The 72,089-nt window shown below is 34.8% G+C and overlaps 3 protein-coding genes across 5 annotated transcripts; 1 reads left to right on the forward strand and 2 right to left on the reverse strand.

The window, feature by feature from the left end:
• Positions 1-25,196: 25,196 nt before the first annotated feature.
• LOC123554033 (zinc finger protein with KRAB and SCAN domains 8-like) lies at positions 25,197-40,594 on the reverse strand. Its single transcript, XM_045343881.2, has 5 exons — positions 40,581-40,594; positions 35,121-35,257; positions 33,662-34,384; positions 30,554-30,793; positions 25,197-26,564 (listed from the first exon to the last, which is right to left on the reverse strand). Exons 2-5 carry the CDS (start codon positions 35,224-35,226, stop codon positions 25,456-25,458), a joined length of 2,178 nt encoding a protein of 725 aa, XP_045199816.2. The 5' UTR covers positions 35,227-35,257; positions 40,581-40,594; the 3' UTR covers positions 25,197-25,455.
• A 4,966-nt stretch (positions 40,595-45,560) lies between these two features.
• LOC128558324 (uncharacterized) lies at positions 45,561-47,878 on the reverse strand. The gene is made up of 2 exons (XM_053547252.1): positions 47,872-47,878; positions 45,561-46,348 (listed from the first exon to the last, which is right to left on the reverse strand). Exons 1-2 carry the CDS (start codon positions 47,876-47,878, stop codon positions 45,738-45,740), a joined length of 618 nt encoding a protein of 205 aa, XP_053403227.1. The 3' UTR covers positions 45,561-45,737.
• Positions 47,879-48,592: 714 nt separating this feature from the next.
• Positions 48,593-66,084, forward strand: LOC123554032 (zinc finger protein 626-like). 3 transcript variants are annotated; one of them, XM_045343876.2, is made up of 5 exons: positions 48,593-48,711; positions 53,139-53,277; positions 60,247-60,771; positions 62,550-62,789; positions 64,659-66,084. In XM_045343876.2, exons 2-5 carry the CDS (start codon positions 53,172-53,174, stop codon positions 65,480-65,482), a joined length of 1,695 nt encoding a protein of 564 aa, XP_045199811.2. In that variant the 5' UTR covers positions 48,593-48,711; positions 53,139-53,171; the 3' UTR covers positions 65,483-66,084. The 3 variants fall into 3 exon arrangements, with proteins under 3 accessions (XP_045199811.2, XP_045199812.2, XP_045199814.2); XM_045343877.2 differs by lacking the exon at positions 48,593-48,711 and adding an exon at positions 51,713-51,883; XM_045343879.2 differs by lacking the exon at positions 48,593-48,711 and adding an exon at positions 59,046-59,174.
• Positions 66,085-72,089: the final 6,005 nt, after the last annotated feature.

A 72,089-nucleotide genomic window follows, 5' to 3' on the forward strand; every position in this document is an offset into this window, starting at 1 on the left:
TGCTCTGGACACTAAATATGACGGACAGATTTGACCTTTGAGTTCAAATGGTGAATTTGATCTTAAACCTACACACCAGATTCATGTTCTCTTCACATTGTCTCATAAAAATTGGTAGAGGACCTTACAATGATACAACAGACCAAGTTTGATGAAGATCCATCAATTGGTTCATGAGAAGAAGTCGTTTAAACATGTTTCAATTTTTAGCTCAAGAGGCCCCTAGAACGGGGTCAAGCGCCAATATTTGAATAAAACTATAAGAAGACCTTATAATGATGCTTCAGACCAAGTTTGATGAAGATCCATCAAGCGGTCCATGAGAAGAAGCTGTTTAGAAGTGTTGTTTTTTTTTCTATTGTTAGCTTTAGTGGCCCCTTAAAGGGGCAGAGTTCACGCATATTTCGAAGAGGACGTTGTAATGATGCTACAGAACAAGTTTGGTGAAAATCCATCAAGTCGTTCATGAGAAGTAATCATTTAAATGCATTTCTATTTTTTAAATCTAGCAGTCCCTAAAAGGGGCCAAGCCAAAATATTTGAACAAACTTGATAGAGGACCATGCAAGGATTCTACTGAGTCCTAGATTGGTGCAATTATGTGCAGTAGTTTCAGAGTAGACTGAAAGAAAAGTGTGGACGGACGGACGATGAGCGATCACAATAGCTGTCATTCCGTTTGTACTATGTGGGAGGCATGTGTGAAGGGATATGCGAAGTTTCCGTTTAAAAGTGTTGTTACTGAAGTACTAACTTAAGTTTGTTGAAAAAAGTATGTACACAAAGGGACAAAAATAAATAAAGTTTGATAAAAATATATTTTGGGATGGAGTTGCTACACGGCTAATAACGCACAAAAAGCTTCCACCACTGCAATGCTATCACATTGGTTGTTTACCTTTCCAAAAATAGCAACGGGTTTTATTCCCTTTGGATGGTACCGCTGGCCAAAATTATCGTACTATATAGACTTGACGAGTATTGAGAAAAGAAAAACACTTCTAAAATTAAAATCATTGTTAAATACTGAAAATAATATTTAATGCAATTTCATGTTTTTTTATATGGTAATAAATTCTTACGTTGTATCATGTATTGTATACACACAGCGTCCGGAGGCTACACGACCATTGTGAGATGATCACAATTAGTTTCATTATGTTGTGTTTCATAGTTTATTTAATGTACACTCCGTTCGTATATTTACAAATACATGAGATATATACAATATATTCATAACTAATATATTATATATAAGCAGATACTCAAATGAGGGCAACATGCTGTGTTATATTGTGTTGTGTTGTGTTGTGTTGTTGTGTGATGTTGTTATGTTATGTTATGTTATGTTATGTTAGGATTATCGCTGTTTATGCATATCTAAACCCTTCCGAATAACATACATTTACTAAAGCATTATTTTTTGTTATATTTTGCGGCATAGGACAGGGGTAACACGCGCATGAACACCAGAAAATAATAATTTAGTCCTAAACTATATTCCTAAACCTACTTCTGCCTTTAATGATTATACTTTTAGCATTGAAACAATAAATCATCAAATGTTTAATAAAAACCAGCAAAATGTAAGTGTTCACTATTAAATCTTAAATCAGAAATAAGGAAGATATAGCTACTTTTTATGACTGCCAGACACGGTCTAGGTAGAGGAAATAAAGATCAATATAATTGCACCTTTACTAATCCTACCTGTTCTGTATTACAAAAGTGTTCTATTGTGGCATTTTGGTACAAGCAAGACTGTATTATCTGCCCTATAAAATACTTACTGGTATTTCATTTTATTATCGGCTTGTTAAAAGTTCATTTTTTACAATAAGTAAGCTGACAAACTTATATGAAGCCGATTTTAAAGGGTAAATAAAACACATATGAATCAATCCTAAATCCTTTTGTTGTGAAAAAAAATGTATGATATTGTGTTTTAAACCGTTTTCATTTTCCACACAACTGTGTAATTGCAAGGGAGGTAAACTAACTTATTTCAAGGACTTAAAACTTCATTTAATGTATTTCTATCGTTAAAAGTTTTAGGGTCTATCGCTACACGGTCATGATGTCAGGTTTAAAATACGCGTATGAAACCAATAAGCGCTAATAAGCGGTTCAGCACTGTTAGACAAGGCAAATTGGTTCAATCAATGAATTAATTGACTTAATATATTTTTTACTGTTTGTCTTTTTCTGTTGTTTCGCATTCAGATCACTGAGGAACTTTCAGTTTTGTCGCGTCAAAAAGAGATTTTTAACCGTATTCCGTATATGTTGCCTTAAATCGTTTAGGCTATTCTAATACGTTTGATTAACAGTCATCAGGAGAGAGAAAAGGCTAGAATGCATTTTTATGTGAGATGAAAGACGCCGCATTCTTCCATTCCACCTCACTGGACACTTTTTCCTCATTTGTTTCTTTCCGCGCAGTTGAACATTTTGTCCATTAATGATGGAGGCGATATTTATGGGAAGAAATATCTGCTTTGAAAGACTCATTTCTATTTGTCACTGCTAACTGATCAAGGAGTTCAAAGTAAAATGATACATAAAGGTAATTGTTGACGCAGTTCTAAGATTTAAACATGTAATTGTTTGTTCAGTAGAAAAAGAATATCTAGAATGATGCTGTACAATGATACTGTATGTAAAATGAGTATTTTCACGAGTACAATATGAATATTTTATATTTTTGAGAGCATATGATCTCTAGAATTCACCTGAGAAAGCTATATTCCATCAATGCAATTAATTGCTAAAATATTTTCACAACTTCAAAAAATACAACGACTTTATGACAGACGTTAGCTGTTTCTAAGAGACATTTATGTTGTATTATCATTTCAGGAAGTTTCTTCCGAAATATTGCAAGAGCTTGTCATTAAATGTATTTTGGTCACAATTCCTGGAAACAATCAAGACTTTCTCAACGAACTTTCTTTTAAAATTTCCGAGTCACGAAACATCAAAGATACACGCTTTTGTGTGCTTATTAAAACTTCAGTCGCTTATTATATGGTTATGTTCGCGAAAACGTACATATTCAAATTAACTTCGCTGCTGGTTAATGAGAACAGATGGCTGCCAATCAAGAGCTAGTGTTCGTCGTAACGTCATTTGAAGTTATTCGGTTATTGTCAGTTATTAGAGAGACAAAATACAACTGCGTTAACTTATTACTTTATCCCTGTGATATTTTTAAATAAACTCAATCCTGTGGCTATTTTCTATGAGGAATAGGTTCTCAGTGAGAAAAGTAAACGCTAAAATTTCGGGTTTTTTTCTACAATTTTAAAATGATGTAATATTAAAAGTGTGTGGCAATATATTGTACATTGATATGGTATGGAAGCCAGTCAAAAAGGTTTGGCTTTCAAATTTTCATATTTGCGCCTTTCGTAGGAATAGCCAAGTTGTAAATATATGACCAAGGATAGATGTCAATATTCTATAACCGGTGTCGTATGTATTGTCAATGGTGGTTCATGAATCGTACAGTTTAGAATGTGTCTACCTAAATGATTTCATTTTAAATTTAACTGTTTCATACGTTCGGATATATATCATTTGACTTCAAGTACTAGCTCCAAGGTTAACCCCTTCACATTATGAATGTTGGGACGTCCTAGAACTTATTAGTAAATAATAAAGTGATTGGAATTCGAAATCCATCTACTGGCTCCGTGAAGCAATTTTAGCACATTATTTAAAAATAATGCACAGTCCTTAGTTTGATTTTTCCATGCCGTTTAATTCATTGATTTGAACGTCACAACTTTCGCGCGAAATGGCGGCATATGATGACCTTCTAAGATTGCCCTTCCATATAACGTTTTTGCCTGTTGAGTGACTGGGGACCCTGTCAGTCAATGAAATGACCTGATACAATTAATTGGTACGTGTACTCCAATTCACCCAACTCAAGACCGAGCACAAGCTAACTCTGGCCCGGCAGCATTTATAAGCCAGTAAGACATATTATTTTACCAATGATGGTCACATTATCACAATCTATGTAAACACATAATCTTGCGTGCTGGTATACTGTGATTCAATCCCACCAATCAAATCGCATGCATATACTACTACAATTCAAATACAAGACATTTTCTAATAAAAAAGCTATATACGTCGGTATTATTCAAGATGCTACAAATCATATTTACCTCTTGAGAGCATTTTGATGGCCGCAACGCTTGGCTAGTCATTCTTGCTTACATTCCAACGAAATAGGAATATGTAGATGGAAATGAAATGGCCAATTTAAAACAAGTCGTTAATTTGATCGCAGTTCATTATTTCGGAAAATATGTTTTGTAAGAAATGAAATCTGAACGATATGGTAATAAATTTTAATGTTGTATCATGGTATTGTATACACACAGCGTCCGGAGGTTACACGACCATTGTGAGATTATCAAAATTAGTTTCATTATGTTGTGTTTTAAAGTTTATTTAACGTACTCTCCGTTCGTATATTTACAAAAATATGAGACAAATACATTCATAACTGATACATTTTTAGCTCACCTGTCACAAAGTGACAAGGTGAGCTTTTGTGATCGCGCGGTGTCCGTCGTCCGTCCGTCCGTCCATGCGTGCGTCCGTGCGTCCGTAAACTTTTGCTTGTGACCACTCTAGAGGTCACATTTTTCATGGGATCTTTATGAAAGTTAGTCAGAATGTTCATTTTGACGATATGTAGGTCAAGTTTGAAACTGGGTCACGTGCCTTCAAAAACTAGGTCAGTAGGTTTAAAAATAGAAAAACCTTGTGACCTCTCTAGAGGCCATACATTTCACAAGATCTTCATGAAAATTGGTCAGAATATTCATCTTGATGATATCTAGGTCAGGTTCGAAACTGGATCACGTGCCTTCAAAAACTAGGTCAGTAGGTTTAAAAATAGAAAAACCTTGTGACCTCTCTAGAGACCATATATTTCATAAGATCTTCATGAAAATTGGTCAGAACGTTCATCTTGATGATATCTAGGTCAAGTTTGAAACTGGGTCACGTGCCATCAAAAACTAGGTCAGTAGGTCAAATAATAGAAAAACTTTGTGACCTCTCTAAAGGCCACATTTTTCATGGGATCTGTATGAAAGTTGGTCTGAATGTTCATCTTGATGATATCTAGGTCAACTTTAAAACTGGGTTACGTGCGATCAAAAACTAGGTCAGTAGGTCTAAAAATAGAAAAACCTTGTGACATCTCTAGAGGCCATATATTTCATGAGATCTTCATGAAAATTGGTCAGAATGTTCACCTTGATAGTATCTAGGTCAAGTTCGAAAGTGGGTCACGTGCCATCAAAAACTAGGTCAGTAGGTCAAATAATAGAAAAACCTTGCGACCTCTCTAGAGGCCATATTTTTCATGGGATCTGTATGAAAGTTGCCTGAATGTTCATCTTGATGATATCTAGGTCAGTTTCGAAAGTGGGTCACGTGCCGTCAAAAACTAGGTCAGTAGGTCAAATAATAGAAAACCTTGTGACCTCTCTTAAGGCCATATTTTTCATGGGATCTGTATGAAAGTTGGTCTGAATGTTCATCTTTATGATATCTAGGTCAAGTTCGAAACAGGGTCATGTGCGGTCAAAAACTAGGTCAGTAGGTCTAAAAATAGAAAAACCTTGTGACCTCTCTAGAGGCCATATATTTCATGAGATCTTCATGAAAATTGGTCAAAATGTTCACCTTGATAGTATCTAGGTCAATTTCGAAAGTGGGTCACGTGCCTTCAAAAACTAGGTCAGTAGGTCAAATAATAGAAAGACCTTGTGACCTCTCTAGTGGCCATATTTTTCATGGGATCTATATGAAGGTTGGTCTGAATGTTCATCTTGATGATATCTAGGTCAATTTCGAAAGTGGGTCACGTGCCGTCAAAAACTAGGTCAGTAGGTCAAATATTAGAAAAACCTTGTGACCTCTCTTAAGGCCATATTTTTCATGGGATCTGTATGAAAGTTGGTCTGAATGTTCATGTTGATGATATCTAGGTCAAGTTCGAAACAGGGTCATGTGCGGTCAAAAACTAGGTCAATAGACCTAAAAATAGAAAAACCTTGTGACCTCTCTAGAGGCCATACTTGTGAATTGATCTCCATGAAAAATGGTCAGAATGTTCACCTTGATGATATCTAGGTCAAATTTGAAACTGGGTCACGTGCCTTAAAAAACTAGGTCAGTAGGTTAAATAATAAAAAGACCTTGTGACCTCTCTAGAGGCCATACTTTTCATGGGATCTGTATGAAAGTTGGTCTGAATGTTCATCTTCATGATATCTTGGTCAAGCCTGAAACTGGGTCAACTGCGGTCAAAAACTAGGTCAGTAGGTCTTAAATTATTAAAATATTTTGACCTCTCTAGAGGCCATATTTTTCAATGGATCTTCATGAAAATTGATCTGAATGTTCACCTTGATGATATCTAAGTCAGTTTCGAAACTGGGTCACGTGCGGTCAAAAACTAGGCCAGTAGGTATAAAAATAGAAAAACCTTTTGACCTCTCTAGAGGCCATATTTTCATGAGATCTTCATGAAAATTAGTGAGAATGTTCACCTTGATGATATCTAGATAAAATTCAAAACAGGGTCACGTACCTTCGAAAAATAGGTCAATAGGTCAAATAATAGAAAAACCTTGTGACCTCTCTAGAGACCATATTTTTCAATGGATCTTCTTGAACATTGGTCAGAATTTTTATCTTGGTAATATCTAGGTCAAGTTTAGAACTGGGTCACATGAGCTCAAAAACTAGGTCACTATGTCAAATAATAGAAAAAAACGACGTCATACTCAAAACTGGGTCATGTGGGAAGAGGTGAGCGATTCAGGACCACCATGGTCCTCTTGTATATATTATGTACATACTCAAATGAGGGCAACATGTTAGTTTTGTTATGGTATGTTATGATACGTTATGTTATGCTAGGATAACTTTTACTTCTGCCACATTATTTAAACCTTTAATAATTAAAAACAATATATCATCAAATTTTGAATCAAAACCAGGTAGTGATCTAAATCAAAATGTAATGTTCACTCTTAAATCTTAAATCAGATATAAGGAAGATATAGTTTGTTTTTGTTTATTTTAATAATGCCAGACACTGTGATGATGTGGGGTTGAAATACGCGTCTGAAACTGGTAACAAAGCGGTTTAGCACTGCTAGACAAGGCAAGTTGGTTCAATTAATAAATTAATTATATTTTTTACTGTTTGTCTTTCTCTGCTGTTTCGAATCAGATCACTCGGAAACTTTCAGTATTGTCGCATCATAAAGAGATTTTTAACCGTATTCCGTATATGTTGCCTTAAATCATTTAGGCTAATTACGTTTTATTAACAGTCCTCAGGAGAGAGAAAAGGCTAGAATGCATTTTATGTGAGATGAAAGACGCCGCATTCTTCCGTTCCATCAATAGACACTTTTTCTTTATTTGTTTCTTTTCTCACCATTGAGTATTTTGTCCATTAATGATGGAGGCGATTTATGGCAGAAAATAGCTGCTTTGAAAGACTCGTTTCTATTTGTCACTGTTTGATAAATGATCGATGAGTTTAAAGTAAAACGATATATAAAGATAATTGTTGACAGTTCTAAGATTTATATATGTCATTGTTCGTTCAGTTCAGTAGAAAAGGAAGATCTACAACGGTGTTTTACAATGATACTGTCTGGAAAAACATGAGTATTTTCACGAGTACAATATGAATATTTTATATTTTTGAGAGTATACGATCTCTAGAATTCACCTGAGAAAGTGATATTCCATCAATGCAATGAGCTGCTAAAATATTTTCACAACTTCAAAAATTACAACACCGTTGTGACAGACGTTAGCTGTTTCGAAGAGACATTTATGTTTTATCATCATTTCAGAAAGTTTCTTCCGAAACCATTGCAAGAGCTTGTCATTAAATGTATTTCGGTCACAATTCCTGGAAACAATCCAGACTTTGTCAACATACTTTCTTTTACCATTTCCGAGTCACGAAACATCAAATAAGAAAAGATACATGCATTTGTGTGCTTATAAAACCTGCAGTCGCTTATTATATGGTTATGTTCGCGAATACGTGCATATTCAAATTAACTTCCTGCTGGTTAATGAGAACAGATGGCTGCCAATCAAGAGCTAGTTTCGTCGTGACGTTATTTGAAGTTCTATTCGGTTATTGTCAGTTACTAGAGAGACAAAATATAGCTGCGTTAACTTATTTCTTTATCCCTGTGATGTTTCGAAATAAATTGAATCCTACGACTATTTTCTATGAGCAATGATTTCACAGTGAGAAAAGTAAACGCTAAAATTTCTTTCTTTTTCTATAAAAGTGATGTAATTCAAAAGCCTGAGTATTTGTCACGTTTTTGTGATAATATACTGATCATTGATATGGTATGGAAGCAATTCAAAAATGCATGGCTTTCAAGTATTCAAATTTGCTCCTTTGGTAAGATGAGCCAAGTTGTAAATATATGGCCAAGGATAGAAGTCAATATTCTCTAATGTCTATATTCTAGAAATACCAACGGTGTCGTATGTATTGTCAATGGTGTTTCATGAATCGTACTTTGTAGAATGTGTCTACCAAAATGATTTCATTTTAAAGTTTACTGTTTTATACGTTCAGATATATATCATTGGACTTTAAATACTAGGTCCAACGTTACCCACTTCACATTATGAATGCTGGGAGGTCCTAGAACTTATTATAGTAATAAAGTGATTGGGATTCGAAGTCCATCTACTGGCTCCGTGAAGCAATTTTAGCAAAACATTATTGAAAAATAATGCACAGCCCTTAGTTGGATTCTCCATACCGTTTAATTCATTGATTTGAACGTCACAACTTTCGCGCGAAATGGCGGCATATGATGACCTCCTAAGACTGACCTTCCATATAACGTTTTGAGCGCTGAGTGACAATTATTTGGTACCTGTTATCCAGTTCACACAACTCAAGACCGGGAACAAGCTAACTCTGGCCCGACTGCGCAGAACGTCTAAATTTATAAGCCAGTAAGACATATATTCGCTGAAACAATCCTTATCACAATCAATGTAAACACATAATTTTGCGTGCTGGTACACTGTGATCCAATCTCATCAATCAAATCGCATACATATACTATACAATTCAAATACAAGACACTTTCTAGTAAAAAAGCTATATGCGTCGGTATTATTCAAGATGCTACAAATCATATTAACTTCTTGAGAGGATTTTGATGGCCACAACGCTTGGCTAGCCATTCTTGCTTACATTCCAACGAAATAGGGATATTTAGATGGAAATGATTTCGGCAATTTAAAACAAGCCGTTAATTTGATTGCAGTTCATTATTTCGGAAAATATGTTTTGTCAGAAAAAAATCTGTACGATATGGGAAACTATCTATGAAATGTCGTCAATAAAAATTGACGAATTGCCGTCATAACATTTTTGTTCAACGTTCAGTACAATAAATAGAAGAAAAAATAATGCAAGTTGTGTAGGCGTGTTTCATACATGAAAACATATCACTGCCAACTATAACTTAAGTAATTACAAATAAGCTAAAATAATTATTATCAGTATAAATCATTTTGTTATTACTGATGAATATGGCATGTCAAACGTTGCTAAATTATATATGTATGTTATTATTATTGTATATTTGTTATTGTTATTCAATGTCTTGTCATTCATATTCTAAAAGTCATTATTGTTATTCTATATTTCGTTATTCTTATTGTATCTTTGATATTGTTATTCATTGTCGTGTCATTCATATTCTAAGTCTTACAACTGTTATTCTATAAGTCGTTAATTATTCTTATTGTATGTTCGATATTCTTATGGTAAACGCCATTATTGTTATTCTATATTTTGTTATTCTTATTGTATCTTTGATATTGTTATTTAATGTCGTGTTATTCATATTCTAAGTATTACCATTGTTATTGTATATTTCGTTATTCTTATTGTATGTTCGATATTCTTATGGTAAAAGTCATCATTGTTGTTCAATATCTGACGATTCTATTTATAAAACGTGTCATTCTTATTCTATGTTATGTGATTGTGTTTGTATAGCGTCGCTGTGCTATTTATATCGCGGAAAATCGCACATACAATAAGAATATCAAGCTTACAAAAACAATAATGAATATACAACAACAATAACGTCTTTTACAATAAGAATAACGACATATACGATAACAATAGCAAATTTTAGAATATGAATGACACGACATTGAATAACAATAACAAACATACAATAATAATAACATACATATATAATTTAGCAACGTTTGACATGCCATAGATGAACTCGTAACAAAACGATTCTTGCAATTCTGTTTATTTTTCTTATGTTTTTTGGCCGAAATTGATTCCACTTGACGTGGCGCCAAAACAGACGTGCATGGTAATGTTTGCAACTTCATAGGTAAAAGGTTTCACTAATAACCCAAGAAAACAGTTACACATTCATTCCGGGGATATCTTCTACTTTAATATGATATATGATATCAAAATCATATGCGGGTTGTAAAAAAATTACAAAGTGCTATTCTACCTTAACTACAGTATTATTACAGTATTGTTAGGTATGATATTTTTGTATGTATTATACAGTGTAGAGATAATGGCTTATGAAAAAAAAAACAATGCACGGGTCAATTACTCTACACTAAACTATCGAAGCCAGTTTAGCTGAACCTAAAGCTGAAAAGACAGAACTCGACCAAACAACAGGATTTATTACTACTTACGAATATGACTACTCAATTCGATACTTGTTTTGTTAGCACCTAAAGTTTGTTAACCTTTAGCCAGCTGGCGGCAAGTGATTCTGCGTTTGCGAGATGATCCTGCACATCCGTGCAGGCTCATCTTGGTCTGCACTGTTCGCTATTCAGTCAGTAAATTTGCAGTGAACGCCCCTTCAAATGATTAATGGTACTGCCCAAATTGAATGAAGGACCACTCCATTTTAGAAATTTAGCAGGCTAAATGTTAAGATGAAGCAGAATATCATTAAATACGTAACAGCAAATAGAAGTTTGCTTATCGTAAAGTTGTTATTATTATAAAGACTGGAAGACAGTGTATTGCATACAGTTCGAGAACGTTTACTGTTGCTCTACAGAGACTCATAAATGTATAAAACGTCAAAGCTTAGTTCATTAAGAACTGGATATAGAAGCAATAACGTTTATTTCTATAACATCCTTGTCAGGTTTATATAACAGATATATTACCGTGGAGATATATTTCTTAGATGAATGCAGACCATCAAAAGTCTTAAATGAATGCAGACAGATTTTATGTGTTTTATGAGGGAGACGCGGTTTTGCTATAAATTATTTTGATTCTAATATGTCTTTTATTCTAAAATTTAGATCAAATATGACAGAACTGTTTCTTAACGAATGTATGGCGCCGAATGGAAGGTCGTCACGCTCATTTGTTTATAAACTCCTGAACCGGAAATAGTAATACGTCTTGCGGTTCAATTAGAGCGCAAAGGATGTCGAATTATTCCACGTGATTATTCTGCACAGCGAATAACCAATTCAGTGCGTGTTTAAAGTAATCAAGAAAGTTGTGTTATGTGACATTTTGTTTTAAACATGTTTTTAAGTAAAATATTTGATTAAATTTGAGAGCGCATTTTCTCGATGCATACATAGCGCTAAACATCACATCGATGTGATGTGAACATAATATCGTGGTGATGAGTCACCACTTCTTTGCGAAGGGCCAATTTTGGGCCGATTGCTTTTACTACGTTGAGGGCCAATGGCCGATTCGGGCCGATCTGTACAGAACATTTACACTGTTCATTTGATTGAGCTGAATTCTTTTTTTCAACGCAGAAACACAATATTGTTACTATGGATATCAAAACATAACAACGTTACAAGCATGTGATGACGTCAGTTTTGAGATGACGCTACACAAGAGACGTCAACCTAATTATACTTCCCGCGAAGTAATGAATAGATTTCATTCGTTTGAATGTAATACGTCTGACCGAAGATATCTTCATACAATATAACTTTTACAGAAACGTCGAATTTTTCAAGAAGAAATATCAAATTAAGATGTTCTAAATATCTAGATATATAAATTTATTGAACAAATAACAAAAGTGTATAGTGATGGTTACCTAGGCTGTATTCAAAGTAGCAACTAAGATATTACTTAAAGTTCACATATATTTTTTTTTATTTCAATCAAAATATACGACATACTGTCGGAAAAGTTTGTTCAAAGTATGAGACATTACATGTTCTTTATAAAAAGAACGGACAAACTAGTATCTTGTCGAAATGTTTTCCCTTTTAGGACTGTTGTAAACTGTCGTAGATTTCCTTTGAAACATTTTCAATATTGTTATAGTTATACAAACACAACACCTGCATTTGTTTTTTTTTTAATATAACAGTTAGTGATATATATATTACATATGTAAAGAAATATGATTTTAAACTAAGTAATACTCGCAAGAATTTGTTATTATGGTTATCAATGTCTTCAGTCACGGAAAACCTTACTAATATATTTACTTCAGGCATTTTAACGACACTTTTGCGTGTAGACGTCATTTCATGAAATTCAGATTTACTACTCAATAAGACGCAATTGTTTTATTTGAAGTGTGACTATAAATACCTTGAACTATTTTGTTAAAACGCGGTTTGTATTTCACAAAAAAAAACACGAATTGACAGAAATCAAAATCGGTATGCGTTGGATGGAAATCCGATTCCGTATCACATATATGCCTGGAGTATCATCAGTAATTATCACTTGATAGATTAAACAATTGTTTCAGCGTTGTTTCAGTCACTTTTGGTACCTGTTCTGTTGTGTTCTATAATCGGTTAATCATTATTTTCACACTTTTCTCATATATTAACTTTTTGAAACCTTGTTTTGTACCGTCATATTACAATGTTATATTCCATGTTCGGCAATGAACATATTGTATGTTTTTGCCTAAATAAACTATCTTGAAATCTTGAATCTTGGTTCAACAACAAAAACAACGGTAGCATGTTCTGAGCTGTATTCGGCTCTCGTGGATTTTACAAGGCAGGATTAAACTTGGCGCGTGCACGACTCGTGTGATCGGGGCATGGCAAAATTTACTAGAGTTGAATACAACATCCTAGATAAAGTTGCCGTTATAATAAACCTTATTAATACACTCAAATTTAATGTTATTTGAGTGATTAAGTTAATTAGATGGATTTGCTGAATTTGAATTATAACTTTTTTCTCCATGAATATTTCCTTGGATATATTTATTTGAAAATGGAATTTCTTTTGCCAAGAAATGGAATTTTTCAGTGATCTGACATTTGACCAAAGCAAAGTTCTGCCTTTATTATGGTTACATGTTAAAAGTATGATTATTTCCAATATATTTTGCTCACGGCGTACGGACTCTCAAAAACTAGGCGTTCAAAAATCAAAACAAATTTTTCTGTCGCGGATGGCTTGGATTTTCTTTGTTTATTTCCTTAATATCGCATAAAGTAAATGTATTTTTAATTTACGTATTGTCTAAGAGCCACTGTTTACGTAGATACCAAACATGCCTGATAAAACTCATTGAGAAAGAACAGCGCACGTATTAATTTTAACAGACGACAAAAATTAAAACAGCACATTAAATTAAGCATGAAAAGATTCATACAATGTATTGTCCTATTAAAATTTTCGAAAATGGCGTTCATGTTAATAAGCAAAATAAATTTCAGATGATGAAATTAAAGACCTAGACAGATTTACCATACCCCCTTTTGAATCCCCCGCCACGAGTGTTGGGGAGTTGTAGGAATGGTATCCGTCCGTCCGTAACAATTGTGTCCGCTCCATATAACTTAAACCCCTTAAAGGATTTTCATGAAACTTTGGTCAAATGATCATCTCATCAAGATGATGTGCAGAACTTATAAGTCAGACATGCCGACTAAAGGTCAAGGTCATAACTCAGGGTCAAAGGTTTGAGCCTTCCATTTTGTGTCCGCTCTGTATCTCATAAACCCACTGAAGGATTTTCATGAAACTTTGGTCAAATGATTACCTCATCCATCAGGACGATGCGCAGAACTTATGAGCCAGTCATGTCGATCATGCAGTTTTAGTCAAGTGGACAAAAATAGTGTTCTTGTGTACTTTTCAACAAAATACTGTATAAATTCAATATCAATGAATTATATGACAACAAAAAAAAAGAGGGTATTTAGATATTTTAGATATCAGGAAATCATTGCTATATATTTCTTAAGAAAGCTTTGAAACTAATAGTTATTGACAGATCATAAATTAAGGAAACACATAAGCGTTAGTTGTTTTTACTGATTTTTCCATTCAAAATCGAAAAGCTTTTGAAATGGGGTATCTTAGGTAAACTGCCTTAATTATAAAACTTTATATTTAACGACTGTTAAGTATTTATTCCAGTCCATGGTGTACCGGTCAAGACTGTAAGAAAATATTTATGGCCCGGGTTCGATTCCCGACTCGGGTTTGTCTTTTTTCTTTTCTTGGTTTGGAATTTTTGAAGTTAGTTTAGAAACAAAAACTCACGTTCTAATGTTCATAATATCACCAAACTTCAGTTTTAAAGATTGGTCATTTTTAACCAAATTCTGAAGGTCAGTGCCTTTAATACTTTTTTAATAAATGAACCTGAAACACTGTTAAAATTAGATTGGCTTTCTCAAAGAGACTGGGCTCCAGATTTTGGCTAAAAATGATATTCCTTTAAATTTGATTATTATTAACATTATAACATAAATGTTTATTTCTATTTTTAAAAAAGCCACATGATGCTCCATGCATGATCTTGATCATGCAGTTTAATTAGGAAATATAATATGGAAATTCATGTAAATAGTATTCTTTATATTTTCAGATGCTATAGAATATCAAACTCAGTGCTTAATTAGAAAATACAAAATGCATAAGATATATAATAATTTTACTTGAAGTTTTCATTTGCCACAATTTTGAAACTATAAACAACCACTTCTTTTTAAAATAAATTTGCACTATGTTGAATTATAAACAACAACTTCTTTTTGTAATAGATTCAATCTGTAAAAATACATGTACAGATCAAAATGATCCAGATACAAATACATCACAGTATATCACTATTGTGATGACCTGTGGTCCCATAACTCTGTGAAGCAATTCACCTTATCACCATAGCAGTAAAATTCCTGCTATGGTGATAACATTAATTGCTTCACAAGTAAGCAGGAGCCCTAGTAGTTACTACTAGGACAAGCAGTGGTTACTACTAGGACAAGGCAGTCTGAACACAGCTATATCCCCCGCCGCTGTTATGGATAGTGAAAGGGTTGATAGTATTAGGTGGAACCATTAAACATTTGAGTTATGACCTTGACCTTAAGCTGGCAGGGGTGAATTTTGAATTGTGCACATTGTCTTGAAAAGGGAATATTATAGCCAGGTCATATTAAAATCCTTCAAGGGGTTTAGGAGATACAGTGCAGATATAAAATGGAAAGCTTTGACCTTGAGTTGTGACCTTGACCTTGAGCCAACATGGCTGACTCATGAGTTCTGCACTTCGTCTTGATGAGGTGATCAATTGACCCAAGTTTCAAGAAAATCCTTCAAGGGGTTTAGGAGATACAGAGCGGACACAAAATGGAAGACTCAAACATTTGACCCTGAGTTGTGACCTTGACCTCATGCCGACATGACTGACTCATGTATTCTGCAGATGGTCATTTGACCAAAGTTTCTTAAAATTCCTTCAAGGGGTTTAGGAGATACAGAGCGGACACAAAATGGAAGGCTCAAACATTTGACCCGAGTTGTGACATTGGCCTTGAGCCGACATGGCTGACTCATGTGTTCTGCACATTGTCTTGATAAGGTGATCATTTGACCCAAGTTTCATGAAAATCCTTCAAGGGGTTTAGGAGATACAGGGCAGACACAAAATGGAAGGCTCAAACCTTTGACCTTGGCTTGTGACCTTGACCTTGAGCCAACATGGCTGGCTCATAAATTCTGCACATCGTCTTGATGAGGTGATGATTTGACCAAAGTTTCATGAAAATCCTTCAAGGGGTTTAGGAGATATAGAGCGAACACAAAATTGAATGCTCAAACCTTTGACCTTGAGTTGTGACCTTGACCTTGAGCCGACATGGCTGACTCATGGGTTCTGCACATCGTCTTGATGAGGTGATCATTTGACCAAAGTTTCATGAAAATCCTTCAGGGTGTAGGAAATACAGAGCGGACACGAAATGTTACGGATGGACAGACGGAAGGACAGAAGGATGAACGGAAGGACAGATGAATGGACAGATGGAGACCATTCCTATAACCCCCACCATTCAAGGCGGGGGATTAAAAACTGGGCAAAAAGAACATACTGTTAAGGAACAAAAAGACCTGTTACACAGGGTTAGACCCCTACTGGAATGTATATTATATTACTTTTCATGAAATTTTGTAATTACCTCACTTTGAAATAAAAGTATTTAAAGACTGGACTATTTCTTTTCATTTCAATATAATTTCTAGTTTGACATTTGCATGTGATAAATATTGTAATGTTCCAACTACCTGAAACAAAATGCAAGTTCTAAAAAGGTGTACAGCTTCAGAATTCATCTATTTTCAATCTACCTTGGATACTTAACCGAGATAGGCAAGGGGAGGTAATAATAATTTTATATACTTGCATTTCTAATGAATTATGGCAAAATGTATACTTGTCAATACAAATCTTTGACCAAACTTAATGCAATAGTGCTTACATTCATGTTATTCCTTAGGAAAAATATGTTTATTAAATTTATACATATGCTAAAATAACGCTATCTTGGTTGAGCAACCAGGATAGGAAAATCAAATTTTAAAGATACTTCCAGTGAAAATCTAACATGTATTAAAAACTCAGTGAACACAAATATATGTAAATGATTAGTGGTTAAAGTTTCAAACAATTCGATTGGTTGACCAAAATCTGATTAACCGCCTTCAAATGATGCTTATCTTTAAGCTTTAACTCATTTTATCAAAGTCTAAACTGTTAATTATTTTGAACTTCCTATGTATTTTGTAAAGGAATTGGTCATTGTAAGAAGCATTTGCCCCTGTAATCAAATATTGTACATTTAAAACAGTGATACTCTGTATTAATCGTGAGGAGTGTAACAATAAATATAGAGATTCTTGATTCCTAATTGATTAATATTCATATTATGATGTTTGGTCTTAGACTGTTGCATAATGTTTGTTTAAACAATACTAATAAATGAATACTTTTTCTGTAGTTTTTAAGTATTTGGTTATAACAATTAGTATCCCATTTTTTCATGTTGATAAAGTTTTAAACAAGCTTTCAATTTTTTTTTCTTCAGAATTCAATCAACATTTGAATACATGTTCACTTTACAAATATCATTGTCATTCATGTAGTTTTGGTACATTATCTTAAATGTCTGATTGTAAATATGTGAAAACACATATTTTGTCAGGAGTGTAACAAAATTAGGACATTGATTAAACTGCTTCTTTCAATATTTAAATAAATACATTCACTTAAAATCTTTTAAGGCTGTTTTATTGACCTTTTTACACATGACTGGCAATATGATTGTACATAAGGTTCCCTGTGCATCACATTAAATTAATTTCTAGATTTAAAATCTGAAAACAAACAGACAAAGCCAGTGAAAAGGGTAAATATCATTATTAATTCTTAAAATATTTAGCATTAGTAAGACTAAAACTGATTTTTGATATATTATCAACAAATGGATAACCGGAATGAACAAAATCAAGAGTTTGATATCAAGATTACTGATCACTGAAATATCAATGTTTCTTTTAACTTTTTTACCTGTTATAGTTTAACAAAAATTCAATAAAAAAATCATTATTTTTTCTAACTTGACCATTTCCAGTTTTGCTAAATTTAGTATCTGAGGATTGGAATAATAACAAGAGATCTAAGAGTGATCTTGGCCTCCACCATTGAGCCATTTTTGAATGTTCCAAATTTCAAGACTAACTCAAGGTCAAAATCAAGGTCAAAGTTCATTTCTGTACACAAAACTGTGCATGTGGTCCATGCATTTGGTCCAAATTTAAAAGTTGTAGCTTGAGAAATGTGAAAGTAGGTCACTAGATCAATTTCAAGGTCAAAGTTAATTTTGGTACACAAAACTATGCATGTGCTTCAAATTTGAAGACTGTAGCTTGAGAAATGTGAAAGTAGGTACTAGGTAAAAATCAAGGTCAAATTTCAATTCAGAACACAAAACTATGTATGTGGTCCAAATTTAAAGCCTGTAGCTCGAGAAATGTGAAAGTAGGTCACTAAGTCAATCTCAAGGTCAAAGTTCATTTCGGTACACGAAACTATGCATATGGTCCAAATTTGAAGGCTGTAGCTTGAGAAATGTGGAAGTAGGTCACTAGGTCAAAATCAAGGTCAAATGTCAATTTAGAACACAAAATTATGCATGTGGTCCAAATTTGAAGCCTGTAGCTTGAGAAATGTGAAAGTAGGTCACAAAGTCAATCTCAATGTCAAAGTTCATTTCGGTACACAAAACTATGCATATGGTCCAAATTTGAAGGCTGTAGCTTGAGAAATGTGGAAGTAGGTCACTAGGTCAAAATCAAGGTCAAATGTCAATTCAGAACACAAAATTATGCATGTGGTCCAAATTTGAAGCCTGTAGCTTGAGAAATGTGAAATTAGGTCAGTAGGTCAATCTCAAGGTCAAAGTTCATTTCGGTACACAAAACTATGTAGTGGTCCAAGTCTGAAGGCTGTAGCTACAGAAATGTGAAAGTAGGTCACTAGGACAAAATCAAGGTCAAATTTCATTTCGGAACACAAAACTATGCATGTGGTCCAAATTTGAAGCCTCTAACTTCAAAAATGTAAAGTAGGTCACAAGGTCAATGTCAAGGTCAAAGTTTATTTCAGTACACAAAACTATGCATGCGATCCAAATTTGAAGGCTGTAGCTACAGAAATGTGGAAGTAGGTCACTAGATAAATTTCAAGGTCAAAGTTCATTTCAGTACACAAAACTATGCATGTGCTTCAAATTTGAAGGCTGTAGCTTGAGAAATGTGAAAGAAGGTCACTAGGTCAAGATCAAGGTCAAAGTTCATTTCCGTACACAAAACTATGCATGTGGTCCAAATTTGAAGCCTGTACCTTCAAAAATGTGAAAGTATGTCACTAGGTCAATGTCAAGATCAAAGTTTATTTCATTACACAAACCTATGCATGTGGTCCAAATTTGAAGGCTGTAGCTACAGAAATGTGAAAGTAGGTCACTAGGTCAAGATCAAGGTCAACTCATGTCAAGGTTCATCTAGCCACTCAAAACTATAGATGTGGTCCAAATTTGAATGATGTAGGTTATGGACAAGAAGTTTTCCCTAGATATAAGTCTATATAAACCATGTGACCCACGGGGCGGGGTCATACTTGACCCTAGGGGGATAACTTGAACAAACTTGGTAGAGAACCACTAGATGATGCTACATTACAAATATCAAAGCCCTAGGCTTTGTGGTTTTGGATAAGAAGATTTCCAAAGTTTTTCCTTATATAAGTCTATGTAAACCATGTGAACCCCAGGGCGGAGTCATATTTGACCCTAGGGGAATAATTTGAATAATCTTAGTAGAGGACCACTAAATGATGTCACAAATAAAATATCAAAGCCCTATGCCCTGTGGTTTTGGACAAGAAGATTTTCAAAGTTTTTCCCTATATAAATCTATATAAACCATGTGACCCCCGGAGCGGGGCCATATTTGACCCTAGGAAAATAATTTCGACAATCTTGGTAGAGGACTGCTAGATGATGCTACATACCAAATATCAAAGCACTAGGCCCTGTGCTTTTGGACAAGAAGATTTTCAAAGTTTTTCCCTATATAAATCTGTGTAAATTATAGAAATAAACAAAGGGCCATAACTCACTCAAAAATTGTTGAACCAGACACAACTAGGGTACCAGTACATCATTCTGACAAAGTTTGGTCAAAACCCCGCCATTAGTTTCTGAGGAAATGCCATAACGAGAAATTGTTAACTGACAGAAGGACGGACGGAAGGACAACAGACCACGGATGCAGAGTGATTTGAATAGCCCATCATCTGATGATGGAGGGCTAAAAATAAGTGCATCTGACATTTTAGGTTTCAAAGTAAGTATTTTTGTCAACTTCAGTGCCATTTTTTTAAACAGCCCATATACAGAGAAAACTAGCCCCACCTCTTTGTGGCCATGAATTTGGTAGAGGGTCACCTAAGTGATCTTCAGTGAAACTATTTATAATTTGTCTAGAATTTTGAGAGAAGAATTTCCATATAGACATATATATAGACATATACAGAAAAATTGACCTGTTGTCAGTGTTTTAAGACAAATCAAATTGATAGAATATGTAAAAGGGTCACCCAAAGAACAGTGAATCAGATATGGAATTATTTTGAAATGAGCCACCAGTTTCTAAACAGATTTTCAACATTTTCCATGTAGCAATATATAGGAAAAGTAACCTTGCTCCCAAGTGGCCATGTTTGACAAAATGATATGAAGAATTTGGCAGAGGGAAAATTGTTGAGTAATTATCACTCAATAGGGCAAACAGATTCAGAGGATAAGACCCTTTTGGTTGCCACAGCAATCAGAATTCTGCTTGGATGACCTATATTTGAAGGAATCTGAAAGTGAACTATCAACGGAACATTCCTATGAAGTTTGATTGAAAGTGGTTTAGATGTTTCTTAAAGAGATTGTTGATGACAGACAGATGGATGAACAGTTGACCAATGATCCTTTAAGCTCACAATGATACTAAATCTGCAGTCAATAAAAATATCAATATTCAATATCAACCAAACTATATTTCAAGATAGAAATACCAGCAAACAAAATTGAAATCAACTCTCTTGCTGTCTAATGTCAATACATGTACCAAATATTGACTCAATTTGACAAGTGTTACCAAGATATGGATTTGGATTGACAGACAGACATGGTTAAATCCTTTTTAATTGCTCTGCTTTTCACAGTGGATAATAGTAGACATCTACAAAGATAGAATGAATTGTACATGTAAATGGTAAAAGATGTAACTCTATGATACTAATTTTAATCTGCATCTTGAACAAACCAGAAAGGTACTATAATAGCATTGGTTTCTATTGAAAATGTTTATCTTACTTTTTTGCCAATCTTTGGTTTTCTGCATAATAAATAATGCATATTTCTGGAAAATAACTGATCTCTCCTGCAGTAAGAAAAGCCTACTTATATCATGTTATAAAATGTCAAAGCAAGGTTGGAAAGAGAAAGACTAGACAAAATGCTCAACTATTTTGGTGCTGGATAGTGAAATAAGGTGCTATTGAGGAAGTTGCAGCTATCAGTGGTGTGTTTATGACTCCAATGCTTATGACTGTATTGGAGAATAGTTTAAGTCTGAGTCAAATGTATTTATAAAGTATATAAAACATTAACTGGATATGAAAAGGACCTAGTTCATTGAATATTTCTGCAGTATTTATGCTCTAGATATGCTCAACTAGGCTTGGCAATGATCACTTTTTGTGAAGTTTGGTATAATTCCTCCTGGTAGTATCACAGCAGTTGCCCAGACAGGGTAAAATACAACAAATCAAGAGCCATAACTACACTAAAAATCACTTAACTGGAACAGTTCGACAATATACACAATGAGGCTTAGCATTGATCACTTCTGTAAGGCTTGGTGGAAATCTGCCCGATAATATGAGAACATCATAAAATTTGATGATTTATTTATTTGGGTTTTATGGCGCACCAACACAGTATAGGTTATATGGCGCTAAACAGGACTACAAATTTTGGTTCCACATCTCATTTACATCGAAATAAAAACATGAGTTATAGAATCAAAATTTGCATACCTACTGGAATCACAGAGTTATTGCAAAACCAAGTGTTAAGACCCTATTAGTCGCCTCTTATGATCATGCAAAGGTAAGGCAGTGGTTCCAATTCTTTTCATACACAGATCGTCCCAGAACCACATGGGGCAAAATTTGATGAATCAATGAACATACAACTCCACTGAAAATCAGAAAATGCCCAAGATATGCACAACTTCACTTGGCAATGATCACTCTTGTGAAGTTTAGTGCTGTTTGACCTTTGACCTATTGACCCCAAAAACAACAGGACTCATTAATTTTATAAGCCCAATTATGCTGTCAAAATTGATGATTCTGGGTCTAGTGGTTCTAAACTAATCAAGCGGAAACCGTTTTCATGGTTCAGGCCCCTGTGACCTTGACCTTGACTTACTGACCTAAAAATAATAATGGTCATCTACTTCATAAACCCAACCATACTAAAGGTTCTGGGTCAAGTGGTTCTCAAGTTATTGAGCGGAAACCGTTTTAAAAGTTCAGTCCCCTTTGATCTGACCTATGACCTAGTGATCCAAGTTGCAATAGAGGTCTGGTCAATCTACATGTACTTCACAAGTAGATCATGCTTAAACGTTTGAATGTTCTGGATTGAAGTAGTTCTCAAGTTATTCGGAGGAACTGTTCACTCTACCTACTGACAGACCAACTGACTGACCAGGTGCAAAACAATATACCCCCATTTCTTTGATGGGGGGAGGGGGGCATAACAACAGAGATATAGTAAAAGCGCATCAAAATTCACCTGAAATTCTAAGTAAAGTGTGGGCATTTTTCCTGAAATATTGATGCAAGAGGGATAGCTCTTCATCATATAATGTAGGTGATGATGTGGAACAACTATGTAAAGTCTGAATCAAATCTATTTAGTAGTAACAAAAAAAGTGAATAAGAGGGCCATGATGGCCCTATATCACTCACCTGAGTACCATTGCTCTTAATGATAAGATTTGACATAGATCACATAGGCATACACATTAAATATCATCAGGTTAAATATTTTCTTGTAACAGTCCCTTTTGACCTATGGGTCACGTACTAGTCAGGGCCAGTCTCCATACCAAGTTTGAGGGTCCTAGGCTCAAATGCTGCATTTTTGTACTAGCATGACTATTCCTTACCCTGAAAGACTTAAATAACATTTAAAACCAATCTCATTAGATGCTGCTGAGGTATATTCTTTTACATGAAATAAAGGGAGGTAATTTATCATAAATTCAGTAAAAAAGTTATCTACCCTGATTGCCCGAATCCATCTGATGTCATAAATGACATTTCAAATCAGAGTCTTCATTGGTTACTGAGACACCCATTTTAACTGGAAACAAAGGGAGGTAATTTGATATAAAATCAGTCCATAGTTATCTACCCTGATTGTCTCAGTCCAACTAATGACAATAATGAAATTTCAAATGAGTCCTATAAATACTTACTGAGATAAATCCATTTTTATTAAAATCAGAGGAGGTAATCATGCATTGGTATATGCATGTAGAAGATACAGAGTACAAGCCTTTACAACAATATATTAGAAAAGTAAATAAAAGTAGAAATTTCTTACCATGGAAGACATAAATAACGTTTCAAACCAATCTCATTAGAAGCTGCTAGGTATATTCATTTACATAAAAAATAAAGGGAGGTAATTTGTCATAAATTCAGTATCTTCACTGATTGTCCAAGACCATCTGATGGCATAAACGAAATTTCATATCAGTATCTTCATTAATTACGGAGATATACCCATTTTAATTTGAAATAAAGGGAGGTAATTTGACATAAAATCAGTCCATAGTTATCTACCCTGATTGTCTGAGTCCAACTAATGACAATAATGAAATTTCAAATGAGTCCTATAAGTACTTACTGATATAAATCAATTTAGATTAAAATCAGGGGAGGTAATCAGATATAAAATAACTCCAGAACCTATGATTGGATCTGATGGATTCATCATGGAATCCAAGATTTATTGTTGTTGAAGATATTTTGCAAGTTTGTATCAAATCAAACTATAAATGAAGTCTCTATATGGCTGTTAAAGCCAAAATAGCAAATTTTGGACCTTTAAGGGGCCATAACTCTGAAACCCATAATGGGATCTTGCCAGTTTTCAAAAGGAACCGAGATATTATGCCAATACAAGTTGTGTGCAAGTTTGATTAAAGTTGATTGCAAAATGTTGTATCTATCGTGTTCACAAGCTAAAAATAGCAAATTTTGGCCCTTTAAGGGGCCATTGTTCTTGAACCCATGATGGGATCTGGCCAGTTTTCGAAAGGAACCAAGATATTATGCCAATACAAGTTGTGTGCAAGTTTTATTAAAGTTGCTTGCAAAATGTAGTCTCTATCATGTTCACTAGCCAAAAATGGCAAATTTTGGCCCTTTAAGGGGCCATACCTCTGGAACCCACAATGGGATTTGGCCAGTTTTCAAAAGGAACTGAGATATTATGCCAATACAAGTTGTATGCAAGTTTGATTAAAGTTGATTGCAAAATGTTGTATCTATCGTGTTCACAAGCCAAAAATAGCAAATATTGGCCCTTTAAGGGGCCATAACTCTGGAACCCATGATGGGATCTGGCCAGTTTTCGAAAAGAACCGAGATATTATGCCCATACAAGTTGAGTGCAAGTTTGATTAAAATCAAATACAAGATGTGGTCTCTATCGTGTTCACAAGGAAATTGTGGACGGACGACAGACGGACGGACAACGGACGACGGACGAAGGGCGATCATAAAAGTTCAGCTAAAAAGTAAAATGGAGGGATAAATTATGTAATGTAGGTGTAAGCAGGGATGCTGATGCAGGCACTGCGTCAGATAGCTCTCTATATACTTCGTATAGGTGTGCTAAAAATGTAAAGGTGAAAACAGAATTGCAGTTTCAGCATTTTTCATATAAGCAGGAATACTGAAAACGTAAGAAGAAATTGTATCTGAAATATAATTTGTTTTTCTTGAAAATTTCAGTTTTGTAGATTCCTAACCTTTAAAATAGACACCATCAATATGATACCAAAGTGCCACTATCGTGCTTTTGATTTTAACAGCTGTTCAAATGGAGAAAATGCACTATTACACTATCAGAAAAGCAAAGTTTACATTGCTGCACGTGAGCCATAAAGGGAGGTAATAAAAAATTGGACTCATTAATACTTTCTACTTAGTATTTATCAAATATCCATATGAAAAATAAATGAGATAACAACTGAAAATAAAAAATTACATGAAATCAATATATATTTTATCTTCATAACAAAAATGTGGCAGCCACATAATAAACAAAGCCATATAGATAGCCCAAAAGGACTTTTTCTAACAGCGAGGGAAAACAAAGGATGCTTAGTAAAAAGTATGAAATTGCAAAATCTGTGTAGAGTATAATAAGTAAGCTAATTGATCCTATCATGTTTTATTCCCATGCATATGGGTAATGAGAAGTATTGGTATTTGCATATGTCACTGGGTTAATACTACAGTTAACAAGCTCTGTGTAACTACCAGTTGAGGTAACTTTCACATTATTTACATTAGCACGAGCACTTTCAGTATTTACAATCACTTTGTCCACTTCATTCCCTGAGCTTGATGCTGTATTCTGTCTACAAATGGATAAATCATATGCACCTTCTATCTCATTGAATGGATAACTCTTAAAATCTTTATCACACAAGTTACTTCTTTTCTCATCTGAAAACAAAGACTTATTGCTTGTCATTGACTTCCAACCCTTTCTCATATCATTTGTCAGCAATATCCTATCTTTTGTCAGTAATGATCCATTATTTGACAGAGTTTCCGCATAATTTAAGTTATTTGATACTTTGTTGAAATATGACATTCTTTCATTTGATATCTGTTCCGTGTCATCTGGCAAAAATACACCTTCAGGTGAAAATTGTAATGATCTCTGTTTCATATCTCTTGTTTCGTCATACACCTTGTCAGTATTTTCAAGCAAACGTATTTTATTGCTTGACAATCCAGTTTCTGATATTGTCACAATGTCTGCACATTTCACTTGTGTTTTATGTACATTAACAGAATGCTTCTGAATGTTTTGTTTAATTGCACACCTATAATCACACAGTGGACATTTATAAGGCTTTTCTTTCGTATGTGTACGTATATGCATCTTTAAAAGTATGTTGGTTAGAAATGCTTTTCCACAACTGTTGCAAACAAATTTTTTATTTTTCTCATTATGTCTCCTTTTATGGCTATTAAGTGCATGTTTATTTTTACATATCGTGCCACATATGTCACACACAACAGGTAATTCAGAGTGTGTTCTTTTGATATGCTGTTGTACATGTACTTCTGATTTAAACATGCCACCGCAGAGATCACATTTAATCTGAGGCTCATCTTCTGTGTCTTTACATGCATATTTTTGATGTAGTTTGAAGGATTGGTAGCCACCTGTCAATATTTTACCACATTCTTCACACTGGTAAGTTTGTAATAAAGACAAGCTGTCATTATGCTTCATTTCACGTTTATGTTTCCACAATTCTTGACCTGAAACAAACAATTAATTAAGAAAATAATAATTATCATGGGAGACATATAAATGACTTATCACTGCACTTAATCAATATTAATAGCATTTACATAAAGGTAACAACAAAAAACCTAAGAGCAGTCTGAAAGATAGCTATATACCCTTCTGCAGTGTTTTATAGTGAAATAAGATCATAACTAATTAAGGAATCTGAAGTTAAGATTTTGCACATTCAGTCACTACAAATTATTGATGAAACACAACTCTCTTCAGTCATTGAAAAAGATATGCTCACAGTACTGTCCATCAAAAGACTAGCCACTAGGCTGATAATAAAGAATTTGTCTCAAAATTTCAACTTTTGTAAATTAAATGTTTCTTTTATTTTATGTAATAGTGACAAATGCAAGTCTATTTTATAGATTTCGCAGAGAACTGGTTGTAATATTATATGATATTGGACATAGGGTATTGACTGGCTATATTCATAATTTTACAAATAAAAATTAAACATGAGCTGTCCGTAAGAGAGCACGCTCGTCTTTTCTCAGTGCTTGACTCTAAATGAGAGCTTTGCCAGTACAAGGGGCTTAACTCAAACAAATATATAATCAGAGTTATGGGGATTGTTTCTTCTGGTGTAGACTTTGATAGTAAATAACTATTTTAAGTTTCAAATCAATAGCTTTGACAGTAACAGAGATATTGGACTTTATATAAAACAAAAATTCCAAGTTAAAAAGGGGCATAACTCTGTCAAAATTCAAATCAGAATAATTAGGATTGTTTCTCCTGGTGAAGACTTTGATAGTAAATAACTGTTTTAAGTTTCAAGTCAAAAGCTTTGACAGTAACAGAGATATTTGACTTTATCAAAAACTTTAACCAAAAAATTCTAAGTTAAAAAGGGGCATAAATCTGTCAAAATTCAAATCAGAGTTATGGGGATTGTTCCCCCTGTTGTAGACTTTGATTGTAAATAACTATTTTAAGCTTCAAGTCAATAGCTTTGATAGTAACAGAGATATTTGACTTAATCAAAAACTCTAACCGATTGCGAAGCCTGGGCGAGTGCAATAGCTCTACTTTTTCTTCAAATTGTCGAGCTAAAAAATAATATATCATAGTCTAGGAGCTAGTCTATGCAACAACAAAGATAATTCAAAAATTATTTCAGACAGATTAATGTTTCTTTTGCTATCCACTCTGCACTTCCTCAAGCTGCCATCTATCAATACATAAAGTTTCATTTCATTCCCTTTGATCTGTATGATATGGTTCAGACAAAAAATTAAATACAAAATGGAAAATAATCTGAACAAGAGCTGTCACAAATGGTGACAAATGCCCCCGCAGCACCTTGACCTTTGACCTGGTGACCCCAAAGTCAGTAGGGGTCGTGTACTCAATAAGTACTATCAGCATGTGAAGTTTGAAGGTCCTGGGTGCAGTGGTTCGCGAGTAAAGTGCCTTCATGCAAAAAGTTAGCGTTGTGACGAACGAACGAACGGATGGACAGTTGAAAACTAATATGCCTCCCTTTGGGGGCATAAAAAATATTCACAAAAGAATTATTGTGCACTCTGCACTTCCTCTCACTGCCAGTTTAACTGGATTTAAAACTGTCATCTTAACAAAATAAAACTGAGAAAACAAGAGCTGATTGTAAACAAAAACAAACAAGAGGGCCATGAAGGCCCTGTATTGCTCACCTGACCTATTGACCTAAAGATCAACAAGATTAACATTCTGACCAAGTTTCATTAAGATATGGTCATAAATGTGGCCTGTAAAGTGTTAACTAGCTATTCCTTTGATTTGACCCCGTGACCTAGTTTTTGACCCGACATGACCCAGATTCGAACTTGACCTAAAGATCATCAAGATTAACATTCTGACTAAGTTTCATGAAGATACAGTCATAAATGTGGCCTCTAGAGTGTTAACAAGCTTTTCCTTTGACATGACCTAGTGACCTATTTTTTGACCCCATCTAACCCAGATTTAAACTTGACCTAAAGATCATCAAGATTAACATTCTGACCAAGTTTCATTAAGATATGGTCATAAATGTGGCCTCTACAGTGTTAACTAGCCTTTCCTTTAGTTTGACCTGGTGACCTAGTTTTTGACCTGACATGACCCAGATTCAAACTTGTCCTAAAGATCATCAAGTTAAACATTCTGACTAAGTTTCATGAAGATACAGTCATAAATATGGCCTATCGAGTGTTAACAAGCTTTTCCTTTGATTTGACCTGGTGACCTAGTTTTTGACCCCACCTAACCCAGATTTGAACTTGAGCTACAGATCATCAAGATTAACATTTTGACCAAGTTTCATTAAGATAAGGTCAGAAATGTGGCCTCTACAGTGTAAACTAGCTTTTCCTTTGATTTGACCTGGTGACCTAGTTTTTTATCCTACATGACCCAGATTCAAATTGGACCTTAAGATCATCAATATTAACATTCTGACCAAGTTTCATGAAGATACAGTCATAAATGCGGCCTCTACAGTGTTAACAAGCTTTTCCTTTGATTTAACCTGGTGACCTAGTTTTTGACCCCAGATAACCCAATATCAAACTCGTCCAAGATTTTATTAAGGGTAACATTCTGACCAAGTTTCATTAAGATCGGGCCAAAAATGTGACCTCTAGAGTGTTAACAAGCTTTTCCTTTGATTTGACCTGGTGACCTAGTTTTTGACCCCAGATGACCCAATATCAAACTCGTCCAAGATTTTATAGAGGGTAACATTCTGACCAAGTTTCATTAAGATTGGGCCAAAATGTGACCTCTAGAGTGTTAACAGTCAAATTGTTGACGACGGACGATGACGGACGACGGACACAGGGCGATCACTAAAGCTCATCTTTGAGCACTTTGTGCTCAGGTGAGCTAAAAACAAAAAAAAGTTCTACTAACAGCCTTGTCAACTGAATGACTATAAAAGTTGAAAAAGGGGCATAATTTTGTAAAACCGCAAAGTACAGTTAATGAACCTGTAAATCCAATCTCAAATATCAGAGTGAACAAGTGTGTTTAGTTTCAATCCATTCCCATTAGTTGGTACTGAGACACCAGATTACATACAAAAACGTAACCAAAAATTACTAAGTTGAAGAAGGGGTCTAATTTTGTAAAGAAGAAAAATTGAGTTATTAAATTTATGAAGTCTGACTATTGTAGGTCATGGGGTTCTTCAGTTAACCAGTGGAACCATGTGGCAGGACAGACATCCTGACTGACAAGGAACCATGGGGCAGGACAGACACCCTGACTGACAAGGAAACATGGGGTAGGACAGACACCCTGACTGACAATCAAATTACTATGCCACCCCTTGTGTGTGTGGAGGGGGGGATAAAAAGGGTGGTAACTAATAACTTTTGCTCTGCTCTCAGCCCCACGGCTTTCTATCATTACATCATGCTTCATTACAGCGGTTTTGAAGTTACCATCTAGACAAAAGAAGCTTAATCATAAAAAGGGAGATAACTAAAAATATTTAGGATACAGTTAAGACAGGATTTAAGGCAGTCACACCTACATCTTCCTATAAGGAATAAATATTGAAGCTATTTCTTGAGTTTCAAATACTGTATTCTGAAAGCTTTCGTCACAGTCAGTTTTTGTATTAATGAAGTATTATTTGAATATAAAACAAAATGCAAGAGAAAATAGGAGAAGCAACAGAAACCAAGTGACAATCTTTCCACTAAACATACTGTTTAAACAGGGAAAAACAGTTACATTCATTATTTTGTGGGAAAACAAGTACATTATCCCTGGCTCTAACTAAATATCATAATATTTCTGGTTTAAAAATCACACTGTAAAACAAGATGAATTTGTGATAAAAATGAATTACTTAACAGGTACAATGTATATATTGGTGAATCCTTGTTATGATGAAGTATATTTCTTCATGTATTTGCAAATTATTATTCATTAAGCTTTCTGTTGGGAAAAGTGTAAGCTACATTAAAATGAAACTTACGTGTCTTGAACTCTGCACCACAAACTGCACACGAAGGTCCGGGCATACACTCTCGGTGATCTGAGTAAAAATGTCTCCTCAATAGTCTCCTGCTTGGTAATATTTTACCACAAGCAGTGCATTTTATATGTCCCAGCTGCTCTAGCTCCTCAGGACTGAGATTTTTCTTCTCAGAAAACTTTGGCTGCACTTTCGGTGGCTCATGCTTTACTTCATTTCTGTGCTTCCATAACTCTTCCACTGTAGTAACAGAAATAAAATTGGGTGATTAGTTGACTAGCTATTTGTAAATAAATGCTCTTTTTCACCAAAATGACCATTAATTTTCTTGAATTTACCATAGCTGAATTCTTCAACATCAGTTTAGTTAAGCCATGTTAGATTTAACAAATAATCAAGGCCTCAGAGTGATTTGTCACCTGATTTATCATGGTTCAGATGGCAGAATTGAACCATAATTATGCTAGTCCTAGTGGTTAAATATCTTAAGCATCTGACAGTTCTGACTCATGTGGTACCTTATCGTCTCTTAAAGGCTGTTTATTACTATATTGTGTTAACTTATTGTCTGCTAGAGTCTATCTATTTCTCTATTTGTTAACTTATTGTCTGCTAGAGTCTATCTATTTCTCTATTTGTTAACTTATTGTCTGCTAGATTCTATCCATAACTCTGATATTACATCATTGTCTGCAAGAGGCCGCACATTACTCTATGTAGATTTTAATAAAACTTCTCCCAGCTGTTAATAAAATATATGACCTTTAATCTTGTGAAATAAAATTTGTATGTCTGCGTGCTTGATTTTGAGATATTTGCCAACAATTAAAGAGATCCACACATTTCAAGCTGATTTTAAGACACTACGTGGAATTATATAACAATATTTAATCGGGTAGACGGGTAATGCTGTTTTTATAAATTTACTCACAGTTTGCCTTTAATTCATAAAATGATTATTACTTATGGTCTATCGAACATGCAGAACTTCCTTAAATAAATTTGAGACAGAACCTTACAACCGTGCTAAATACCAAGTTTGATGAAGATCCATGAAGCGAAAGATGAGAAGAATCTGATGTCATTTAAAGGTTTGCCTATACTTATCTGCAGTGGCTCCTAAAAGGGACAAGCATCCCCATTTGAAAAAATTGGTGAGGACTTATCAGTGATGCTACATATCATGTTTGATGAAGATCCATCAGGCAGTTCGTGAGAAGAAATCATTTGAAGTTTTTTGTGTTTTTTATTTTCAGCTTTATCAGCCCCTTAAAAGGTCCAAATTTGAGAATGAACCTTACAAGCATGCTAAGACCAAGTTTGGTGTAATTCTGACCAGTAGTTTCTGAGGAGACCTTTTTCAAAAATGTTGTCAATTGTGGATGATGGATAGAAGACACCGGACCATCCATCTTTATTAATAGCTCACCCTGAACCTTCTTTTCAGGTGAGCTAACAAAATATAACAGGGGCTGTCACAGGAAACAGTGTGTTTGGCTATGTTGATGCTGGATAGTGAAATACAAATATACATCTGAGGACGGTGGAGCTACCACTTGAGTGTTTAATGACTTCAATGTGGATGAAGACATATATAGGACAATAGTTTTAAGTCCGAGTCAAATGCATTTAGTAATTGAGTTATAGTGAAAATGTATTAAAATATTAACTACATGTAAGTATGAATGGGACATAATCCATGGAATATTTCTGCAAGAATAATGCACTATGTGTCATATAACGTGGTTGATAATGTTGAACAACCAAATTTAAAGTCTGAATCTAATCCATATAGTAATAACTGAGATACAGCCAAAGTGAATCACAACTTTAACCTGAAATTCTTAGTAAAAAGGGGGCATAATTCATACAATATTGGTGCCAGAGTTATGGACCTATGTCATACACATGTATGATGTGGGTGATGATTTGAAACTATCATTTTCAGTTTAAATAAAATAATGCAATAAGAACAGAGATACAGAGAATAAGCATCAAAATTAAACAGAAATTCTTAGAGGGGTGTGGAAATCTCAATATTTTTCACTTGTCCACGTGAGATAAAAATCCACTTGCCCGCAGTCAAAATTCACTCGTCCAGATTTTCAACATTAAAACCTGCACTAAACTGCCAATAATTCATTATTTCGGGCAACTGTTTTTATGGTCTACAGGTAGAAACAAATGCTAACATAATACATGTATAGTGTGTCACTGTAACTCAATAACTGTTGTGACAAAAAAAACGCTATCAACACTTTTGGCTGTATACAAGGCTGAAGTCGCATCTGCGAGACTGGGGAACCTTCAACAGATTCAGTAAAACAAAAATGCCATGCAGAAACATTGCCCGTGCGAAGCCAGCTGAAACTCTTGACATGATCTGACTTGTTTATAATCATACTCGCGATCTCTCTGTGCTTCTGATTTTTGTTATTAACTGATTATTGGTGACCAAAGTTCTATTAACAAATGTGTCCAAAAGTTTGCGAGAATTGTTTATGTTTCCAGTTTCTATTCGTAAAGTTACCGTGTGCAAAATCACGCGAGACCGAGACCAAGAGCTAATCAGAACGCGGAAAAAGATGCTAAATTTAGAAGCAAGTGTATGGTTTTTCCAAAACTGCAGCAATGGAGAGGCCCTCAGTGGGTAAAACCTGGATTTCGTAGATAAGATTATTTTATCACCTACATAAACTTCTAGCAACAGTGTTACTAAATTATTCTTGCTTTTTGCTCAATTCATACCTGAAAATGTATGCTCGTCTACAGACAAACGGAATGAAAAAATGCACTTGTCCGTCGGCAAAAAGTCCCAAGTCGGACATAGGAATTCCACACCCCTGTCTAAGTGAAAAGGGGACATAATTCATGACATATTTCATTTTGTATTACAGTAATGGCCCTTTTGTCATATGATGTGGGTGTTGAGGAGGAAAAGCTATTGTAACTTTGGAGTGAATCCATCAGGTAATAACAGAGATAACACTTGAAAGTTCTTCAAATCTTTAACCAAGGTGCGGACGCTGACACAGACACAGACACCAGGGCGAGAAGGATAGATCTCCATAAATTTATAGTCAAGCTACAGAGAGAAAAACAACTCACATTTCTTAAACATGCATGGACAATCCTTGCATTTAAATTCAAACCATTCGTCCCCATGGCGACGCTGACAATGCCGCAGGAGGGAAGGTTTAGACGCAAGGTACCTATTGCACATAGAACATCTGAACTTTGTCTTCTTTGATTCATCACTGCTTCTGTTATTTATACAACTAGTGAGTGATTGTGAGTGATATTCACTGCTTTTTTTACTTGATTTTCCTTTACCACTGGATAGTTCTTGTTTGTTATCCTTTTTTCTGTGAGATGATCTAATCCTCAACTTATTAGACAATTCTTCAATAGCATCTGAACTAGAACTCCCCATATCATTGTCAGCATTCATATAATCACAATCAGTATCTTCATTGTCGGATGACTGTGGCATATTGTCAGAACTTTTGTTATTATTGTCAGATCTTTTGTTATCGTTGTCAGATACAACATGCAATTCTTTTTCTGAAACCTGTAATAAATTGTCAGAAATGCTGTGCTCGCTCTCAGAATTGTCAGATTTATAGTCAGAATGTTGCTGTTTCTCACTTGATGCTTCCTGACAAGAAGTGTTTATTTCTGCCTTAATATTTATACTTTCTGACTTGACCTCTTCGAAAACTGAGTCACGACAGCTACCATGATGACCCGCTCTACTATACTGATCCACAGTTAAAAATATATCTGTGAACCCACTCTGTATAATGTCACTCACATTTTCAGCTGCCACAACTGCAATGGAAACATTGTCATTATTATTTGTCAAGGATATCATTTTGCCAATGTTATTATTTGTCAAGGATATTTTTTTGTTACAAACAATCTATATATATGCAACTGCGAGAACTGGTACTTTTGATGCAAATTACTAGTAAGACAGCAAAACTTGGTACTTGTCTTTTAAAGACCCTGGTCATAATGTGTTTTAATCAGACTTTCCATGTCATGATGTGGGTAATTATACCTTCTTGCACTGGAAAAGTCAGAAATAACAGTATCTTTTACAACATTCAGGAGGCCCTAACCATATGTGTTCTTTGAAAACAAGATTAATACAGCATTTACAACAGAATTTTATATACACACCAATTACTTACTGATAGACCTTATACATGTTTATGTTCTTGAATATAACATATTGTTATTTGTTAAATTAAACTGACATAAAATTTACAAACATGAATTTTTAATATATCATTACAGAACCTTACTTTACTTTAGCAGCAGCATTTTTTCATTAGCAAAACTGATGCTTTCATCAGACTAAAGATTGATTATTACTATTTTCTTAATCAGTAAGCTGAAACTACTGTTAACCAATACAGGTATAAAGCAGTATTGTTACAAACTCTACCCCCACTGTTTTAGGCAGCACTAATAATATTTAGAAATATTATGAAATAAAACTGAATTATTATTAAAAAATATATCTATTAACAATGATTACAAAACTTCAACAATACATTACCTTTAAGCCAGCATGGCCACTTTTTATCATTAAACAATAACCTGATGGCACTCTCCTGTTCTCCACAGACTAACATAGTTATATGGTAGAAGTTCATTTCACCCATATTTCTTCTCTTCAGTATAACACAGTAACTCCTGAAAAACATCAAAACTGTTTCAGCTAGCCATAACAGAAGTCAAAAGAGTTATTGTTAACCGAAACCCCACCACCTCCACCATGTGCATCATCTGTAGACACCTTATTAATGATTCTCAGCAAGTCCATATTATGTGTCACAACTAAATGGAACTTCACTCATGCCTTTCCAATGATAATACAAGTTGAAAAACATATGGTCTATAATAAATATGTCCCTTTTTTCTACTTGGCAGTTTTTGTTTTTTTTTCAACAAAATTCTGTTCACAAATATCAGCAAGTTAATATCTCAGTAACTACATATCAACTGAACTTCTGACTGTCACACTTCTTTGCCAAGGTAATACCACTTGAATGGCATAGGTCCTGTAACTCTTGCTTTCATTAAAAAAAAATAATGTGAAATAATGCCCCATTTTGTAGTTTACATTTTTTTCTTCAAAAATATTCTGTTTGTGGCTGTCAACTGTTGAATTAGTATCTCAGTAAATACACATCACTATCACAACTAAATAAAAATTCACACATTTCTCTGACATGGTAATACAAACTGAATGACACAGGTCCTATTTATAACTTGGTTTCCTTTTGACAAAATTAGGCCCCTTTTTTGTATTAAGCTACTTTTCATCAGGGTTTTTTTCTCAACTCTTGTCAGAAAGTTTGAATCCCAGTACTTAACAACACAACACAACTGAGTGAAACTATACAAATTTCTTCAACATGATTTTACCATGCAACTGAATGACATAAATTCCATAACCCTTGCTGTCAATTTGGTAAAATTAACGCCATTTTTTCTACTTTGCCATTCTTTTTTAAATTCCTTTGATTAGGTCAGTGACAAAACAAAACATCCACCAGATCTAAATGATTCAGCGGAGGACAGCGCGATGGGTAAATCACGACTACTCCCCTTACAGCAGTGTCACAAACATGCTAGGTCAGCTGAGATGGCGTACCCTTGAAGATAGGAGATCTGATTCACGCCTCCTTATGTTTTACAAGATAGTGAATGGTTTGGTTGCTGTGCCACTCCCCCCCTATGTCAGCCCCCCATCCCATCTAACAAGACATATCAAAGAAGTATAAAATACACAGAATGGCAACTGGCTGTAATCTCGCGTGAGCTCGTGTCAGAGCGTGATTCGGCGTTATCTTACTAAAAACAAACATCGGCGAGCATGGAGTTACAATTTGTACCTTTAAAACTACATTTAAAATACATGTTAGCTTCTAAAACAAAATTAGTTTAATTTGAAATGGTCTTTAGACACGAAGTACACGTTTTTTTTGCCATCGAAAGAAGCGTGGTCATACGGTGATAATTATTTTACCGATGAATAATTGCTTTTGCATACAAAATGGCGCGTGGAAAAAGCGCCACTTCCAGTAAAAGAGATCTCGTTTTTTTGTCACGGGAGGTTGGCGAGATTTGCTCTATATGCCTTTCAAGTTGCCAATCTATTTATTTTCATAGCTCTTTGGACATATGCATCCCCATTCCTATACTCAGATCCTCACTCCCTGTAATTACTATAAGTACTCTTTCTTCCCAGCCACCATAGTACTTTGGAATGCCCTTCCAGTACAACTTGTGCAAGCTCCCACCCTGAATCAGTTTAAACAGGGTGTGACCAAACTTGTACACAATGCTTAACATGATAGACCTGTTTTTAAACTGCTTTTATCTGTAGATCCTTCTTGTTTTTAACACTATCAATTGTATTTATACTGCAATACACACCGTGTATTACTTTTATCCTTCTATCCAATCTACTTTTAACTTCTTGTACAGGCGCGCAGCTGCACATAATACTCGCAGAGAGGAGCGCTGCAGTATAAATAGATAGATAATTATATCGGTAAGACTGACTAAAAGTTATTTATTTGTTCTTGTCTTGACTCTGTCTGCCGATGTAGAATTAAATCCGGGTCCAGATTATCCATGCGGAACTTGTGGTCTAAATGTCCTTGACAATGACCCTGCCATCTTGTGTGACAACTGTAACATCTGGTTCCACATTCATTGCGAAGGATTCAGTCAATCTCAATATTCTGATTTGGTATCTAGCAATCAGTCCTTCTCCTGGCTCTGTACGAACTGTGAGTCGTCAAATTTTTCCACATTATTAAACTCTTCATTGTCATCCCATGAATCCCAAAATAGTTTCACCCTACTGTCCGATCCTGCAGTTCCCGTTATTCCAAACAAAACCGAGAAAAAGAATGTTAAAAACTTTTTCTCCTGCCTGAAAGTCATGACCATAAATTTTCAATCGACTGTAAACAAGAAATTAGAATTTCATACTCTCCTTGATACAGAAAAACCTGATACAGTTTTTGGAACCGAGTCATGGCTTACATCCAAATATACCGATAGTGAAATTTTCCCACATATTTTAGGTTATACCCCCTACAGACGTGATAGGAACACAGGTAAATCTGGGGGTGGGGTCTTCATACTGGTTAAAAACTCAATCGTAGTTTCCGAAATGAAAAGCTTACAAACAAACTGTGAAATCATTTGGTTAAAACTGGAATTGTTTGGATCACAACCTCTTTACTTAGCATCATACTATAGAAGCCATGAATATGATGAAAATAGCATCTTAGAATTGTACAAGTCACTACAAATGGTAAGCAAACTTAAAGGTAAAGTTTGGCTTACCGGCGACTTTAACTTCCCAAAATTAGCATGGGACGAGAGCATCCCTACAGTCAAGCCCGGTTGCTCCCTCCCCAAACTTTATGAAGACTTCATATCTTTAGTAAATGATTTCTCACTACAACAAATGGTAAATTTCCCCACAAGGTCAAATAATACTCTAGATCTGTTTTTCACATCCAACCCTACCCTTATTAAATCCGTAAAGTCAGTAGCAGGTATCTCGGATCATGATATTGTCCAAATTACCTCTGAGGTCAAACCCCGTCTTAATAAACAAAAACCTCGTATTGTACACTTATTTCGAAAAGCCAACTGGGTCAATTTCCAACAGTTTGTAAAATCAAAGTCACCTTCTATGTTTAGTGACTTCCATTCCAAATCTATTGAAGAGCTGTGGATAGAATTTAAAGATCTTATCCATGAAGGAATAAATCTTTTCATTCCCTCCAAGAGGTTGGGTTCTAAACCATCTCTTCCCTGGATCACCCAAGGCATCAAGAGACAAATCAGAAAAAGTAATAAATTGTACAAAAAACAGAAAAACAGTTCAAATTCAAAGGTCAAACATCAGTACAAAAATTTCAGAAACCAGGTCAAAATGGAGATAAAGCAGGCCCACACAAACTACCTAGAATATGTCCTAGAAGCACACTTACGTGATCCAAATAACCCCAAACCAGGTCAAAACTTCTCCCATAAAAAGCTCTTCTCAACTATCAAAAATGCTAAACAGGACACTCAAGGCATTGCCCCACTATCGGAAAATGATAACCTTATCACAGATAGCAGGGGCCAGGCAAATGTTCTCAACCGCCAATTCCAGTCCGTCTTCACTCCAATGAATCCCTTAAAACTAGGTCAGCTATGCTTAATGAAAACTAAATACCTGTTTAGCAATGCCCCAAATCCCCAATACCCAAAAATGTCTGAAATTTCCATCAGTGTAAATGGTGTCCAAAAGCTTTTGTCCACATTACAGAGTGACAAAGCTTGCGGTCCCGATAACTTAAAACCGGTAGTCCTGAAAAACCTAAGTGTACAAATAGCCCCCCTGGTTACCAAACTTTTCCAAAAATCTCTAGAAACAGGCACTATCCCTTCCGACTGGTCCAAGGCGAATGTCACTCCTCTCTTTAAGAAGGGTGACAAAAGCAACCCTGCTAACTATAGACCCATTTCCCTGACATGTGTTCTTTGCAAAGTTATGGAGCACATTGTCGCATCAAACATCACTAAACATTTCCAGGTCAACAACATACTTTATCACCTTCAACATGGCTTCAGGTCAAAACGGTCATGCGAAACTCAACTGTTAGGACTTGTCGAGGACCTATCCAGGAATTTAATTCAAGGTCACCAAACAGACTTAATACTCCTCGACTTCTCAAAGGCGTTTGATAAGGTTAATCACCTAAAGTTACTATATAAGCTGCACCAACATGGCATCCAGGACTGTACACTACAGTGGGTCAAATCATTTCTCATCGGTCGCCGTCAGTCCGTCTTAGTCAATGGTGATAAGTCGGATGAGGTCCCGGTCACATCTGGTGTCTCAATCCATCCAAATGTACAGTGATTAATATTTCCAAGTCTAAACACCCTTACAAATCCACTTACACACTACATGGGCAGACACTAGAAACCGTGAGTGATGCAAAATACCTTGGTGTTAGCATCACTTCGGATCTAAACTGGAACAAACACATAAACCAGGTCACTTCAACAGCTTGTCAAACACTTAACTTCATTAAGCGCAATATTCCCTCCAAACAGCAAAATATTAGGGAATTTGCCTACAAAACCCTTGTTAGACCACAACTAGAGTACTGCAGCTCAGTGTGGAGTCCACATACACAGCTCAATATACATAAAATCGAGATGGTCCAACGCAGGGCCGCTCGATGGGTCACCAGTGACTATTCAAATTACAGCAGTGTCACACACATGTTAAAGCAATTGGGGTGGCGTTCCCTTGCAAACAGAAGAAATGATGTCAGGCTACTGATGTTTTACAAGATTGTCCATGGACTGGTTGCAGTGCCAATGCCATCTTATATTTTACCTCCTACCCGGCTCACTAGACACATGCATTCCCAATCTTTCCGGCAAATTCAAACACCCTGTAATTATTACAAGTTCTCTTTCTACCCGGCTACCATCATTCTCTGGAATTCTTTGCCGGCTGACATTGCTCAAGCACCTACCCTGGACCAGTTTAGGCAAGGGGTAACCAAACTGGGCCAGGACTTCTGAGTGACCAGGCTGTTTTTAATCCTTTTACTGTACATTTCGCCTTTTTATTAGCACTATCAGCTTTTTCTCAAATTCTCACAAATACTTTATGTATTACTTTAATTCTCCTGTACATTCCTGCTTTTAAACTCTTATGCACTGACGCGCACCTGCATAAAATACTCGCAAGGGTGTCATGCAGTATTTATAGATAGATAGATAGATATCCTGATCCTCTTATATCCGGTTACTACTTCACAACACCCATTACATTAACAGTACAATTTTCTGCTATTATGCAGATGTTTATAATTAACATAGATACTGATAAAATTAACTTAAACTGATATGCAACTTATTCAACAAATAATTCCTTTAATATATTCATAAATATGTTGTTTTGGCTATTCACATTCACCTTTTCTTCTTAAATAAATCCCGTTTAAATACCGTTATGTACGGTACGCAGATAAACAAACGAGAGAATGGATAAAATGTCTGGGGGTTTTTAACAACAACCTACTGTGAATGCGGTCTAAGAATTGAGAATTTATAGAATGGGTCAAGTCTCTCGGCTAAGATTTTCAGGCTGGGGCTAGACTGAATGATTACAGACAGACTAGTCCAACTAATCGTACGCTAGTCGCTCTATTGTGATAATTAGTCAAAAGCTCTCCTCCACGACGTAGAGGCAGACATACGGTAAATATCAGTCTGTGAAATCGGTCTGCCTTGCAGTCGAAAAATTGAAACTACAGGCAGACGTAATACCACTGACGTATACCTCTAGGAAGGAAAGAATTTAAATGATTATAGGACTTTTGGTCTGAAACTGAATGGTTTCCATTAGTCTTATCACTAGCTCAAATTACATGATAATTAGCTGAGGGTCAGACTCCCTGCATGTTGTCCCTAAAGAGAGCAAAAAAAAAACAAAAAAAAAACACACACATACGCACGCACGCACGCACGCACACACACACACCCACACACACACACCCACATAATGGTCTGCTAATGTGCCTAATAAACAACTGTTACAGCTAGCTACAACTGTAACATTAGGGTTTAATGTTTTATGAAGATTTTAATTTTCGGCTTTTGATATTGGATATAATACTATATATATGACGAGTTTGCAAGACAATGCAGTATGTCAAGATTGCTTGTACTTTAAGCAGTATGTATAACCAGGGCCGGATCCAGAAATTTTTTTACAAGGGGGCACTAGTCTTGAACGAAGAGGGCACCGCCGAGGCGCATAGCAAGGTACTGGAGGGGGTGCCTTCGCCCATGTTAGGGATTCAGGGGTCTCCCCCTGGATTTTTTTAAATACATGTGCATTTATTGGTAGGTGTACTCCTCTCATATTAGGGGGGTCATGGGGTCTCCCCCTGGAAATTTTTGAAATACAGGCATGAAATGGTGGCCCCTGGTGCATTTTTAGGTCTAAATTTTGGGGTATTGTAGGGGTACGTTACTCCCCTCTTGATTTGGTGGTCAGGGGGCTCTCCCCATGGAAAATTCTGAAATACAGGTATGAAATGGTGGCCTCTGGTACGTTTCTGGGTCTAAATTTTGAGAAAAAAATATTCCTTTGCCAAAATAGTAGGGTGAATCTTTGACGAGTATAGGTCACTTCTCAGCCAACTTGGGGGGGAGGGGCACGGGCCCCCTCAGCCCGGCCCTTGATCCTGGCCTGATGACAGTGTAAAATTTATACAACTGCTGCAAATGTATATTATCACAAAGTAGTAGGTGCATTCGGGATTATATTTTATTTCTAAGGATGTATGATCAAATTTGTTCTATAGTTAAGAATATATCCATATTCTTTGAGCTTACAGAACATTAGTTACTTAGACAAATAAGAGCAGAAAAAAGCACAGGTCACTGCACTCATTTTTATTCTAAAAAAAAGCAAATGTACCTTTATTTTCCAATAATGTATGAAAATCCATAGTAAACAGAATACACACAATTCATGATAATTTTACAAGGCAATTGAGATAAGCTTGACAGGTCATACGTTTGTTTCATTGAGCCCAGGGGCCGTATTCATGACGCATCTTAAGTATAAGTATAAGAAATCGATTATTTTCTTAAGTATTACTTAGGTAAGAAATTTATTTTACTTAAGTATATTTGTTATTCATAAAACAACTTAATAAGTAATTCTTGGCTTTTATTGTGGACGAAAACATTAAAAAACAACATTAATTTCAGACAGATACAACATGCACAATTATGTTTAAAGTGCTTTTATCTGAAAAACAACACTTTAATCGTACTCACGACACCATTTTGTTTTCTGACTTAAGTCATTTCTTACGTATCTTAAGTTTCAGTTGTTTTATGAATAGGACTTAAGTTTTTTACTTAGACTTAAGCTGAAATCACCACAAACTTAAGTAAAATCTTCAACTTAAGTCAAAACTTATACTTAAGAAGCTTTACGAATACATCCCAGAACTATAATGTATCATGTTTATCTTCATATACTGATAATGCAGACATGCTGAGTAACGCCAACAGTCGTATGAACAGACATTGTTTATATAAATGATTTACTGAAAAGGTAGAAAACTTTTAAAGAGCGTAAAAATGTCATATTATATTAATACTTAACCACAGCAGAACCGCACTACACACCTCATAATTATTGTTCTAGATATTCACTATATTAAAACAGTATAGTATAAAAATTCACATTTGTCAGGAAACCCGCCCGCTTAGCTGAAGGGAGAGGGCAGATCTATGGATCGCGGGGTCGTGAGTTCGAGCTCTGGGCGAGGCGTATGTTCTCCGTGACGATTTGATAAAGGACATCGTGTCTGAAATCATTCGTCCTCCACCTCTGTTTTATGTGGGGAAGTTGGCAGTTACTTGCGGAGAACAGGTTTGTACTGGTACAGAATTCAGGAACACTGGTTTGGTTAACTGCCCGCCGTTACATAACTGAAATACCGTTGAAAAACGGCGTTTAACCCCAAACAAATAAACAAACAAACAAACAAACAATCACATTTGTCAGGATTAAAGTCGATGAAGCAATCATGTTCACATATCTCTAGTGATTTCAGGTCCTTTTGTAATGTTTGGGCATCATGTGTGGATAGGTAGACAACAATATAGTTTACAAATAATATACTTTACCTTGGGCCTTGATGCTTACCAGGACGGGTAAAGTGTCTGATTTTTATCTTTAATAATAACATGTTGGTAACGCGGTCTTAGAAATGAGTAGAACCAGTTTGTGACCCCCTTACCTTACATCTAGCTTCTGTAGTTTAAGCACAAGTTTGTGATGATCATCCTTATCGAAAGCTTTACTGAAATCCATGACAATTAAAAGCCCAACTTTTACTACCCTGGCAGTAATATTTGTAGGAGGAGCCTATCAAATAACAAGGCTGTCTGTCAGCTAAAAATAGCTTACTTTCAATGATTCACTAGCAAATGAAAACAATGGGCAATTGAAGAAGAAATGTGAACTTACATATTCTTCATAACACTCATTTGTCTCTTCAGATATTGCTAACATGCCCATTACTTGAGATAATCTAGCAATCAATATAGAAATATTAAACTCTAAAAATCTGGGATGTAGAAAAATACACACACATCAGCAAGTGTTGTTTTTATAAGGTCTTAAAATAATAAGTTGTTTGATATGTTTTTTCAGAGTATGTTTGTAGTTTCTCTACATTTTGATTTAAACAAATTTTGTAAGTGGCGATATTTGAAAAATATGAAATTTTATCGCGGATCAGCAAACATGGGGAATATATGAGGAAGATAGAAGGTAATAAGAGATGAAAGGGGGTTAATTCCTAGCTTTTTCGTAATAAGAACTATTTTGTAAGAATGGAATTTTGTAAGTGGCAAAATTGGAAAAGAGGCAATTTTATATAAAACAGAGGGAATATACGGGGAAGACAGGGGGTTGTAAGAGGTGAAAAGAGGGTAGTCCCTGGCGTTTTAACAGTCAGAATTGTTCTGTTAGTCTTGGAATGTAATTGATCGATCAAACAAGGGGCATATTAAAACAGAGCGATTCAATGGGGCCCATGTCTCCATCATATGTATAAATAGACTCTAAATGCTAAGTATAGAATTGGATACCGATTTAGATTCATGAAGGATGGGCTTTTACGCTACTCGTCATTATTTTTCAATTTTAATGTCCATTGTAAGTAATACTTACAATATGCGGGCTTCTTGCGAGCTGGACAGAAAATGACACATAAAAGTTGTGAAAAAAACCTGTTCCAGTCAGTAATTTTAAGTATACTGTACTTAATGCTACGTCCAGTACAACCTGTCCGGTATCTGCCATATCTCTGTTGTCTGACCTTATTCAAGACTGTCATGGCTCTTCCGGGTGAAATTTACTAGCATGGATTCACAACTGCGTTTTGACCAGAAGCCATATACATGAATGTCAGACGGTTTGACCCCTTGACATTTTGACCCCTTAAATTTTTTTACCAAAGATGACACCTTGACCCCTTAGTGACACTTTGACCCCTATTTTCAGTGACACTTTGACCCCTACATTTTTTTATTTGACACTTTGACCCCTTACATTTTTTTGTGGCTAGGGGTATATTTTTCTGCAGTTTAATTTGTTAATGTGCATGCAAGTCATTGATAAAAGCTGTAAATGGACAAGTTCTAGGCTATGAGTAGGTTACAAAGTATGGTTTTAAATTATGAGTGTTGGTTTACTCGTGTTGGTATTATTAACAATGATGTTTCACAAACGTTTGCAGGTATCTAAGCAATTATTTAGATGAAATTACTAATCCTGTTAGTAATTAGATATAAATAAATTCATTTATTAATTGAAATAAAAAATAACTCTCTGTTCGAAACTTCTCATTTACTGGTATTCTACTTTATTTTTATAAATAAATACAAGTAACGCTAAACTATGTACATGGAACAGAAAACATAAATATAAAACATTATACAAAAGACAGAATACTGTAAAACATACAAATCAAACAAAAGACAACAAAGACACAAATAAGAAAAATACATCACTTAAAACATAAAATACATTGAATAAATACACTTTGTACACTATTTACATGAAATAGACAACATAAATATATAAACATTATACAAAAGACAGAATACTGTAAAACATACAAATCAAACAAAAGACAACAAAGACACAAATAAGAAAAATACATCACTTAAAACATAAAATACATTGAATAAATACACTTTGTACACTATTTACATGAAAGAGACAACATAAATATATAAACATTATACAAAAGACAGAATACTGTAAAACATACAAATCAAACAAAAGACAACAAAGACACAAATGAGAAAAATACATCTAAATACACTTTGTACACTATTTACATGAAATAAACAACACAACATAAATATATAAACATTATACAAAAGACAGAAGACTGTAAAACATACAAATCAAACAGAAGACAACAAAGACACAAATAAGAAAAATACATCACATAAAATATAATACACTTTGTACACTATTTACTTGATACTGGTCAGTCACTGGCACTGTTTTTTCAATTTAATTGAGGATTTACATACGGCCATAGATCTCACCAACCTGTGCAAGAAAGTCTTCGCACACAATGTCATGGTCATCGTATTTGTCCCAAAGATCGCCAATACGACTGTCCATTGACACATACACTTGGCGGCGGTTCCTTATCACTGCCTGTTGAGACACAAGAGCAACAGTGATTGAAACCAACTTTCCTTCCTGATGAAGAAGTGGAACTAGCACGTAGAATGGCAGCGTGCTGCGTCCAGCTTTCTGGTTGAGGTGCCGGTGCCAACCCTCACAGTCGTTGTTTGTGCGTACAGGCTGCTTGTAGACACTCCACTCATCGACCGTCCACACACTTGAGCACAACCACTGGTCCCAGACGTATTGGAAAAGATCCCGCACTGGCTGCGAGCTGGTCATGGCCCGGTCCCTCAGACGTTGGAACGCTCTCTCGATGTCCCGACCTGGTAGAAAAGGAAGAGCAAGTAGCTTGCTTATCAGCTGGTGAACGGTTGTCCTGTCCTGGTAAGTTTTGGCGAGACCATGCTCCTTCACATGACGAATGATGGACTGAGCCCAGTGGAAAGCACACCCATGTAGAGATGTACCTGGGAAGACCTCCCGAAGAGCCTGCCACAAACCTAAAATTGATCAGATAAACCGATTCGTTGGTGGTACTGTCGGCGACTGGTTCAGCAGAAAAGTCTGCAGAAGTACCCATACTCAGACTCAGGTTGAAGGCCCCCGGTGGAGTGGCGTCGCTGCTATTCTGCTTACATAGGTGACAAGTAAACGCTAGCTCCTGACCAAGTCGATTTGCTCTGCGGTACTGAACTCTGGAGATTTCTGTAACAATCAAAGAACTGAAATATGTTTGTTTGCAACTTGCTAGTTTAATTTAACCTTAACAAAACTCGTATATTATTTCTAATATATTTGATATGTGAATATAAATTAATTAATTCTTTTATAATTTTTAGACAAAACAGTAAAAAGATTCGTATATAATTATAATAATTATAATAATATGATATTATAATAATAATATGATAATAATAACACTTAATATTTCAGTCATGTAGATCGGTACCATGTTATGCATAGATTTGTGATATTTTACCCTGTTCTTAATTTAAGCCATTTTAGATCATTAAAAAGTTCTAATGTAGGTGACTTTATCGGTCTGTTAAGTATAATCTTGGCCGCTCTTTTTTGTATTACTTGCACTTTATTTATGTAACATTTTGTATCTTTTCCCCAAATAGTACAACAATAATCGAGAATGGGAAGGATATATGCATTATAGTACATCAATAATAGGGTAACATTTTTAAAATTGCACTCGTGCTGTATCAAAGAAGTTGTATCGATATAAAAATGTGTGTAAGGTTATTGAATTATTATGGTTAATTTAATCACATTACTGTTTTGCTCACATTTTCTATAAAGTTAATTCACTATCTTCAAACTTTTACATATATTCAACTAAGATAAAAAACATTTTGATTTTAAGGAATTTTCATTAAATATTAGCCTGATATCCTTAAAACTAATTGCATGTTGTGAAGGTGAGACCCCATTAGGTAACACTTAAAGGACACAGGTTTATTGTATTGTACCTAGATTAGAGTAATTAGGGGCACACTTCAGTTTATAGTGCAGTGTAATCCAATTATCACACCACAGTAAATTTTTAATCCAATCACCACCCTATTGATGGAGTTCAAGTATGCCTTTAAAGAATAAATTAAATGATAGATAAATTTCATAATCTGTTTAAAGAATAATTGTAATTGAAGTTATTTTTGAATATTTTTATATTTGAAATTAGATTAATATTGAAATATCATTTTTTTTTTTGAAAATACATTGAAAAAATTGATAAACGTGAAACAAAATGCTATTATAACAAGTGTTAGACTTTAATTGCTCAAATCTTATTAGTGAATTTTACACTCCACAAAATATATATTCATTTATATTAATCAATCAACAAACACATCCTTGATATTCTATCTATTCTGACTGCAATAACTACAATACTATTATACTTAGTAAATCTTATAAAATAATTTTTGCATAATTTATCATTGACATTTTTAATGCAACATGTATAATATTTATAGCATAGTGGAAAATAATTGCATTCATTCCAAAATCTTACCAAACATAGCCAGATATGTTTAATTCCGATAAACAGTTCAAATGAATAAGTCAGATTCAATTTATTATGAGTAAACAGAACATTAATTAGACAATGCAGTCCAGATATACAAATGAATTTACAAAATACAATATCAATTTGACTCAGTTAGATATTAATATAACAATGTATTAGGGGTCAAAGTGTCACTATGAAAAAATTGAAAATAGGGGTCAAAGTGTCAAGGGGTCAAGGTGTCATCTTATTTTATTAGGGGTCAAAATGTCAAGGGGTCAAAACGTCTTGCTACCATATACATATGTTGATAAGAGCACAGAATGTTATGTTTATCATGGCTAGACTTTAGAATCTGTCCGTAGCTATTCTCGTTATTTGGGCATTCTTTTATTTATCGATATGGTAGCATGGATATATTTTCCTCGCCAGGTTTAGAAAATGCGGGGGGTGTGGGGGGCAGCAGCCCCCCAATTATGAAATATACAAACTAAAAAAGCCTTACCTTTATTTAAACCATACAGTTACTGGATATTGCAAATTATGCAGATTTTACCTACGGACAGATTCTAAAAGTGCTCCGTTTATCATAAAAGCACATATCATTAGATACCAAAATATGTTTCATTAATTTTCATGCAATAATGACTCTCTCGAATTCTTAAAATGGGTCCTTGTTATTAATTTTTTTTTTGGTTTTTTTTTTTTTTTGGTTTTTTTTTTTAAAAAGAGAGCCTGCACAGTGTAACATGTATAGGGAATAGTTATCTGACCGAAAGAAATAACGGGTGGGGACGGAATATATCAACTTCGTTGAAAACAACAACAACAAAGCGGAAACAGAAGGTGAAATAGAATTTAGCGATTGTATGCTTTAGTCTATGAAATCAAAGCATTATTGTAAATACAAGTACATAAGAATTTTCTATTGCAAACGTACATCAATGTGATATTGAACACATTTGACGTAATATAATTGCTGAATTATTTGTGATTTCGGATAGGCCCGGTACCGGACAAAATGTAGAAGGAAGTGTCTAGGGGTACGGATCCGTACCTCTAGAATCTGATTCTAGAGGTATGGTAGTGTTTCCTGCAGGCCTTTTTAACATGGCGCAGCGCCATGCCCCGTTTGAAGTGCCGCCAAGCTGCCCTTCAAACCGCCCGTTTGCGCCACGTGCCCTTTTATTCTATGAAGCTTGTATATTTATCTTGACAAGTGCCCTTTCAAAACCAGTCTGGAAAGCCAATGTCCGCGGGCCATATTCCGTGTATTGTACCGTCAATTAGCAGCTGTGATCAACAGGTCGACACGTGGGTGCATCAACCGTGAATGACCCTGATTAAGAACTGACAGGATTATTCAATCAATTACTGTTTTATGATAGTTTAATTGGGAACAGTAGACGAAAATTTGTTTGTTTTTAGCACTTCGACGGTGAAGCAACATGTAGCCTTTTTACGGAAGATATGATTGAAACGGTCAATTAAACGATAATTATTTTATAAGGTTGTAATCATTAAAAATGTAGATTGATTATCGCACATTTTCGATGCGCTAATTAGGCCTTTAAAAATAAAATATTGAAGGTTTGCCGATCGCCGACCAACCCATGAAAATTGACCAGACTCGAAATATTTTATATCGATTTTTCTACAAGATTTATTTTATTCCTTTACGGATATCATTTATAAAAATAATAAGATAAACGTTTAAGCTTTAGAATGATACCAAATTCATTAAAATCGACCGATGTCTTGATTTGTAATATTACGAAGCACATTCATGACGCGCCGATGCAGAAGTCGTCGCCATCTTGAAAATTTGAAAACGTACATCGGTATGAAAATAACCGATAACTTAGCGATTAAGTTATAAAAACTGATCTAGATTTAAATGAATATACTAAAAATGCAAGGCCCTAGTTTTGTTTTCGTTAATAATTTGCCAAAATGATTTTATAAGGCCGAAATTTAAGATGAAAGTGCACAGCCGCATGCGTCAGGCAAGCCTAAATTTTGAGTTATTACTCGCATTGAACCATTGGTATTCACATTTATGTTTATATTACTGAATAATGTGTGATTAGACGAAAAAAAAAACCAGACTCATAGTCAGTCACTGTATGTATCGCAAAAACATCCGAGCAACGGGGGAGTGATAAAAATAGTGGCAGACGATCTAATCTAGCAAATTTCACAGCATGTATTTTTTACGTCGCATTCTACTTTCGTTTTCGCATGCCCAAAACACTAGCAAAATATAACTTTCCGACTCGACCTGTCGTCTAAATCTTACTGGCAAGGAAGAACAATGGGTTTAATCAGCAATATAGGTACAAAGTCATTGATTACATGTAGATTTGACGAACTTCTCTTAACGTAAATCAGTGGTGAAATGATATGATTGACAAAATGAAGTTGCGCACTGATAGTTGTTCAATAGGAGAGATCGTGTTTGTATACAAATTCTATTTTTAGAACTGATAAGACAATGATCGGGTGGGCAGAAAACAGAATTCGTACCTTTAGACAAGCCTGTTAGGGGTTTTCTAGGGGTACGGACCTCCGCTTTTCTAGAGATTAACGGTCTTTTACATCTCAAATTTTGTTGAAAATGAAATAACAAATAACATTTCAACAGAATTCACCTTAAACTTGGATCTAAATGGTTTACAGATAACAACATTCATCTGATTTGTTACATTTTCTTTCGGAACGTAAATAACCGAGGAACACCAAATAAATCACGAGGATTTGAACGGCGAAAAAAAAAATATAAAGATTAAACAAAATAATGTTAAATATGTTGGGGGAAAACTATTTTTAATTGATAATTAACCCTTAGTGTATCTATGTTTTTCACACAATTGGAAGCTGTTACGAGATACATGGGACGTTTTCACAAACAGTTTCTTTTACTTAATGTCGCTTAATTGATTATTAAACAATCAGTTCCGTGCCAATTATCATTATACCTTGTCAGTCAGGGGTGTAACTGTTTCAAGTTATTGCAGTTTATAACCCATTTGAGTTATTGCTTATATTTTCATAACTTGTTTCAGTTATCATAAAATATTACAAAGCCCTCATGTGCCAATTCCTCATTTTGAATGTGTCTAATGTAATTATTTCCCTGAATCCTTGAACTCTCATCTTTCCAGCTATGCAGTAAATTTTTTTACGCATGGCTGATAAAGTTTTACGCAAAATGTTTAAAGCCATAAAATTCTTAGCATCCCATTATGCTTATCAGGTCATGATCAGACTAAAAGAGAATTTGATTAACCACAGATTGCTACTTATCTCACTGTATAGGTCACTTTGTGAGAACAGCAAAAAGACTTTTTTTGAATAACTTACCGGAGTTAGCTCACATTTTATAACTAATACAGGTTATAAAATGCATGAAAAAGTAACTGAAATAGGTTACATAACTTAAAACAGTTACACCCCTGACTGCTTGTTAAATAACAAAATAAATTGGTGCATATTATTATGCCTAATTTATTTATTTATTTATTTGCTGATCGAATTTCAAATAGAATTCATTTAAGGGATAGATTCATTCATTAATCTAGCTGTTATCAACAGTTTATTTGACAACAAACTAATCAGCACGGAACAGTGTATTCATTTGGAGTTCCTCGGTTATTTAGGTTTTGAAAGAGAAGGTAAACAATCGGGTGAACGCTGGTATCTGTAAACCAATTAGATCCAAGTTTTAAGTGAAGACTGGTTAAGACTTACTTGTTATTTCATTTTCAACACAATTTAAGATATAAATAACCCTAAATCTCTAGAAAAAGGAGGTCTGTATCCCTAGAAAACCCCTAACAGGCTTGTCTAGAGGTACGGACCCGTACCTCTAGAATCAGATTCTAGAGGTACGGATCCGTACCCCTAGACACTTCTAATGTAGAAATAGGCTAGGTCAGCAGCGTTTTCACTTGCAATTTTGAGTTGCAGGTCAGAGACCACCAATTCAAAAAAGTACAGGGAACTTACTGGGAATGAGGTAAGTGGATACCTGGGAATTAAGATAGCGTCTGTGCGTTCTGATTGGTCAGTAGCTTAAGATACTTCAGCGAACCCGGTTTAGATGCTGGATTTGGACAGGAGCAACTCTGAAGCTGCATCTAGGAAAAAACAAAATATGATAAAGCGGCATTTAGAATTTTGGAAGCCAGGACTAATTGGTCAGTGATGTCAACACATTCGATGTAAACAAACCCAAGAAGTGATTTATTTTTTTCAAAATTGATACTTTTTACTGCATTTACAGTATTTTATTGTACATTTTGACAAAATTTGCTACATTTAAATTTTTATGTGTATTGAAAGAAAATTTTATCAACCGAATTTCTCCCGCCATGCCAGCGATGTAAACGGGATCATCTCATTCACACGAAAATTGCTTCAATAAAGTATCACTATTCATATGTGTTTCGTCGGATATTTTGGTAGAACTAAGATAGTTCTTGAGAAACATGTACTTAGATATACATGTTTCGATTTATGGAAGGCTGTACATGCCATAATTGTAAAATGTAAGTCTATGGGTTATCATTTGGTGGTCTCTAATTTGCAGTCCTAGTACTCCCAAAAGTAAAAAAGTTGAAGTCCTAACTAGACTGACGGAACTCTTTCGAATCAGAGAATTAATCAAGGTATGACCACATGAACACCATTTTAAAATTACACGAAGATTCAGATCTCTTTTTCTAAAATGTTCTATATTTCTGCCAAGTAATTAGTACATGAGAAAACAATCGAAGTTACTTCAAACACTTTATAAACTATTGGTTTGCAACCAGAGATTGTCACCTGTGCAAACATGCCGACAGCGACAATCACATATAATTGCGTAGATCATGCACATCATCATGCCTTTGGCTCAGGATGTAGTGCAGACGAGTAATACTGTCTATACGCGCTATCAATGACAATCAGCTGACTCCGCCCACTAATATTGCTCTCTGGAATTTACCAAGTGCCAAACATTGTGTATTTGCAGGTGTTTGTAAACAATTAATTATGGAGTGTAAATAAGCTTGCGTCCCACTCTTCATAAAACAGGCGTATTCCAGGACCAATTATGGTTGATAAAAATCTGTTTTCATATGATACCAAATCAAGCCATAATGAAAATTACACAGTGTTGTAATAAATAAATAAGAACTGGCTGAGGTGTGTAGACTGGGGTACATGTATGTAAGTACAGCGTTTCTCTTTTATCTGTTTATACTTTTACATTTTACTTACATTTTCAGTTTCAAAACGTGTTGTGAAGGGAGAATGTAGCAATGGGTGAAGTGAGCCAGTACCATGTTACAATGTTGATATCTACCAATCAAGAGGATGCCATAAGGTTGTTGTTCAAACAGAAAAACTGGACATGTTTGCTAAATGGTAAATGTGAAAAGCCTACTTTATTCTTCTGTATAAAGACTTCTTCCAAATAAACATGCTTTCCGATATTTTCCAACAAAGAACAAACAGAAAAACTTTAAATGAATTTTAAAGACTCACCACGACCCAGTGACCTACCTTTTCCTCCCACATGAACTTCGTTCAAATCATTCTGATAATACTGGAACAATACAGCTATTCTACATGATGATAGGTGGACAATTTAGGCCCTCCCTGAATTAATGTATTTTCACAACTTCATCTGCAAACTTATTCAGTCATTCTCTTTTCAGTATAGATTTATAAACATAGAATAATTACTATCTTACACTGTAGAAACAAAGTGTGGTCTAAACTCACCTTAATACAGGCCTTTTTTTATGCTGATTTTAGGGCCGAAATTCGGCCCTATTCCCCAATCTAAAAAGTATATTTTTTTCCCCACCTTGGCCAAAAATTCCCCATGCAAAAAAAATGAAATTAGTTTTGATTTTCAGTCCTGATTTTAACAACTTTTCAGCAAATATATTCCTCCAAACAATGATTTCGCGGCGTACCCTTCCCCAAATTTACAAAAAAAGGGCTGTAATACATCAACTACTGTGCATACTAAGTACATTAATTTAATAATATATTTAGACATTGTCTTGGCCTTCTATATGCCACTGTCAGTTTGTAACTAGATGCTTGTTATTTCTCATTTTACTACTGTTTGCAGATCAAATTGCCCTTTCGTCTTTTCTTAAATCGATAAACTTGTACCTTTACAGCGATGCTGGAGCTATTTTTGGATCTCGTCAGATACAGGTAACTCCGCCTTTCCGATACGAGTAAAAATTACTGAATGAACTTGTTTACATAGGCTGCCTGACGGAGAAGGTGTTTAACTGGATTGTAACAGTGGTACTAGAACTAATCTTCATTTAAAATTTAAATGAATCTTGCCACAATGCAAACTACATTTAGGTAGCGTGGATATGAAAAAAAGACACCCTCTTGTACATTACAGGCCTTTTTCTGCCTAAATTTCAGTACCTTTTGCTGCATACTTTTGAATAATGTACCTCGTGTTTAGTTTTTTAACAATAATTATAAAAGGTGACTGACTCGAGTTGTTGGATTCGCTCATCGTTGATTGAAGGGCATAAATTTGATTCCCGGAACCGACCATGCTTCCTTAATTGAAAAAAAGTAGGCAATTTCTTACGGAATATGTGAGTCTTAGTCTAACTAATTTGACGCGATCCTAGGAAACAGTTACGAGTAGTTTTCTCCACTCGAAAGAAATTGTCATCGCCAGATTTGGGTTTAAATGCTGATATTGTTGCGAATATAAGATAAATTCAACTAAAACTTACATGTATCAAAAGGTAGTCCAAATAATTTTACTCAAGAGTTGAATATCGTTATATTTTTTGACTGGTTGATATCCCCTTTTAAGGTAGACAACGTAATATATCAAAATGTAAAATCGGTCTACCCGAGGTCTCATTATATAGACTAATCAAAAGTGGGATTCAGTTCCTCATTAATTTATGTAAAAGTTAACATAATTCCCCTTAACACGATTAACGTAACATATAATGTGCAAGCGGTAAAACCAATAACTTTACATGACGGTGTACTGTTATTCATCCTCAAATATTTTGGTCCTTTTAGAGTGACCGTCACAAATACATGTATAGAACAAACTAAACATCGAATTATTTTGACTTATGTGAGTCTATAAAAGCTTATCAACTGCCTGTATGTAAATAACTGAAATAGTATTTAAACAACTTCAAATAAATAGGCCTAGTAGATAAATTCACATACAAGTAGAAGCTAAACCCCACCAAAAAATAAAATAAAAAACTAAATCTATAATCATGGAGCTGGATTTGCGATAGTTAAGCTACGGAAGACTCTGCAGAGGTTTGAATATCAAATAAATCAGTTTTATGGATATGACAATTAGATCTACAAGTGTTGCGTAACTGGAAGGTTCAATGATATTTTTCTATAAAACCTTATATACCTTGCATGGATGGAAATTCGTCGATAATAATTGTCATAACAAACAAAAAACGCTGTTTTCATTTGAACCTAGTTGAAATACCCAGCATTCTACTTTTAAAACATATCCATTATCACCTTATTGCACTTTACAATGTATGCAAGTATAGAGTCAGAGCGCGCGCTTTGTGTGACATAAAGATAAAGAAAAAAAGTTTTACAACAAGGTGAATGAATAATTTCTTGCGGATGAGGCGGGGTTAACTTTTTGGGATTACTCCAAAAATAGCTTCAGCTTCACAGTTTTTGTGACGTAAATGTACAACTCTATCGATCTGAAAAATGTTGAAGGGGCAATTTGATCTGTAAACAATAGTAATGCAAAGCATGTATAATTACCATCGAGGAAATACAAAAGAATACAGTTATTTTATTCAATTTGTGTATATTATTTCTTAAACAGATTATTCAGTATTGCCGTAATGATAATATGTCACCTCAAATATTGATAATATACTTGGCACAAAAAAAATGTGGATAACAATAACAGGTTTTAATCATATACCTACAAATTTTCTGTCCGAAATACAGCTTGTATTTCATTTACAAATTCAAAACTCTGTATTCAACTGCCATCAGATATGGAAAAAGTATTCAATGCTGGGACTACCTGCTTTAACGGTGACTTCAAATATGATATAAGAAATAATGTAACGATGAAGTCTTGAAATTCCCTGGATCAAAAAGTTCGTTCTTTCAAACAAATTTTCAGTTGTTTTTTTAGCTCACCTGTCACATAGTGAAAAGGTGAGCTTTTGTGATAGCCCATTGTCCGTCCGTCATCGTCTGTCCACAATTTTTTGTGAACACGATAGAGACCACATTTTGCAACAAATTTTAATTAAACTTGCACACAGCTTGTATTGGCATGTCTTGGTTCCTTTCGAAAACTGGCCAGATCCCGTCATGGGTTCCAGAGTTATACCCCCTTAAAGGGCCAAAACTTGCAAATTTGGCTTGTGAACACTATAGAGACCACATTTTGCAATCGATTTTAATCAATCTTGCACACAACTTGTATTGGCATAATATCTCGGTTCCTTTTGAAAACTGGCCAGATCCCATCATGGGTTCCAGAGTTTATAATGGCCCCTTAAAGGGCCAAAATTTGTTATTTTGGCCTTTGCAGCCATGTAGAAACTTCATTTATGGTTTGATTTGATACAAACTTACAAAATATCTTTAACAACAATAGATCTTGGATTCCCTGATGAATCCGTCAGATCCAATCATAGGTTCCAGAGTTTCAGTCCCTGATTGACCCCAGAAAGAGCCAAAATTTGTTAATGTTTACCATGTGAACACGATAGAAGTGACATTTTACATTCGATTTTAACCACACTTACACACAGCTTAAGTCACAATAAGATCTCGGTTTTTTTCGAAAACTGGCTAGATTCCGTCATGGGTTCTAGAGTTACTGGCCCTGAAAGGGACAAAATTTTCTATTTTGGCTCTTTCAGCCATATAGAGGTTTCATTTATGCTTTGATTTGACACAAACTTGCACAGAATGTTTATCTTGATGCTCTCTAGGCCAAGTTAGAAAATGGGTCATGTCGTGTCAATAACTAGGTCACCTGGTCAAATCAAAGAAAAATCTTGTTAGAGGCCACATTTATGACCATATCTTCATGAAACTTGGTCAGAATGTTTATCTTGATGATTCCTATGCCAGATTCACAACTGGGTCATATGGGGTCAAAAACTAGGTCATCCGGTCAAATCAAAGGAAAAGCTTGTTAACACTACTGAGACCATATTTATTACCCTATCTTCACGAAACTTGGTAAGAATGTTTATCTTGATGATTCCTTGGCCAAGTTTGAAACTGGGTTATGTGGGGTCAAAAACTAGGTCACCACTTAAATCAAAGGAAAAGCTCATTAACACTGTAGAGGCCAAATTTATGACCCTATCTTCATGAAGGTCAGAATGTTAATCTTGATGATTTCAAGGCCAAGTTTAACAGATGAGCGATATAGGGTCATCATGACCTTCTTGTTTTGTCTAAAGTTGTAGTCAATTTTGACTGATATAACACTAGAAATAGGTATAAGTTAGATAATTCATAAAAGTGTGTTACCGGCTGGTATCATCATGCGCGGGGGAATCTCAGGGAACGTAATTTGGGTAGCAAACGAGCCTCTACTAGGTCGTTTGCTATCAAATACGTTCCTTGAGATTCTCCAAGCATGATGATACTCGCGTTAACACCGCGTAATGTATTGCTCTAAACTGATTTATTGCATGATTAAAAACAGTAAACTGAACACATTTTTTAAAATCTTAAATTTAAAATATTTAAAAATATTTCCCTCTTGAGCTCCTTAGAAACATTTCATGGTAACCCCAACTACATATAAAAGCCAAGATGGCTGGCAGGTTTTTTTATAATTATGCATGCTTCACATCAGAGATCCTTTTTCAAATTTTAAATAAACAACTGAAAAAAGTTATAAAAAGTGCATAATAGCATTGAAAATTCTTTATCAATTGGTGTAATTGTTTTTCAAAACAAAAAAGTTGTGAAATAGAGTTCAAAAATGATTTTAACTAACTGCTAAAATTTGAAATTTGCCGGGAGTGGGGGGGGGGGGGGTTGAGGCGCACGAGGTCATAAAACTGGAGAAATAGGGACATGTAAACAAACCCACGAGCTAATTTTATCAACAAACGTTTCATGTATGTCGTGAAATAACACTAGACGTATTGTAAAGCTTTGCAGAAGAATTTGAATTTTATAAACTGAATGAATATCATAGTCATTTTTGCCAGTTACTATTTTTATGTTATTTAAAAAATCAAGTTTAAATCAGGATGTAGAGAACTAAACTACAGAAATACAGTAATAAATTATTTCAAATAGCTTATCATTTTCAATACCTTATCACAGCAACACTTGCTAATTTGTGTGTATTGTTCTACACCCCAGACAGAGAAAACTGTGAGCGATACCTGTGTGCAACGGAATTTAGAGCACGGCTAACCGTGGCGATACCAGAATTTAGAAAACACAAAACTTCAAAGGAAAATGCCACAGTCATGCAATAAGTACCATTATATGTATAGTAAAATGGTCACTAAAATAGTACCTTGATCTGCAATGGTACATTTGGTTCACGCAGATTTTGCCAGGCCAGATCCCAACTTGGTGCAAGTGCCCCATGGGATCCAAGCCTGGCAAAATCCACTTGAGCCAAATACAACAGTGCAGATCAAAGTACGGTTACAGGTATAATAACCCTGTAATGATAATTTAGTTATCCAGTTTTTGTGCTAAGCTGAACATCAGTATATCAAAAAGCTGTTCTTAGATAAATTATGGCAGTTGTAGAAAAAAAAAATCTTATTTATTTTATGGAATCTCAGTAGTAGGGTTGGGTAAAGCAACTAGCATTCAGACTGAGAAATATCATGATATTTTGCTCTATACTTCAAGTATCACCATATTTCTCACATCTTAAACTACCGGTACATACAATTCTTTACTTTAACAGCTGAGGACTATATTTCTCAATTACTTGATGTAAGTAGCAAAATATAGATCCTGCTGAAGACTGTGTTGACAATGTTTGAACAAAATGACATAAACTTGGCAAAATATATTTTTCAGCAACAGACACAATTAATATTGTTCATTCAAGAACTTCTTGAACATGTTGAAGTAAAGTTGGAAAATATTTATGTCTAAATTTTGGTATATGCAAACAGATATATCCAAAATATGTGGTACATGTGTTATGGTACATACTGATAGTAACCCACCATGGTAAAACTGGTACACTGGTGAATACTGCTTATCACTTCTCAACAGGATAAAAGGTTTCTTAAAGCAAACAGGTATAGCATAATTAAGAATGAAGTTTTAGTAGTGAGCAATGTTCAAGTTCTTTACTTATTTGCTGTTTTAGCTTGACTATTAGAAGAATAAGAAAGGCTATTGTACTCGTCACTGTCTTAGTTGCCATTGCTTTCACCTTAAAGTTTCATGACAAGTTTTTCAATTTCTATAATTTTATATCTTCTAAACTCCTTCCCCAATAATGATCAGACTTCACATAAGGGGTGGTCTTGGTAGGAGCAGTTCCCTTTATGTTTAGGGTCAGGTATGCAAAAGGTGATAGTACCTGTGATCAGATATTGTAATAGTGTTGGTTAAAGTTTTATGGCAAGCAACTCAATTTCATACATTCAGATTGACTACACGAAGTATATGGAGAGCTATTCTTGTCCCAACGTCAATGTCACAGCTTGGTTGTGATGCATTTTCACATTATCTTGGTTTTTACTTGACGTATTTGGTTCAGACTTAAAAAAAGAATTGTTCCTCATCATCACTCACATTATATGACACAAGGCCCACAACTCTGGCAACAAATTTCATGAAGTATGCCCCTTTTCCTATTTCAGGTTAAAATGTTGATGCATTTTCACTTTATGTCTGTTATTACTTGATGAATTTTCTTCAGACTTAAAATAATTGTTAATTTGTTACTCATCATCACCCACAACTTAGGATACAAGGCCCAACTCTTGCAGCAATATTTCATCTTTATTCAGAATTTCTGGTTAAAGTTTTGATGCACTTTAACTTTATCTCTATTATTACCCGGATTAAATAAAATTCAGTTATTTACTCACATTGTTTGGTCGTGTGTTCCACATTCTTCCTTTTTTATGGTTTAAATTGAATTGAATCAAAATTGAAACAGCTGTTTCACTTCATCTCCCACATCATTTGAGACACCATTTTTACATGAATTGTGTCTCCTTTTTACTTAGATTTCAAGCACTTTCAATCTATCTCTGTAATTTCTTTTAGAATGGCTTTGATTTGAATTTGAAATAGTTGTCATATATCATCACTCACATCATATTGATAGTATTGTAACAAAGGTATTATTTCTTTCAGTTTTGACAGAGGAAACTGTTACAGACATAATCCAAAGTGGGTTCACAGATATATTTCCAGAGGCATCAGAACTAGAGGGCGAGGCAATGGATGGATCCATCAGAGAGAATGGTCCTGAAATTGTAGATGGAGAAACAGAGGACAACCTCACAGAAGAACCCCATAGTGAATCAATGAAACTGAAAAGAAAAAGTTGTTCTGATGAGGATTATACTGATGATGAAAATGATGGTAATGGTGATATGAATGATGAGAATGACACATCTGTAGAGAACCTGAATGAAACGCCATCATTGGTCAACATCAATGATGAAACCATAAATAGCACAAGAGGTTCTAGCTCAAAAAAGTTAAAACCAGATAAGAAAGAGAAAAGTTTTAAAAATGTTAAGCGAAGAGTTAAATGTCCTCTGTGTGATTTAGAACTGGCAACAAAATCTATCTTGAAGAGACATTGTCTGAGACGTCATCCTGATGAATGGTTTGAATTCAAATGTGCAGATTGTCCCAGTATGTTTAAAACAAGTAAGTCAAAATTTAGTTTCCAGTCCATTTTATTAGCTCACTTGGCTCACAATGACAAGGTGATGTGTGACATATGAGAGTCACATAGCTCCAATGTTGATGTCACACTAAGACGTAAAGGGTTTTATATTATTTTTTGTGTTGTGTAAATCATATCCATTTTCTGCTGTCTGCCCTTAAGCCAGTAGGGGACCTGTATTGCTTGCACTTTATCAGTACAACTATGACACAGATAGGAAAAATGAATTTTATGTTTAAATACTTGTTGATAACAGTGAATTCTTTCATGTTAGATTGTCATCCTGCTGGCTTATGGAAGGTTGGTGGTTCTAACCAGCTGCATGCTGGTGCCTTGAAAATACTTGGAGGGACAATGGGGGTCTTCCTCCACTGTGAAAAACTGGAAATTCACCATCTGACTTGGTGTTGGTGTGTTGTTAAAAGATAAAATGTAAGGGTAGATTTCCAGGAAGCACAGAGCACCCCAAACACAGCCGAACCATGTATCGCAAAGTAGGCCCACAACAAAAAGAAGCTGTAATGGAAAAATATTAAAACCAACAAAAACTAACAAAATGTCGATCTGAACTTATTTTACACTTCAAAACATTTTTTAAAGTCATAATTATAGTATGCTTATAAAAATTTGACAACTACATGCACTTCACATATTTCAAAGTAATCCAGTTAAGTTTTGGATTACATATTTTTGAATGACTTGATAGGTAAAACTACAAACAAGGGCAGCTTCACAAAAAATAAATGTAAAATTTCCAAAACAGCTTATACAGTATACATAAAATTTATCAAGTCAAGAGTTTCATGTTGAATTTAGACTTAAATGGTATACAGTCTAACCTGTATTGGCAGTCAACTTTATATAGCATGTCCATGCTTAGAAAGGCCACCTTCTAGTCTGCCTAAACTATATAATGACCCTTTATATAACATGACCCAGTTAAACACAGTCTGCAGCCAGTAGAAAGTCGGCAAAATGTACTATAATCGTCACTAAATGTCTTTTGTTGTACTAAAAAGCTAAGATGCATGAATTTGTTCTACTGTGCAGATGTAAACAAACTCGCAGGTAATGTAGTTGTCTAAAGTTGTGGTTTAATAATTTAATTTGTTTGTCTGAATAAATCTGTTGTTAGTGATATGCATTTTTCACTCAAAACAGTCGTTAAAAGTTGCCATAGCAAAATCAGTGTAATATATCTGTTATAATAGGATGTCAGATTAAACCTTAAAGTTACTATCACCATTTACGAGACAGAATCTACAAAATGAGGGCAATACTGCAATAACTCCTATTAAATAAAGAAGGAGTTACAACAGTATTGCGCTCAACCCGCGAAATTTAATGTACTCTTGAAAAAAAGAGAAGTGGAAACTAATGTTTTGGAAAGAGGAACTGCTCCCATCAGTGTTGTTTTTATCTAGATTGTAATTTAAGATTAACTTTTAAGAAACCTTTTCTGTGTAACATACATAATACCAGCACTTATACTTTATTATAAACAATATTCCTGATGTACATAATTAGCATGATTAAGTCTTAAAACAATGTTTTTGTCCTACATTGAAAAACTTGGATATAGTGGTCACCTGTCTATATTGTTCATTTTCAGTCGTTCCCTCCAATGACAACCATATTTTCTTATTAAAGGTACTATGTCCATGTTTTCAAATTCTATTTCATTGAAGTGTCCCTGCAACCCCTGAGGCCATGAAAAATGCCAGTTTCATTGTAGTTGTAATTGCCCTTCTGTTTTCAGAGGAAGAGTTATGGAAGCATAGAGATGATGTGAAACATGAACCACCAAAGAAAACCCCGAAACAGTTTGAGAAGGATAACCACACGCCAGAGGAGCTACGAGAGATGGGACATATTGAGTGTAATGCATGTGGAAAGTTCTTCCATAATGACCGCATGTTAAGAAAGCATTTGTACCATTCTCATAGGGATATGATGCCGGTTCCCATATGTGCTGTGTGTGATACAGAGTTTAAAACACGTAAGAATTTTATGAGTATTTGTTAAAAATGTGTTCAGCTGCAGAATGGCATTTGATAAAACTATTGTTCTCAGGGTGATTCAGGTGAGCTATTTATGTAGATGGATTGTCATGCATCCAGGGTCCTTTTTCAACATTTTTACTTGATTTCATCAAACTTGTTTTCTCTTGGACATTGCTCAAGTATGTTGAATTGATTCCATATTTTCAACTTGATCTTATCAAGGTTTCTCAGAGTGTTTGTCTGTATAAAGGCTAGGTTAGGTTTCAGACTGGGTTGTATGAAGACTAGGTCCAGTTTATTATGATTGAATTTTAATTACATTGTTGTACAGGTTTTAGGGGCCACTAGAGCTAAAATAAGAAATACCTTTCATTGACTTTTTTTTATGGACCACTTGATGGATCTTCTTCAAACTTAAATTGGTCTGTAAAATTATTGTAAGGTTTCCTTTTGAATTTGTATAATTATATGGGGTCTCTTTTAAAAATTAAAAAAAAAACAAAAAACGTTTAAACAACTCATGAACTGCAAGATGGATCTTCATCAAACTTGGTATGTAGAATCATTGTAAGGTCCTCGCTCAAATTTGTTCAAATGAGGGCACTGGGCACTTGACCTGTTTTATGCTTTTGTATGCAAAACATAGATATAAATCATGATTCAGTGTGTCATTATGTTTATTCAAGATTAAATAGTCAAGGTCAGGTGTGGGACTTAAGACTACCATGACCCTCTTGTGTTTTTGTCTCTCTTTTTCTTGTGTGTGTGTGTTCTTTTTTTTTCAGTATTGACTTTTTAGCATGATTGTACAGATGTATAGCTACTTGCTAGATTTTGCTTTAAGACAATGCGCAGAAGCAGTGTCAAAACCACATTGGCTAATGGCCATTTTTCAAATATCCTTTGATATTGAATGGAGGATTTTTTAATTGTTAATTGCTGGTTTTAGTCATGTACTTTTAGTGGTTCAAAGCTTAAAAATAGTTAAAAATTATAATGGTGAATGGTTGAGTAAAATTAAATTTGCCATGTCCAGTTGAGAACTTTAGTTTAGATTGAGATATTGAGCTGAAATTTGTCCTGTTGAAAACTTATGGTCAGACCAAGCTAGGGAGTACATGTATTTAAGGGTCATATGTCAATGACACTCATTCAAAAGGTAGAAAAAACTGGTTGATCGGTATCGCATGTGAAAGTTGCCATATGACTTATTATTGTATCGGTGCAATGTTTAAACTTACAAAAACAAAAATCCATTATAACATTATGGTGTGTGTGGCCTTTCATAAAGCAAAGCATTTGTATATCTCCAACAACTTTCCTAGTTCCACCAAAATATCAGATATAAAACGAACACATAGTAATACTTTAAGATATTTTTGTGTGATTTACATCATTGGCATGGCAAGAGAAATCCGTTTGATAAATCTATTTTCAATACACATGAAATGTAGCAAATTTTATCAAAATGTAAAATAAAATACTTCGAATGCAGTAAAAAATTGCAAGCTTGAAAAACATATCCACTTCTTGGGTTTGTTGACATGACTGATAAACACTCAGTGTTAATCAATTTAATTAAGGTAGGAAAATGTCAAAGACTTTGTTACTGAAAACTATTAATATAATATCAGTCCAGAGTTAAGGTATTATATTTCACACAGTAACTCAAATTTGGATAGTGAATGAAACCTGGCCTAGATACCAGTACTTTTTAGGAAGGCCAAAGTAGAGTATTCATATAGGGTCAGTGAGGTCAAGGGTCAATAGTTGGAGAAGGAATTTCAGGCATATTTTGCATATTTTCAGGGCAGATGTTCCTTAACTATAAAACAGTTGTATTCATAAGTTCATCTTTGTTACAGGTCAAGAACTTTGGAAGCACAAGAAAGATACCAACCACAATGACTGTGTGTCTCTGTTAAAAAATTATCAGTGTGATGCGTGTGGGAAAATACTGAAGGGAGGCTACTATTCTTTTCTTCACCATCAAAAACTAGCATGTGGAAAGGAAGAGAAAGAACTGGAAGAATTGAAAGTACATCCCTGTGACATTTGCGGGTCTACTTTTAAAACAAAACACCAAATTCAATGTCATAAAAATGCAGTTCATCTCAAAGCACCAGAAGTCTGTGATATTTGTGGAAAGGTGTACAAAAACCAACTTGCTTTAAGAGTCCATAAGAAAAGACATGATGAGAACAATAAGAAATATGCTTGTGACGATTGCGGACGATCTTTCTTTAATAACACACTTCTCAAACAGCATATTCGCACACACACAAAAGAAAAACCGTTCAAATGTCCTATGTGTAACTATTCCAGTGCATGTAAAGAAAATATTGGAAAGCATACCCTTTCCGTACATAAAGTAAAGGCGAAAGCAATAGACTTAAGGAAAAAGAATGATGCACCCACAGTAATTAATACGGGTTATATAAAAGACAATAGGCAGAATGTTAATGTACCAAATGAATTCAATAAAACTACAGCTCCTATTGAACAACCATTTCATGCCCAGCTGGTAGATAGAAATGATGAAGGAGAAACGTCTGTGATGTTGACTGCCAGTGAATCCTCAACTAGAAGTTACATTGAACTGATGAACTGTGATATAAACCCACATACTTACACAAATATAGACCCAACTCAATATCAATACCCATGGGAAAACCCTGCTAGAAGATGATGTGCAAATGCAGACAATTTTGATTTTATTAAAGTACACATTTGATGAAGTATTTCATACCTGAATAAATGTAAAATTAACTTTCTAATGGCATTCACCTCTCTAATAAAATCTCTTTATTTCACAATGATTGAGGACTTACAGTTACAGGATTTATATGTATTATATCACGTCTATTCAGAATGTCTTTCTTTTTTGTGGCATTTATTGGCGATACCTTTCTTTGATACCAATGATGAGACAATACAATATGTGTATTAACATAGTTTCAATGTGACATCTTCAAGGTCTGTGCCACAGTTCCACAGTTTGTTAGTTGTGATTTCTTGTCTTGTTCATATATTTGTTATGTTTCTATACTATTTACAATTGTTATCATTCAAGTTACAGTATCTCATACATAATTATATTCAAGGTCATATATAGTCAATTTCAGGTAAGCGGCTTTATTGTATGAAATGTATAGTTAGAATAATAATGATTTTTATAAGTGAGATTTTATATATAATTTATTGTAGCATTTATTATCATTTGCATTGAAAACTGCATTTATATTGATTAATCTAGACTTGTAGAATTACATTATAGATAATAACCCTGAACCTGTGTTGTTGTTGAATCACTTTTGTTCATACAGTTGTAGATTTATAATACATAAAAAAGAAAAATATATTATTAAAGTGTTTAAAAAATTGCAATTAAAATATTCTTAATTGCTCTAACTCTGCATGGGTCATTTTTTTTTGAGTCGACTAAAGGCTGAAAGCCTTTTGACGAGTCCTTGCTATCCAACGATTCTCTAAATGGACCAATAACACAGTGAAGGATGTAGTTCCATTAGATTTCTCAAACTTCAAACAGTTCACTGCTGAATGAAGTTAAGTTGTGTCAATTCCTTTGCTATGACCAATATACGATGTAATCTGTCATATTATGACTTGTAATTGTGCAATTCTCGAATGTAACTCATTAAGCATAAATGTGCATTTTAAGATTGCGCAGGCTTACAAAGCTTGGTAACATCAGCGAAAGACAAAAAATAGTTCAGCAGGGCTCCAGATAAGATGCGTATTAGCATAAATTACGTATAGAAATAATGCAAATACGCATGTCTAATAATTTCTAAGCGTATAAAAACGTATATAAATTACAGAAACGCACACAATGCTTTTTAAAAAAATCTGAATCGTCTGGATGCGTTAGGTAACATAGCCGATCAGGCTTAATTCTCCCACATTGAACGTAAACACGCATCGTATGATTTCTATAAACTTTGCGTGGGTTGAATTTTGCAGTCAGTAAACGGATAAATTATCGGAAGAAGAAGCTCTTACTGGTTTGTTTAGTTACTATTGATATTAAAAATGATTTTAATTCTTATTTTTCGAGAAATAAACAAATCGGCGAAACATTAAATTGTATTTTCTTGTAGTTTTTGAAATCGAAAGTAGATCGTCTATGTTTGGCGAAACGAAACAACTTTTTTATGAAAAGATTTAAATAAGAGGTAATTTAACCGTAAACTTCAATGTCAGATACTGCCAATTGCTGCTAAATGTCTTCGTATCATCACAATTTGTAAAATATATTGTTCAAACTGGAGAAAAGTGTAATCGTATCCGGATATAATATTTTGGGTAAATATCGAGCTGTGTTATGAAATTTTAAGAAAAAAACTAAAAACAAACTGAAACTGGTAGACTATACTGTCAGTACATCAATCATTAGCCGACTCAGGCCATTCAGGCCTTTGATTTACAATTATGTCTGCTGAACACAGAACTACTTTTACCATATTTGGTCAATAAAACGAACTATTTGGTCAATAAAACATGAACTGTTACCTTGTGGTCAAAAACAGTCATCCATTTACTTGTTAATGACATTCTTTAAAAAAAAGTATATATGAGGGGTGTTCAAAAAGTTTCTAGACTAGTCCCATAACTTTTTTTTTGACATTTTTCTATGAAAATTTTGACACACTTAAACATAGCTATGAGTACATTCTATCAATTTATTGCAGACATGTAATGGTGCATACTGCACCAGTAATTACTGCCATAATAGTACACCAGTTATTGTACTTGTGTTGTAGACAGGCCTTTGTCAGCAAGTGGTTAAGGTAATGTCTTCAGATTACATCCCTTCATCTCATCCTTGCTCTGGTGGTTGTGTGAGGCAACCCAGCTTCCTATCCTTGGCTACCATTAAAGATGGAAGTGTTGAAGAGGAGCTGTGATTGCCCTCTGTATGACATCTGTGCTTAACAAATTTACTGTTAACACACTAGAAGTTACAAATTGTACCCAATCTTAATGAGACTGGGTCAAACTGTTAACCTTCATAAAATCTTGTGCATTAAATAGACATGGGTCATGAACCAAGGATACTATGTAAAATCATAGAAAACACACCTTTAACAAACATTAAGACATCAGATGTGAGGGAACTAGGCCTAATCGTAGAAAACTTTGTTAGTTCACCAGAGTTTACATTTTTGTAATTATTAGCTTGGCTATACGAAGTATGAAGAGCTGTCCTACTCGACTCGGAGTCGGCTTTTTTCCATGTCCGCACCTTGGTTAAAGTTTTGATGCACTCTTAATCTCAGTAATTACTTGATGGATTTGTTTTAAACTTAAAACAGTTGTTCCTCATCATCACCCACATCATTTGGAACAAAAAGCCATAACTTTTCGCAATATTTTATGAATTATGCCCCCTTTTTACTTAGAATTTAAGGTTAATTTTGATGCATTTTCACTATATTGCAGTTATTACTAAATGGATTTGATTCAAACTTAAAATAGTTGTTCCACATCATCATTCACATCATATGACACAAGGTCTATAACTCTGACACCAATTTTTATGTCCCTGAAGGTTGGTATATTAAAATCGCACTGTACGTCCGTCCGTCCATGTGTCCCTGTAAATTCTCTTCTGGGCTGTAACTCTGCCATCTATGAAGGGATTTTGAAATAGATTGGCATAAATGTTTACCATAATGAGACCCAGACCCCTAGCTCCAAAGTCAAGGTCACTCTTAGAAGTCAAAGGTTAACATGGTTTGTTTCTTGTCCATTTGTCAAGGGATTTTGAAATAGCTTGGCATAAATGTTCCCCATAATGAGACGACATGTCATGCACAAGACCCAGAACCCTAGCTCTAAGGTCAAGGTCACACTAAGAAGTCAAAGGTTAACATAGTCTGTTTCTTTTCCGGTCCATAACTCTGCCATTGATGAAGGGATTTTAAAATTACTTGGCATAAATGTTCCCTATAATGAGATGACGTGTCATGCCCAAGACTCAGACCCCTAGCTCCAAGGTCAAGGTCACACTTAGAAGCCAAAGGTTAACATGGTCTGTTTCTTGTCTGGTCCATAACTCTGCCATTTATCAAGGGATTTGAAAATAATTTGACACAAATGTTGACCATATTGAGATGTGTCACACTTAAGACCAAGGTCTCTCAGATCAAGGTCAAGGTCACAAAATGATTCATACCTAAACTATTCAGGCATATTTTGCACAGATAACTGTAGCATTCTTAGGCACGCTTTGGGGGCATTTTTCACCAATAGTGACAGCTCTTGTTCATGAGTTATGCCCCTTTTTACTTAGAATTTCAGGTTAAAGTTTTGATGCACTTTCGAATTCACTCTATCTCAGTTAATACTAAATGGATTTGATTCAAACTTAAAATAGTTGTTCCGCATCATCAACAACATCATTTGACACAAGGGCCATAACTCTGGCACCAATATTTAATGAATTATCCCCCTTTTTACATAAAATTCCATTGATGCACTTTCACTCTAACTCTTATCATTACCAAAATGGATTTGATTCAAACTTAAAATAGTTGTTCCACACCATCACTCACATCATATGATACAAGGGCCATAACTCCTGCAAAAATATTTCATGAATTATGCCCTCTTGTTGGTTAGAATTTCAGTTTAATTTTGATGCTTTTTCACCATTATGATCTCTGCTGTTGCTAAATGGATTTGGTTTAAACTTAAAGTTAGTTATTCCACATCATCACCTACACCATATGACACAAGGTTCACTGTGCTGGCACCAATATGTTATGAGTTATGCCCTCTTTTTACTTAGAATTTCAGGTTCAAGTTGAGATGCACTTTTGGTCTATCTCAGTTATTACTAAATAGATTTGATTCAAACTTAAAATAGTTATTCCATATTATTAGTCACATGATATGACACATGATGCATTACCATTGCAGAAATGAATTATGTCCCTTTTATACTTATTTATATGTTTTGATACACTTTATATTTCTTTCTGTTATTACCTAATACTATTGATAAGCCAATATCTCCATCTGCATGGAGTCATTAAACACATCTTCCAGATGTGCCCAATTTCACTATCCAGCATCGAAATAGTCAAGCGCGCTGTCTCTTGTGACAGCTCTTGTTAAAAAGAAACCTTGTCAAAAGGTTTATCTTAGTAAAATCTATATAACTATCAAAATGGAGAAATGTAAGGTCTAAAACTAGGTCACCATCATACCAGCCAAAAACATTTCTACACTCCAGAAGTCACATTTTCTACTAGATATACATGACACCTGACCCGAGTGTTTGTACTTAGTAAAGGTAAGGTCTGTGTAGAGCCATGTGGTGTCAATAGGTAGGTTACTAGATCAAACCATAGGAAAACTTTGTTGATACTGTAGTGGCCACATTTTAAAACATGATCAGAATGATTAGCATAATGAAACCTAGGCCATTTTCAAAACTGAGTCATCTAGTGTTAACAACTAGGTTACTGGGTCAAATCAAAGGAAAGTTATAATCTAATTTAGGTCACATTTTCCACCAGCTACTCGGACCTGATCATAAAACTGATCATTCTTAAATTAAGGTTGGGTTGGAACTAGGTCATTAGGGATCAGAAACCATGTTTCTAGGTCAAATAATAGTTTATTTTTTATAATATCTACATTTTCTACATGATATATTGTCTATGAGATGTCTAGGTCAAATTCAAAACCATGTCATACCAAAGACGTAAAAATGGTACTAGTAGCTTCCTCGCTTGGCGCTCAGCATTAAGAGGATAGTGCTAGGACTGGTCAGCCCGGTGTCAGTATAATGTGACTGGGTGGGGTATCATGCCACGTGTCTACGGCGTGATATTCCAGTGAGGCAGCACTATAATGTTGGGCATTGCTACAAGGAGACACCGTCGTTTATATGACTGAAAAATTGTTGAAAAAGACGTTAAACCCGAACACACACACGTCATCTTGGGTCATCAACAAGGTCAGTAGGTCAAATTAAGAAATATTATTGCGATAATTTACATCAGTATCTCGATATTTCTTGCATAAGTGCCCGCAGTTGCCATTTATCTGCAAGATAGCTATCTCGATACCTTCAGCAATTAGCTTGATATTCAGTCGAACTTTTCTGAAAACTTTATCTCAATAGCCTTAAGTTTCCTGGAAATAAAAAAAGAAACATATCTTGAAAACAATAATTTATTGCGATAATGTTTTTAGAAAAACGCACTACTTTTCTTGATAGTTTAGAATATTATCGTGATACCTACCAAGCATCTCGTGGCAGTTTCAAGCAATACCGCGAAATTTTGCGTTAATATATTTTCAGGATACAAATAAAATATCTAAAAATATTATATTTTGCTGAAATGTTTTCAGAAAAAATGCACAAATTTCTTAGAAAGTTTACAATATTATCGTGATAGGTACCTAGCTATCTCGTGGCAGAAATATGCCACCATAATTAAACGTGACTGAACGTTATTTTTCATATTCTGTTTTCTTCAGGATTCAACATTGACCCTTAAACCATTTGTCTCTTTCCTTGATTTTCGATTCAAAACAGAAAATATTTTCTCAAGTCTCCGTTCAACACTGATTTTCAAGCGATGACCAATACAATATGCCTGCCAAACATTTTAATGATGTCACATTTATAATTTGGTAAGTGACAACTAATGTTTTAGCGCATGTAAAATAGAAAAAGACAAAATTGGACTGGATGAAGTCACGACGTTACCATGGAAACTAGCGTTTACTTATTATTTATCCGAAGAAAACTTAAGTATAGTTTTGTTATATCAACTAAGTGTTCCCTAATCTACATTTTATAGCAGGTTCATTAATTTTTGACACTTGAAGAAATGAGAGCACTTTTACGCGTTGTTTTTATTGAATACCCCTCGTATATGTATGATGTACATATTAGCAAGACAAGGAACACTGAGGACAGGTAAAACTGGAGTGAAGAAAGTTCGGTACAGTTGAGCATCTTCATTAGGACTACTAAATGTGTGTAAGAGAACCCGCCCGCTTAGCTCAGTCTACGGATCGCGGGGTAGTGAGTTCGATCCTCGGGCTGGGCGTATACGTTCTCCGTGACTATTTGATAAACTACATTGTATCTGATATCATTAATCCTCCACCTCTGATTCATGTGGGGAAGTTGGCAGTTACTTGTGGAGAACAGGTTTGTACTGGTACAGAATCCAGGAACATTGGTTAGGTTAACTTCCCGCCGTTATATGACTGAAATACTGTTGAAAAACGGCGTTAAACCCAAAACA

This window comes from Mercenaria mercenaria, chromosome 7, assembly GCF_021730395.1.
Source record: "Mercenaria mercenaria strain notata chromosome 7, MADL_Memer_1, whole genome shotgun sequence".
Lineage (NCBI taxonomy): Eukaryota > Metazoa > Mollusca > Bivalvia > Venerida > Veneridae > Mercenaria > Mercenaria mercenaria.

Coding starts and splice junctions, on each gene's coding strand:
- LOC123554033 (XM_045343881.2), bottom strand. CDS start 35,226: ATGGGTGAAATGAACTTCTACCATATAACTATGTTAGTCTGTGGAGAA. Junction 30,794..33,661: donor TCCATGCATGTTTAAGAAAT/GTGAGTTGTTTT, acceptor CTGTTACTACAG/TGGAAGAGTTATGGAAGCAC. Junction 26,565..30,553: donor TGGTGCAGAGTTCAAGACAC/GTAAGTTTCATT, acceptor TGTTTGTTTCAG/GTCAAGAATTGTGGAAACAT.
- LOC123554032 (XM_045343876.2), top strand. CDS start 53,172: ATGGGTGAAGTGAGCCAGTACCATGTTACAATGTTGATATCTACCAAT. Junction 53,278..60,246: donor CTGGACATGTTTGCTAAATG/GTAAATGTGAAA, acceptor TATTTCTTTCAG/TTTTGACAGAGGAAACTGTT. Junction 62,790..64,658: donor TGATACAGAGTTTAAAACAC/GTAAGAATTTTA, acceptor TCTTTGTTACAG/GTCAAGAACTTTGGAAGCAC.